Raw genomic sequence first — 70,104 nt, forward strand, 5'->3', positions numbered from 1 at the left:
TGTTAAGTCTTCCACTGTCAAGACATTATGAAGCAATACATTTTCATCAGAAAATTGAAGTGATTCTCTTAATCGATTAAGGTATTTTTGTTCCATAATACCAATATATATTCCTGTCTCTATATACCTGATATAGTAAATACTTCTGTTGCCTATGTCGCATTTAAAAACGGTGTATACAAAAGTTCCTGCTGAACAGTTTTCCAAAGAACCTAATTTATATGCTTCTCTTTCAAGCGCAAAAACATGCTGTGTGTTAGGACTTAAAAAGTTACATTCCTTTAATTTTTGCAAAATCTGAGATTGTAGATTCATTGCAACTTTACACAAGGACAAATTATGCAATAAATTTCCAAACCAAGAATCATTCATAAAATACTCTGTATCTGACAATGGTTCTGAAACTTCACACTTCCGTTTTCTATCAGATTTCAATTTAACAGAATGTGCTAAGTTAGATGCAAATTCTGGACGATCTGTAGTAACAACATGATATTTCTTATCACTATAAACTGTATAAAATGGCCTGGGAACACTTTCAGCCTTGTGTGTCTTGCTTGTAACAGGTGGGACCTGCATTTCTTCTTGGCCCAAATAGTTGTCCCAGTGTTCACCTAATTCTGTTCTTTTACGAATGAATTCATCTCTTTTAATACCAAAGTTTGTTGGGTAGTGCACACGTTCAAAGTCTAAGTAACGCAAATGTTGGTCAACTGTATACGAGTCTGATGTGATTTTAAAGACTTCATCAAACAGGAGCAATTTCAGCTGAGATCTCTGAAAATTAAAGCAAATATAATCAAGGTTACCTTTTGACACAATCCTATAGAGTAGTGCTCTATCAAAATCCAATAAAGTGTAGGACTCTTATTAATTTCATGGTATATGACCTAGTCATACAGTAAGACAAAAATTGAATGTACTGACCAGATGTTTTGAAATCTAAAAAAGAACATTTAGAAAATCTGAAAATAGTAGCATTTCCATTATTCTTTCCTCCTACCACATACTCACAAATGTTGACATCATTAAATACTGATGAGGAGTAAAACGACTGCTATCAAATGCAATACATTAAATTCTTTCTACTGAAGTCATACTAGTTGTCTTTAATGTAAATACAGGTGTTTCTGGTAACAGTCACTGTATGGTCATAATGTAACTTTCTGACATTGCAAGACCAATTTAACTTTCAATTTATCTTCCACGTAGAGAAATAAAAACTGGAAAAGTTATGACTGGAGGTAGATATTACCAGGGAACGAACAAAAGCAATAAAATGAACCTAAAAAGTAGCTAATTGTGGTTGGGTGTAATATTACAAAGCAGTATCTATAAACACAAGATACAAGAAACTAAAACAGGTGCAGGTTATTCCATATAAAAATTCCCGGTGCAGTATATTTTTTATGTTGAATAACATTCATACAAGATTCAACATTCCAGGTCGAATAATTTATGAAATAAGGTGACATACTTTTAGTTGCTTGAAGCAATTTTTCTCAATGCCAGAAGTTAATTTAATTTAGTACGACAAGATCAACAAGAGCTGTTTGTAATACTGTGCGCTCGACTTTTCTCAGTGCTTGACTGAATAAAAGCTTTGCTATATTTAACGCTTTATAAAACTTTAAACAAAACAAGTTAAAAAATGGCATAACTCTGTCAAAATTCTATTCAGAGTCATGGGTATTGTTTCTCCTAGTGTGGACTTTAATAGTAACAGTGATATTTGACTTTATCAAAAACTACAAATGTATAACCAAAAATAATAAGTCAAAAGGGGGCATAACTCCGTCCAAATTTAAATTCAAGTTAATGGGACTGTTTCTCCTGGTGCAGACTTTGATAGTAACTATTTTAAGTTTCATGTCAAAAGCTTTCATAGTAACAGATATATTTGACTTTTACCAGAAACTTAACCAAAAAAAATCCAAGTTAAAAAGGGGCATAACTATATCCAAATTCAAAGCAGAGTTATAGGGATTGTTTCTCCTGGTGCAATCTTTGACAGTAACAGAGATATTTGACAAAAACTTTAACCATCAGTGAAGGCGACGTGAAGGTGAATACAATAGCTCTATTATTTCTCTGAAAAGATGAGTTAAAAAGCACAAATTTTATTTTTTATAAATTGAAACTTACTAACCAAATGTTGTGGACACGAGTTCAAATCTGTTGTTGCATTTAGTGTTCCACCTGGTATTACAGCATACCAATCCTCAATGGAAACAAATATGTTTTTATCCTGTAAAACCATTTTAAAAAACAACCTGTATAAACAATATTCAAAAGCATAAGTAACTAAAAATTATATCACTTTATAGCTGTTATAAGTATCAAAGAATATTTTAACAACTATTCTGCCAGTAGACATTTTTGACAGAATTCACTATTTTTAAGATGTTTACAACACAAAATTTTAAGAACATTATGTGTATTTTTCGCTCAGTTGGCCATAACTTTGGCCTAGCTGAGTAAAATCCTAAAGCAGGGTTTTTTTCCCTAATATGAGCGGTACTGATAAACGGTACCATTCCCAATGCCAGAAAGTGTCCATTTTTCCCAATCGTCGGTAATAAAAAAATAATAAAAAAAATAAAACTGAAAAGTAAATCGGCACGGGAACCGGTACCATTCCATAAATACAGAAAAAAAAACCTGTAAAGAGAACACTTTGTAGGCTATAAAACAATCCTCTAATGTTTTATGATTCTAAGTCAAGTACATTTTAATCCGGATGCAAAACCCCAGGTGCACAACTGCACATGCTGGCCAACATTCCTGTAAACTTTGATGACTCTAGGTCAAATACTTTTGGAGCTACGTGCGACACGACATTAAAATGAACAATTTTTAACTAAATCAGGGGCCATAACTCCTACACAACTGAATGAATCTGGACGAGAAACCCCAGGTGCACAACTGCACATGCTGACCAACATTCCTGTAAACTTTGGAGACTCTAGGTCAAATACTTTTGGAGCTACACGCGACACAACAATAAAATGACCAATTTTCAACTAAGTCAGGGGCTATAACTCCTACACAACTGAATGAATCCAGACGCGAAACCCCAGGTGCACAACTACACATGCTGACCAACATTCCTGTAAAGTTATGTGACTCTAGGTCAAATGCTTTTGTAGCAAGAGAAAATAAAGACTCACATTATATAGATGCTGCAGAACATGCCTTGCGAGGTCTTGTACACTGCCATCTGGTTTATTAAATGCACAGTCACCCCAGCAACACAAGCCATTAGAACGGGCGGCATGAGTTACAATATGTTGGTCCAAAGCTCCAACTGTACTACTGGCAAAGGTACAATCCTCCCACTGACAAATGTAATCCTAAAATTTTGAAAATGCCTTTCAAATATGAAGTCTGGAAATTCTTTTATTGTCACACTAAACTGAAATAAAATGGATATTTAAAAATGTGCAATGTTTTCCTTGGTACAATTGTACTGAAAATACCAAATTGTCAAACAGGTTGAATTGAAAATAGAGAATCTATCATGGAATAAAAGTTTAAAATTCAACAAGAGCTGTCAAGTGAGGCTTGAACCCAAATCGATGAGGGATAATTTGAAGTCAGCGACCTTAACCACACGACCACAGAATCGCCTACATATCAATAGAGTGATGCGCAATAGCTCAAGTTTGTGTCAAAAATATTAAGTAACAAGAGAGGTAAAGATAAAGTGTTTCAAAACACTATATATTAAGTATAATTCTAAGCAAAAAGGGGGCATAATTCATACAATAATGGTGCAAAAGTTATCCATCTTGTCATATGATGTGGGTGATGATGTGAAACAAAATTTGAATCAAATCCATTTCCTAATAACTGAGATATAGTGAAAATGCATCAAAATTAATTTTAAATTCCAAGGAAAAGGGGTCATAATTCATGAAGAATTGGTGCCAGAGTTATGCACCTTGTGTCATATGGGGTGGTTGATGAGGTGGCACAACTATTATAAGTTTGAATCAAATCCATTTAGTAATAACCGAGATAGAGTGAAAGTGTATCAAAACTTTAACCTGAAATTCAAAGTAAAAAGGGAGATAATTCATGTTATACTGGTGCAAGAGTTATGGCCCTTGTGTCATATGATGTGAGTGATGATGTTGAACAAATATTTTAGGTTTGAATTCAGTAATAACTGAGATATAGTGAGAGCATCAAAACTTTACCTTAAATTCTAAGTAAAAGGGGGCATAATTCATTAAATATTGGTACCAGGGTTAAGGGCCTTGTGTCATATGATGTGGACAATTGTGTGGAACAGCTTCTTTCAGTTTGAAGCAAATCATAGTATAAAGTTACAACTTAGTATTGCTATATAGACAATAATAATTCTAAACTGAATGAGCACAATCACTTCTTAAATCATTTTCAATTACTGACTTAAGCATAAACAGTAAATTATAAATATTTACAGGTCCAGGGTTGAGTTCCACATCACCAGACAGTAATAACTTTATCTGTGATAGGTCCACATTCCGAATGATCAGCATATTCAATATGACATGGTTCATCCCCTCACTGGTACATAGGTAAGATAAAGTCATCAGCTGAAGCAAGTCTCTCCATTCAGAGGGTGAAAAAACAGAAAACATACCTGGAACAGCAACAAAATGCAGTTTATATCATTAGTTTCCGTCAGAATAAAATATACAGTTTATTTAAGCTCTTTTAAGTAATTGTATGAAAACATATGAGCAATAAAAATTGTTGAGACTTTTGTAGAAAAAAAGCTCTTGCTGATTTTCATGGTATCATTACATCTGTTTTTAATTGTGCATACAAATTCGCATTTAAAAACATATTAATATTTGAAGACTAGAAATACATTCTGCATGCCCACTGGCAGAATGTCGAGCTGGCCAGCAACTATGGCCTCTAAGTGTGACCTTGACCTTAGACCTAGGGACCTGGTTCTTGCAGACCCTGTTTTAACATTTGACCTCTAACTGTGACATTGACCTTGGAGCTAGGGGTCTAGGTCTGGCGCAAGACACATCACCTAATTATGGGGAACATATATGCTAAGTTATTTTAAAATCCCTTCATTGATGGCAGAGTTATGAACCAGAAACAAAGTGTGACGGAAAGATGGATGCAGCCTATTTCTATATCCCACTCTCTTCCGTCGAAAAATGCAGGGAACAACAATAAATTTTCTGTCTACGAATTGATCAAGTTAGTTATTTCATACAACTATTGTACCTTCACATGACGGAATCTCCTTTTCAATATACCGGTTACTGTAACCCTTCTGTTTTGAAACAGTACTGCTTTCTACATCAGATACCTGAAAAGATATATAAACTAGCTAGAGCTGTTTTTGAAGAAAGTGCATGTCTCCCACAACTGCCTAATCATCTAATTAGCAAGTCAATCTTAAGTCTGTGCCTTTAAATAAAATATTCCTAAAAATGATTACATGTGCATCTTCGACAAGACTTTTATTTCAAAAAGGGGACAAGTTTCACCAAAAAAGTAAGTAATTACCTTGCCCTGTGAGTTCATCAATGACATACATGTGTGAATTTTGAAAGCATTTAGCCTAATACTTTTTCAGAAATTGTTTTACAGATTAAATACAACCCAAGATTTTAAGTTTAAAGGAGTCATCAAAAAAGCTAGATTTATGTATATCTGGCCCTGTCAAGTTATCTGAGGATGCTGATGACAGGTGTGAAGTTTGAAAAAAATTGACCTTGTAGTTCTGGAGAAACCAGCTTACATGCAAAACTTGACACATGAAAGGGTGACATAAGAACCTAAAATATTTTCAAATAGTCCAGCTAAAAATTGCAGGTTTGCGCACAAATAAATTAACAATTCTTTTAAAATGATACATAAGAACATAAATCACAACTTATATATATAAGTCATTTTAAAGTTTTTTTTAGAAGATTATATTATCCTAAATTTTTATAATTCACAATACTGGCTTACTATTAATCAAAAGTATCACTAATCCAATTTTTTAAAAGCACAGCCTAAATCAGTTTTACCTTCTGATTGTTAAATGTCTTTGAGTGTTTGTGGCGTGAATTCTTAGGCTTCTTTGTATATGCTGCTCCTCCTTTTATGGCGGTTCTGCAATGCTGTACAATGATATGATCAAGTAAAAAATCCTCTCTGGAACATTTAACCGCACAATCAGGGCAATACAACCAAGACACAACCTGAAATTAAAAGAAAAATACAAATGTATCAACATAAGGACCCTCAAATGAATTCATGCAACTGTTAACAGATAGACACTATAGTCATATGGTCTTGTGCAGTACAATTCTGTTGTAATGAGAGAAATCTTTCCCAGCTTTCAACTTCTCCAAGACCTTGTCATTCTTGCCTACCTAGTGGGGAAAGTATACATTTATCAAATAACATTCCAGGGATAGAAAACTTGGTCTAAACTAGCTAGCACTTTAGTGATTACCACTAACAAATAGTTGTCTTACTTAGTCGTGTAAGAACATTTCATGACTGGGAGGCATCTTGTGAATCTAATCTAATACATGCAATGTTTACTAACATTTAACTTTGCATGCAAATATTTAACCACAGTAAGACGCTTACACCCAGGTGAGTTGAACAGCTTCACATTTCATCGAACAGTCTGGTCAAATTATAAATTCAAAACAAGAAACGTAATCTTCTTTCAACTTCAGATAACTTTTTCAGTAAAACATTTTTGGTATGGTCATTCTTACCTTTCTTCTTTTTGTTTCAACGTTCTCTGGCAATACACTTTTATGGCCTAGTCTACAAAACTCTGTTTCTACTGCAACAACTGTCCTGTCCTGAATGAAGATAATGATATTCTGTTGTTTAAATTTAATATGGTAAGTCTGGGTTTACTAACACAGACAACATTTGACATTTAAAGTAGAGTAATATTATTGGCAGCAATAAATTACTTGAACAACTTCTTCATTTTCATGTTTGATAACGGACTTTTCTGAGAAAGGATAATGAACTTTCGTTAAATATATTAACTCTGAAGTACAAGAGTAATATACATATGTTACTAATGTGCAGAAATGACCAGAAACACATTCTTCTTTATTTTTCAGGCATTCTTCATACATATCAAGAGCTTTAAATATTTTTGGACTTTCCAAAACTATGAGGAAAAACTGTTAATTTACAATACTATGGAATCAGCAGGATGTGACGTGGGTATTTTTTATGTTCTACACATAGTGTTTTGATATGCATTTAAAGAAAACTCTAATGTGTATTCTGCAAATATAACTGGGTATTTACAGACTCATGCAGCTTATCTGTTGCTCTATCTTATTGCTTACTATTCTAAATGGTATTTCTACAGTCTAATCCTGGGCCATAAAATATGGCAAACTTGGGACTAATGAACAAACCCGAAAGAATCCATTCACTTTGCAGGATGGAACTGCAACTACAACACCACTGCCAACTTCAATATTAACAAAATTCTTATCATCTGCCGGTCTGAAATTTAGAAAAAAAGGAATTAATGTCATAACCATTTGAAAGAGCACTTTAGTTTATTTCAGCTTTAATGCTGCATTGTCCAGATATACTTTCTAAATTCAACAGAGAGAACTGATGCTACATTTATATTTTTGTTTTCTTTTTGTTTAGTTTAACGTAATACTGACACAACTATAGTCATAGTGACTTTAAAACTTTTATGCTGGAGGAAGATCTTAAGTGCCCTCCTAGACATTACTTCAGGCAGCACAGAAATCTGGGCAGAACCACAAACCCTCCATAAGTCCTCACATTAAAGAATTGTACATCCAAAGCAGGTTTTCAAATTTATCAATGTCATAAAGAAGAAGAAAACAATAGCAACGACATAACTTTATATAAAAGTTATCATAGCTTGATATATTTAACCAAAAAACACTGGTCTTACACATCAATAAACAACTACACAATTTTTAATAGACAGACACCAGTGTTATAACTTATAACATAATATTAAGTTATTTTGAGCTTAAAATAATTCAAAGAAAAAATACAAATTTCGATTTTACAGAGAAACTTAAAACACCTAACAGTAATTTTCTGAAATATTTACTATCCGGTATATGTAATATATTTGTTCAATTAAATGGGGTTTATGAACATGTTTAAATAACAATAATAATATAACAAGAACATACAAGAAAACAATACAAATAACATTATTATGGAAATAATGTTATACCTGGAAAAAAAACTATTAAACATCCAAAATTTTATAAGACTAACCTTTACTTCATTCCAAAATACTAACATGCTTAATTTGCTAATGACATGTTCTGACTCTTATCCCAAATTCAGGACTAGGGGATTAACACTGAATGGTGACTGATTTCAAGGCAGACTATTTAGTAAGGCATAAGGTTATTACAAATTTTGGGATTTGATTTAGCCAGATCTTTCATGCAAATATTCATGCAAACTTCACTATTGAAAAGGAATGTCATTTTCAATTAAAAATTCAGTAAAGACTATTTCAGGAAATGTAGAGAACAGAGTTCTTTTAAAACAAGAGCTGTCGGAGGACAGCAACGCTCAACTATTCAACAGCCTTGTCGATTGAATGAATTCTAAGTATGAACATAAACAAATTAAATTTGCGAGGAACTAGCTACCATACCTACATGCATCATGTAAAAAATGGTAATATTTTCAATTGATAGGACACGAGGAATAAAATGTCATGTAAGTTTTTCCTAATAGACCAAGTACACTGTTGAAAATGATGACAGAAAATACTACCAAAGTAGGTAACTCTGTGATAGGCAGTACAGCATGTAAGGTAGTATTTTCTGTCATCATTACCTGCAGTGAATATTAAAAATCAATAAAACAGTATTTGTCAACCCTGAATGTTGACACACTTGTAGTTAAATTTAACAGACATGCTTTCAACTGAAATAAACATGCTTCAACTATTCAGACCTTTTAGGAAACTCTTTCTTAATATACTGCAAGGCAAATTTTTTTTATTAAACTTTCATTTAAGTACATGAAAAATTAGTATATACAAAGTAAAAGATTTGCTAAAACACGCAATCATTTATGCACAAGTATAAAATAGCACAATATTGTTAAATGAGTCCATGTAAATACAGCACTGATATTATTCAATTCCAAGTCAATAAACAAAGCCACTATTCAACAAAAGCTTTAGTGACAACAAACAAGTAATTTATCTATGGAAAGGTTATTCAAAGCAATAAGTTTTTAATAGAGTGTGAAAGCTAAATATATGCATGATGTATTCATCAAACTTAATGATAACAGAAGTAAATAATAAATATAATCTGTACAGATGTAAAATAATTACATTCATCTTGTGCATCCACTTGGGCCTTCTCCTATGGTATTTTCTCCTAGGTCGGGGGTGACTTCTGTTATAAATTCTCTGCTGCTAAATAAAAATGTAAAAGTTAAGATTTGCTACAAGACCATTACTTTTGAAGAATGAATTTTTATCAACAATAAATGTATATGTTTATTAATAAAGACTTGATTATCCTGTCTTACAATGATATAGTTTTAATTCAAATTCTAACTGGAGAAACAACAAGACAATGGAGTAGATGCAAATCAATACTTTATACTATATATAATACATAAAAACTGCTTTCTATGCTTTCAGATTAATAAACGAACCTTTTCTGTTAAATTCTGTGTCGGCTGCGAAGTGCTGGATACAGTCACTGTTTCAATAATCTGATGTGTATTCTGAAAGAATTTAAGAACAAGTACAAAATTCAAATCAGAGTTATGGGGATTGTTTCTCCTGGTGTAGACTTTGATAGTAAATAACTGTTTAAGTTTCAAGTCAATATCTTTGATAGTAACAGAAATTCAAATCAGAGTTATGGGGATTGTTTCTCATGGTGGAGACTTTGATAGTAAATAACTGTTTAAGTTTCAAGTCAATATCTTTGATAGTAAGAGATATTTGACTTTATCAAAAACTTTAACCAACGGCTATAAATCAATTATCAAGAAAACCTACCTCTAGTACTGACTGTACAACATCACTGTATAATGCTGGCAGACCTTCCGATATCTCCTCAATGTTGAATTCCTTCTCTCTGCTATTTAATGGAGGCCATTGTTCATCACCCAGAATGAAACCTGTGGTGCCTTGAGTAGGTGTGTCCATGTCATTCAAAATGTCTAACTTAATGGACCTCCAACACATCTCACCACCCTCACTATTCAAATGTAGACCATCCCTTCTTAAATGTTCCTTACCATGAAAATGTTTGGTGTAGACATGATACTGCAAATACGGGATATAATGACAAACCTCCTCAACCGCTCTGTTGATAGACTCAATCCAAGATCTTACTTGGCTAAGGTCTCTTCCGGTTTTTAGCCCTGTATATTTGTTGTAAGAGCAGTCTAATTCCCTTGGCAGTATTTCACACAGATAAATGTTTGTATCTGGTGACATCTCATGTATGTGGTCACACAAGGACATCAGAGAGCTGAAATGTAACAAAAAGATGTAGATGCAATATTGTCAAGTCCAAAAACTAGGGTTGGGATGATTTCAAAATTTTGAAACCTGTTAATCATTTGTATGAAATCAAATCTAACCGGTTAATTGGTCGCCATATTTAAAATGCTGTTTTCTTTCCCGCCGACCATATAAAGGTACTCCCAGCAGCTGACTTCATTAGGAACTTACGGACTTTACCGTTTAGAAGCAGTGAGTGTAATAATTAAGTCATATTTTGATGTATTTTATTTTAGATATATCACAACAGGCAAATCTGAGACTATTATGTTAAAGTTGATGTGTTTTAGCAAAAATATACTGCAGGTCTATGAGCTGGTCAAAGAAATGTATAAACATCAAAAAAAAGATTTGTGAGATTTATTGTTTGAGAGCGAGTAGCAGTTTGTCAAAATTGAAACCGGTTTCACCTAGTAATCGAATCGAATCAAATTAACCGAGTAATCGTCCCAGTCCTACCAAACACAGCATTTACTCAAGAATCAAGATTGCCCCCACCTCAAAGTTTTAAACATGTTTCATTTAAAAACATCATTTAAATTTTAACTTTCTCGGTAGAGGGTCACCAAAAGAACAGCTGTCCTGTCGTCATGCGGGGTGAGTGGTTCGAAAACTTTTTACACCCATGATCATTATATAGTAACATTGAGAAATTAAAAGCACACAGCATTTACCTCATATATTCTCTTGAGACGAATAGCACATCATTAGAAACCCAGATGAAGATATAGCCGTTCAAAGGTATTACGACTCAGCTTGGCAGTTAGTGCATTGAGAAATCCTTTTCCGTCACGTAGAATCCGGGCCCCTAAATACAAAAAAAATTCAAACATGAAACTTGTTTGTTTTATAATAAAAATGCAGATTAATACAAATTTAGTTTCAATTTCAGGTTGGAAAAGAAATACTTTAGCAGGTGGTTTAAAATCTGTCAAGGAAACCATCAGTGTTTTAGGCACAAAGGAAACCACTATAATATAAAACCATGCATCATAGCCGTTTTCTTTAATTATACATTTTGTTTAATGATGGTTGTAAATGCAAATTCATAGAATAACTCTGCACTCCAGCGCATAATTTTCAATACCAACCGTTTTCTCACTGGCAATTTCTGAATCAAATATGCGTTCTTGCCATATTTACATTAATTCCTGTTTTGGCACAGTCAAACTGATCATACACACAGGGGTGGCAAATTGAATTGTCCGTATTGCCCAGGTTGTCCCAAAGCTTGTACGGACAAGTGAGTGTGTGTGTTTGGGTTTAACGTCTTTTTCAACATTTTTTCAGTCATATAAATGACGGTGAGCACAATGCCAAACTTTATAGTGCTGCCTCACTGGAATATCACGCCGTAGACACGTGACATGATACCCACCCAGTCACATTATACTGACACTGGGCTGACCAGTACTAGCACTACCCTCTTAATGCCGAGCGCCAAGCGAGGAAGCTTTTTTTTACCATTTTTTACGTCTTTGGTATGACGCGGCGGGGGATCGAACCCACGACCTGCACTCAAAGCGGATGCTACCACTAGTCTACCAAGGCGGTGGTACAGACAAGTGAAATTTGCCCAGAATTTACTATATAACTATTATACGGACAAGTGAAATATATCAAATGACAATAACAGACAAGCAAGTCAAAATCAGATTTCGCCGCCCCTGACACAAAATGTCAAATAATCAAACATTATGAAATTTTTTATACATGTCAGCAAAATACTATTTGGAGACCACTTACCTGGTATAGTCAGATGATCCACATTTTTGCTATCAGCGTCAATGGAGTTACAAATGTGCCTCACGTTGGAATCGCCTGCAACAAGAACACTGGTGCCGTCACTGCCGTGCGTCAAACCTGAAAATACAAATCTAAAACGCTCCTTGGCTTGGAAGGCCATGACAAGGGCAGAAAACCTTCGAACTTATTTAAGATAACACTGGATGACTGGAACAACAATTACTATACAGTGTCTTATCTTAAATAATCAGACGAAAGCTCCGAAGTTTATTTGTCAAAGACAAAATGTTATATCCGATATTACTAAATCCGGATATGTGTTTACCAACAGTCAACGCCGCCCCTAGTTGGTATAAACGGTGCAGATTTGATACAAAAAATATCCAGAAAGACAAAATTGAGTATTCTTAACCAACTGCTTGTCTTAGTACTCAAAATTCTTGTAATCTGTGCTGTATTTGCAAATTTGCCAAAGCAAGGTCACAATGTCGCAAGAGCTCAAATTTCAAAATTTGAACAACGTGCAAAGCAACTGTGCGCACTGAAGTCGGCGCAGATATCAGGCGCATGCGTAACGGATACTATAATCGGCGATCCTCTGCGCATGCGTTCGCACCTGACATTCTTTATTTAGACCTAATTTTTTTTTTCAGATGATAGACCAAACGGCACCTCATGACCCGACCTAAAAGCATGTTAATTGGAACTGGCTGATAATGTTGTGTTTATCAAAGAAGGACATAAGATTTGAGACTACGATGTGCTCAATGAATTAGGACGCAATACAGGTCAGAGAAATTGATCGATAGTTGCTGGGTTTTGATTTGATACCTTTTTTTTAAAAACTGGTGCAACAGTTTCTGTTGCCTTTTTCCAGTCTTTAGGGACAATGTCTGTATTTAGGGATAAATTGAAGATGTGACAAAGGACGGGAGCGATGTCCTGGTGAAGTTCCTTAAGAACATGGGAGAATATTTCATTTGGCCCCGACGGTTTATGTGGAGATAGGCCAAGAAGAAGTTTGTCAACACCTTCTGTAGCTACATTTATTTGATCCATTAGGGAAGAATAAGATAAGAATTTTGCTTACATGATATTATAATAGGAAAATGGTCAGTAATTCGTTACCTGATTTGGTGGTATTCAACCTACGTGTCGGTGCATTTAGGCTGATCACTACCAAATAGAATGTAAGCCTCCGCAGGTCTATCACAAGTAGTCCAAATATAAATAGTACTAATCTTTTTTCCTTTCCTAGTGCATTTTCTGGGCAGCAACCTGCTTACTTTTACCCTACCACGTTTCAGTATGTATCACTTTGCATTCTATTGAAATCGGCTTGTTTCTATCGCATGCTAGGTAAAACTGGCGGCGTAAGAATTTAATGTCTCGAAAAGAGAAATTGAAAGAAGCAAAAAGTAGTAAATTCAGCGGGTTGTATTTAACGAACTGTAGTTTTCTTATATAAAAGTTAACACCCCCTTTTCTTTTTGTTTTTTTTTTTGAAGTAGCGATCTGATTCTTTTTGGGAATATAAGTCTCTGAAAATCTGATATGCTAGAAAATGTCATAAAACCGTTATAAAATCAGTGGATTTTATATGAAATAAAGAACAGCTGGATTTAATGGTGTTCAGCCTATAATTTACACCAGTCAGACATCTGCAACTTTCATAGCGTGTAGTTTGTACATGCACAAACGGAAGTGAAAATATAAAAAATGCGATAAAATAAATGTTGTTTACACTTATTTCCTTCTTTTATATGATATTTTAAGCATAATTATGAGTTTTACAGATCATCCACTGGCTAGTATGTTGATTTGATTTTAAATAACTGTCGTAGTTTTCCTGTTTTGCGTTTTTAAACACCGGTATTTGGTGGGTGGGGTAAGGAGCCTAAAACAGAAGGTCAAAATACTCCCTTCCATCATGAGATCACACTGCAAATAGTGTGCTGATGCTGAACATCAGTAATCTGATTTCTGCTAATTTGTAGTCCAAATAATGTGAAGTTTCAGCACAATGTGATAACTTTCGACTGTTGCTGTCCCGTCGCCTCTAACTTTAGCCTTACTCATTTGGCTCACAGGGGTTAGGCTAATGCCTAGGTCCAGGCCCTACCCTATAAGAAAAACACAAGGGAAATCATTTCACCTAGAGCAAAGTTCTATGTCTCCTCGGTTTTTCACTTGCTGTATTTTTTCTAAAACTATATATACAGTACGTCCAAAATGAAAAGTTCCAATGGACACCCATCACCGTGACACCAGACTAGCGTGTTCAAAGAAATTTGACCACCCAGCTGTCCGGACACGGTGCTCGCCGAACACGCTGTTTCGCTGTGAAATCGCGGCAGATTGCGGTGTTCATGATATTGTTTTAAAATATGCTATTTTTCATTTTATTTTAACCAAAAATTAAAAGGTATATTTATGTGTATGTTAACACAAAATATCATCGTAATTTTTCAGTTTCAATGTTCGTCTGCAAGGTAATTTCGAAACTTTTCGTATTTTGCAGGTACAGCACTTGACACGAAGCGTATATGACGAGACAGTGCTTAATAAACAATAAAACTTGTAAATTCAGTTGTTTTATTTAGAGTTCACTTTTGCAGTTTTGTATGTTTGTTGCAAACTTCTGTTATACTAACAATTACTTTAATACGATTACGTTATTTAAAACCCTAACGATTAATCTTCGTTCACAGTTTGGCATGGAGTTAGATAATTATTTAAGAGGTAAGTTACCAGTTAAAATTAATAGTTTTTGAATAACTTGTTAATTTGTAACGAATTTATTTGGTTTTGTAAATATCAAAAAAGAATTTGAAATTTAATTTTAATGCAATATAGAATATCGGCATTAAAGTTTTCGCTCGGGAAAGAAAACAGTGGTATTCACTTAAAGTAAACAAAGTAATTATCCATTTAAACATTTAGATGCTTGTCTACATGTCTGAAACAACAAATTAATCGAATTGTATCACATGACATTTCAAATTTCAGGAAACTATTAATATGTAACATACAGCTGTTAAAAATTATGTTTTATATGCCCTTTTTTTCAGGGCAAGATTACGAAAAAAATAGTGCTGAGTAAGAGCCTTGGAAGCAACAACTTACAATTTAATATTTTTTTTATTTTTTTTTTTGTCAACATAATTTTATTAGCATTAAATGTCATATATGTTTAAGGCCTCTTATAAAACAAAAACCTGTGTATCGGTAATGCTTACAGAAATTATTTTGTGTTTATTATATAATTCATATTATGTATTCACTACTGACAAAAATTGTTTATTCTCCATTCTGTATTATTTCGGCAAGATTAATATATTAATATTCGTAATATTTGCATATTCGTAATAACGTATATGATCTTTTTCATAAAATTTTGTCTGTGTAATAGACTAAAGGGAACAGAAACAAAATATGAAATAGAATTATACTGTTTAGTATTAACAACTGCACGTGTATTTGTCACGTTATGTGTGTGATTATTACATGATGATTTATAGAATATGTCTGTCTGTCTGTATTTTGTGTAAATAATCTTCGATTGTTGGTATCGTTTGTATCTATGTACATGTTATGAATAAGAAATAAAATCAAATGGAAGCATTATATGAGAACGCAAAATAGCAAAATATTTTTTCTTTCTAGTGTAAATCTTTCTTGGCTTTATTTGTTCGAAGTGTTTGTGCTTCCTAATAAATATTATATTCCGTTAAATTTCGTATAGAAAAAAAGTGATTTAATAAAAGATATAGAAGCCCGATTTTCGTTTTCTGCTTCTTCCCTCCTCTGGTGTTGTGCTGTAATTTTCACTTTTGTTGAAAGTTTCTACCAGTATCCGTAAGTATAGATAACAACTAGAGCAAAGGAGGCAATTATCGACCCCTTAAGACCATAATCTATCGTACATATTCTTACTTTCACTTTCGGAGACAAAGTGACACATATATATGAGACAAACTATCATTGGTCGATTTCAACCAATGAAAACACTTGTTACATTACAGAATAAGGTATGGTCTAATATTCTGTCTCGTGACATGTGTCTGCCATTATCGACCCACTTCTGCTATTATCGACCCCCTAGTTGTTTTTGTTTTTTTAAACTTTGAAAACACTGAAAATCAAGCATAATATTATTATTAACTTAATATTAAGTTAATTTTTATTTGTCCTTTATTGTCATAATTGCAATTTGAAATTACGCAACTGAGCATATAAACAAAGCATAACTTTACTACGATTTCATGGAAAATATTATTTCATGTGTGTTTTTTTATTTATAAATTTGGTCTTTCATATTATCACAGTTTCATATTTGGTCTTTTGACTGACAAATTGTAAATGTTAGATAATAGTTATTTGTAATATAACATTAGCCACACACAAGAGATAAATAATTCAAACATTCAAACAAAGTTGATTATCCATTATTATCTACAGCCTTAACAACATATCTTAGCATTCAATTTTTATACATTTAAAATTAACTTTTTTTAAGTCCTCTGGAGTCAACAAGTGAAGTTCTGGTTGCTTAGTACATTTAATGTGCCACCATCCTGGGCATTCATCACAGCCTTTTCACTCATTTGGCTTCCCATTAGACTGACCACACCCCTGACATTGGTCTAAGCTGTCTGCACTGTCCATCATCATTTTGTCCATCAGAGGAATCGTCAAAATCGTCATAACTGTCACTATCATCATAAACGATAGAAACATCAGACTATGACGAACTTTCAGAGACTCTGCGCTGTTTTTCTTTTTATTTTAGGAGATTTTTAATCCTTGTGATCAACTAAAATGTGCATTCATAACTTTATCATGAGTCATCACAGAACATTAGGGTTTCTAACTGACCAATCAGAGAGCTGCATTTTAGAGTACCTACCAGTTTCCACTTTGGTATAACAAAGTATATTTACAATGAACATAATAGTGACTTTAGAAATAAATATCACACTATTTTAAAAATAAAATCAAGATTTTTCACTACACATGCTTCAGATGATGCTACAAACAACAAAACTTTGAAGTTTCATTGAAATGTTATATTGATTTAATACCTTTATTTTAGTTAAAAGTTAGAGATTTTACACTGAGAGTCTATGATAAAGTCCGAGTAAAATGTAATCAATACCCAAGTGAAATAAGTATCATTCCACAATGTTTTGGACATGTTAAAGTTATGAATTAAGTGCTTTTCTCAAAGCAACAAGAAATTATATAAATTTAATTAATTGGGGGTCGATAATAGCAGAAGGTCATATTTTCAATCTGCTATTATCGACCCCCACATAATCTTTCCAGAAGTTGCAAGAGACTACAAAAATGGCTGATAGAAATGAGTTCTATATGTGTATAGTAGGATTAAATACAAAATTAAACTGATTCGATCCATAAAAACGGTAAATTTGATTTAACAGAAAGATACCTACCTTAACGGACGATGTAGTGGTTGGCACTGAAATTTATCTCATGCAGTCACACTGTATGTAAACATTCAAAATGGCGCATGAAGAAAATTTGTGACGTAAAAATGACAGTGAATGACATGATCACATGATTTCTAGTAATAAATGTGATTAAGTATCAATTAAGCGTGGGGGGTCGATAATAGAAGAGGGTCGATATTAGACTCCTTTGCTCTTTACGCTTTCATTATTTATTATAAACCATATGGAAATGATACATATTTATTAGTGGCTTTAAAACATCCTGTAGTGAACAGTCCCGCACGACGGCCAAAAATCTAGTCGTATGTGATTATCACTACCCTTGTAGTCCAAGCAAGACTGTCTAGCTGAACGTGCCTCACGTATGACTAGCTTTAGGACCGTGCGGGACCGTATTACTAGCCACAACCGCGTCTTGCTCCGAAACTTCACTTCTGTTTTTTTCCTCTTCTATTTTTTATATACTAGTAGTTGATGTGTACCTGAAATATAAAACAATTGCTTCATAACTTTTGATTTATCCCTTGTTTCATTGTAAATTTTACGATAATAAATCATTGCAAATTGAAAATAAACTAGACTACATGTACAAGTGAAAATGATATTGATTTAAACATCGAGCAATTTTCATGACTTGAAGTTAATTAACTGTTTGATACTGCATTTTATAGAAAGAAGTTTTACTCGAAAACTGTAAAATTTAAATACTCTTTATTGATGTCGACAGTTACCTAATTAGCACTTGTTATACCAACATGAACTTATTAATCATAAGTAACTTACCAAATAATTTCGCAACATGTGAAAATTGGCAAACATGCTAAACGAAAGAAAGACTTTGGCAGTTTAATTGCAACAGAGGTGAGTAAAACATTTATTCCAACATGTAATGTTAGTAGTAATTGTTAGTGGACGTTTTAACATTTTTTTACATACAACTATGAACATAAACAAAGGAAACAAAACAGTTTATAATTACACATCTTATAAGCTTAGTGTTCACCTGAAAACAGAAAACAATATTGTTAAAACAAAATATAGGAGCAAAAATTATCTTTCTACAATCAAAAACGGGATTAATTGAGACGATCTGAACACGGAGAATCACCGCAGTTGTACACCGCGACGCACCTTGTCCGCCGATCGCTAGGCAGCCGCAAAAGGACACAGTCAATCGTTTTTTGTCACCGAGGTCGCGCGAAAAATTGACTTTTCATCTTGGACGTACTGTATACAGATAACTCGCCAATAGCGGGTCACTATCTAAACTTTTAGCATATAGTGAAGAATGTTTAGACTTTCATAATATCTAAACTTACTAACACTTGAAACTATTGCTCGCATTCATATCAATGTTTGATTTATTTGAATCATTCTTTTATGTCTGAAGTTATGATGAAATATTTATACCTGTCTGATTTAACAATAGGGGGTCACTTTTGCCAATAGGGGGTCACCTAGTTTATCATATTTTCTATCCATTTAAAATAGTCTTTTTCTGACAAAACATGACTGTGGTATTAGAAATAAACGTTTCAAGACAGAATATAATGAGAGACAGTATGTTTACATTTCAAACAGGAGATATTAAGTCAAAGAATATAGCACTTAGTTTTCACAGTTGTATTTCTATGCATAATTAGCACCACCTATATCTAAAACTAAAATCAAAATATTGATTCATAGAACCTTATTCATTTATCTAGATTTGCCAGTTCAAACCGGTACAGCATCAAATCAACCTTTGATTTGTATTTTTAAGCAAAATAAACAACCTTTTGATTGTCCCCGAAATGGGTGATTCTCTATTGGCTGAATGGCCGCCTCTGTTTGATGGAACTTTTTTTCATCGAAGTCAATCTAAAATTCATAATCATATTATTCCTATGAAAGTGTGCGTTTCACTCTGCAAAATGGTACCAAATTTGTGTGGTTTTATCTAAGAAATTGTGAGGTATGCTAAAAAATATTCTACTTTGAAGAATTCAAGTGTGCTAAAATCCAAGTCAGGAAACATGGTTGCAAGAGTTATCTACCCATGGAGCTCAAACTCATTAGATTAGATCCATCTTCTTTTGTCTAATAATTGCTAAATGATAAGTTTATATAACTGGATACTTAAACATTGTATACTCTAATATGTTTAAGAGAGATTCACATTTTATTTTCAAGTGACCCACTATTGGCAGTGATTCTCTATTGGCGAATTGACTGTATGTCATTTGTTGTCTATTAAATTCCACGCACGATGGTACCTTTCTCACATGCGTGCTAGCAAACGCGAGAAATCTGCATCCAAACTTTCAACAATGTTCCTACCTTTGTCCACATATATCGATCTAAAGTTGTTTTAGTGGTGTTCATTCATAGCTTCAGTTTGGACACGGTCTCCTACGACTACAATATTTCGGAACATTGTTGAAAGTTCGGATGCAGTTTTCTCGCGTTTGCTAGCACGCATGTAATAAAATTTGGTACCAGCGTGCGCAGAATTTAATAGACAACAAATGACATATATAGTTTTAGAAATTATTCCTTTAGAGAAAATACAGCAAGCGCAAAACTGAAGGGACATAAAACTTTGCTTTAAATGAAATTATTCCCCTTGTGTTTTTCTTATAGGGTAGGGCCTGGACCTAGGCATGAGCCGAACCCCAGTGATTTGGCTTATCGGGATGACTTATTATACGATCTGATATTTTATATTTGTCATCCCCCTTAGCCTTACCAAAACGAATACATTAAAAAATCAAAAAGAGTCGTAATATACTGGTCAGACTTACTTGCTTTAATAAATCAAACATTAGTTTCAGAATGACAATGGAGAGATTTGCTATTAATTTTAAAAAAAAACAGCGACAGTGGAAAATTTTATTAAGTAAACAACAAAAATAATCATTTACCTTGTTTAGCATTTAGCCTGCTGATTCCGCCTTTGCTACCAGTACAGATATAGATCAGCCTTCATGTGCATGCATGTAGGCAGATCTTGGTCTGCACTGTCCGCTATTCAGTCAGTAATTTTTCAGTGAACACCCCTTTGAATAATAGATGGTACAGGCCAAATTGAATGATAGACCAGTTCATTTTAAAAATTTAGCTGGGTAAAGGTTAGTGTTCATTTAAGTCAGGGTTGGCATGGTATTTACCGGTGCGGTAATTACCGGTGGTAATTCCCGTACCGGGAAATACTCTTAAAAATTGCAAAAGTGTGAAATACTGGGAAATACTCAAATTTTCAGCAAAAAACAGTTTATTTTGACAAAAAAAAACACAAAATATCTGTTAAATAACTAGCATTTGCATGCACACATACACTATGCAAAAATCATATTATATTCCACTGTCAGACCCCTGGTGACCATGAAAGTTCCTTCATCACCAGTCCAATTCCTCTTTGGACCTTAACATGCAGAAGCAAAACACCAGTTTTGCTGCTTTTTTCACTCCAAGTCTATTTCTAAGTTTTGTTTATATCAATATCTGGCTTTGGAAGCACTTTGACACATTTAGTTCTATGAGTCCTTAATCTGTCACTCTTTGCACTGACAATACATCCACAGTCTTTACACTTTGCTTTTTGTTTTGAACCATCATCAGATTCTATGATATCATAAAAATTCCACACAGGATCTTTGGGCTTCATATTAATGCTAACTGTCACAGGATGAAAAGCCGAATGAAGTACTTTTGAAAAATAAAAAGCAATTACATGTATTTTGAGAAAGTGAATAAATGCTCAGAGGTTTGACTGATGAATTTCTTTCACTGTTTTGTGAAATCACAATGGTGGGAATCATTTTACAGCAAAGTATTGTTACTTTATTTGCAACAAACATGTGCAATAGGATAGTTAAATACAGTGCTTGGGGCTATACTGTAAATTCTGTATCATTATAGAGTCTGTCAATAATCCACCAATTAGCAGTAACACCTCCTCTGTATTTTGGAGTGTATAATTGGACTATTTGAAAGGAGTGTAATCTTGTCTGAAGTTAGTATGATAAAATGTTTGGGTCAAATTTACAACGAATGTAAGGCCTGAAGAGTATTCCCCAGTATTTCCCGCCGTCCCAGGAAATACGAGTATTTCCCGTCTTTTTGCCAACCCTGATTTAAGTGCATGTATCAACTGTAGATCTGAAAACTTCTGAAATATTTCGGCTGATAAATGATAAATTATAAATCAATTTCCAGGGAGGCCATATATGAAGCGGCAGCTAAGCAGAGATGACATAGGTAATCAGGGGCGTGTTTTGTTGAATGATTTTATACATGAGAGATTGAACCAGGAACATGTGGAAGGCATACCAGCAGTGGAAGAACTTCAGGAACCAGGAACACCCTCAGGTAAGTATTGGATAAATTTGATAAAAATAACTATAGTCAGAGCTCTCCACAAGCCCAGGCGGCCGGTGATTTCGCCGGCTACTGATGGATGTACCGCCGGCTACTTTTGTCAAACTGAACAAAAAATGAACTTCAGAATATAAAATAATAACCTGAAATTAATTGTCGAATGAAAACATAAGCAAACCGCTACCAATACATGTGTATTCCAACAGTTAAAACTACGTTATTTTTGTATGCTGACATCATGTGGTTGTTGGTTTCCCAAGTCAGTGAATTGCGCAGGAACTTAGTGCATTTATTTTTAATCAGTCTCACCACATGACAAGCATTGATGAATAGTTTAGCAATATGAGCGGGCAACGGTGGGTTTTCCCGCTTTCTTTATTTATCCGATCCAATGCATACTTTTTCCGTACATTTCCGCTATCTTTGCTTTGTATTGAAAGCAAAATTAGATAGCAAACCTGTAAGTAACTAAGTAGAATTGATTTATTAATTTTTAGTCTTGTTAGTTTCCATTCAGCCTGTTCTGACCGCTTGTAGCGTTATTTTAACTGGCACAATGCACTGTGAAAAATGTTTTGTACGCTCTGCGTACTGCTTGAACGGTTTGCATCTGGGCTTTGAAGTAAGATTTTTTTCTGAAAGATTACTCACTTGCCCAAAAGACGGTCAATCATTGATAAAGGAATATTTTTGAAACAAAAAATACGGACCTGGAAGCAGTAAATCTACATGTCAAAATGCTCATGATCGCCTTTCTAATGGCTCATTGTTACAGGGGGAAAAAAGATCAAAATTAAATTTTTATCTCACCTGTCACATAGCGACAAGGTGAGCTTTTGTGATCACCCTTCGTCCGTCGTGCGCCCATCAACAATTTCTTGTCTGCACGATAGTGGTTTCATTTATGATTTTATTTTAACCAAACTTGCACACAACTTGTATCACCATAAGATCTTGGTTCCTTTCTTGAACTGGCCAGATCTCATTATGGGTTCCAGAGTTATGGCCCCTGAAAGAGCCAAAATCAGCTGTTTTGACCTTGTCTGCACAATAGCAGCTTATTTATGGTTTGATTTTTACCAAACTGACACACAACTTGTATCACCATAAGATCTTGGTTCCTTTCTTGAACTGGCAAGATTCCATAATGGGTTCCAGAGTAATGGCCCCTGAAAGGGCCAGAATTAGCTATTTTGACCTTGTCTGCACAAAAGTAGCTTCATTTATGATTTTATTTTAACCAAACTTGCACACATCTTGTATCACTATAAGATCTTGGTTCCTTTCTTGAACTGGCTAGATTCCATTATGGGTTCTAGAGTTATGGCCCCTGAAAGGGCCAGAATTAGCTATTTTGACCTTGTCTGCACAATAGCAGCTTCATTTATGATTTGAATTTAATCAAACTTGCACAAAACTTATGTTGCCATAAGATCTCAGTTCTTTTGTTGAACCGGTCAGATCCCATAATGGGTTCCAGAGTTATGGCCCCTGAAAGGGCCAAAATTAGCTATTTTGACCTTGTCTGCACAATAGCAACTTCATTTATGATTTGATTTTAACCAAACTTGCACACAACTTGTATCATTACAAGATCTTGGTTCCTTTGTTGAACTGGCCAGATTCCATCATGGGTTCCAGAGTTATGGCCCCTTAAAGGTCCAGAATTGGCTATTTTGGCTTTTGCAGCCGTATAGAGACTTCATTTATGGTTTGATTTGATACAAGCTTCCAAAATATCTTCAACAACAATAAATCTTGGATTCCATGACAAATCAGGTCCTGTCATAGGCTCCAGAGTTATTTTATATCTGATTACCTTCCCTGATTGTTGTCAAAATGGATTTATATCAGTAAGTACTTATAGGACTTATTTGAAATTTCATTATTGTCATTAGTTGGACTGAGCTAATCAGGGTAGATAACTATAGACTGATTTTATGTCAAATTACCTCCCTTTATTTCAAATTAAAATGGGTATATCTCTGTAACTAATGAAGATACTGATCAGAAATTTCATCTATGTCAACAGATTTATTTGGCAGATCCTTCTTTTGTTCACTTACAATAATTTTCTTTTTAATTACTTCCCTTTTACATTACTATAAATAGCTTATTTTAGTAACTTTTTTATTATTGGCCATAGGGAAAAACCGAGGCCGCTTTTCCAGGGGTTCCATTTGACCCGGGACCCCGGGTCCGGACCCGGGAGATTTTCAAAAGACGCTCAAAGGACCCGGCATGATACTTGCCTGTGCGTCCTTCGGGACCCGGAGGCATTTTCCTTTGATAATCCTTTCTCTTATCATTCATTTCCTTCAGTAAAACTATTTCCACGATAGACACGTGTATTCCAAAATAAACACTCGCGGTCATGCCCTCCTGCCTTTGATCTTCTGCTAAATCCCGCCCTTTCTCCTGTAGACATGCCTCGCTGATTTTTATCAGCAAGTTACGTCACGGTGAGTGCACATAGGTAAGAAGAATCGATGAAGTGTTGAAATTAATTGATAAAGAGTATTGATCCTGTGTACTGTCAAAAAAGGCGCCAATTATTAAATTATCGTAAGCAGCTGATTACCGAGCATGTGAAAAGTGCCCTGCAACATTTTTTCATGCCAACTTTAAATTAGACCATTGTTTAGTGATCATACCGTAATTTCAACAAGAAACTTCACAAATTTTGATGAATTTTGAAAGCAAAAATAAATTTAGAATGTCCGTTCTTGAGTCTAATTACACCCGATGTCATATGCATATTTCCAAAATTCCTTAAAAAACTGACTTTCAATGCAGTTTTTAATGATAAATAGCATCATTATTTGAGGAACTATCTCTGATTTAGCTTAGTGTGCCAAGTTAACTAAGCAATCCCACCACTATTAAGTGACTACACCCTGTTTTATCCTGATTTTACTCTTGTTAATACAGTTTTATCTTGCACTATCTTCCTTTTGACATCTTACTGTCATTCTTTTAACTTTTATTCTGGCACAGACGCGCACCTGCTAGTTATACCCGAAAGGGGCGTCAAGCAGTATACATACATACATACATACATGATCTTGGGTTTATTGTTTTCTTAGGTAAAGATCTACGTATTACTAAATAAAAAAAAATATAGTCAATTATATGGACGTGTTGGGACAGGACTCCTGTATTTTGGAAAAGGACCCTTCAAAATTTGGGCCCAAGGGTCCTGGGACTCCTGGGTTTTCAGGTCTAGTGGAACCCCTGCGCTTTTCTGTGGTACAACATGGATGGTACCTCCAATGTTTAGGTGTATTTTGACATATCTGTACCTTGTACGAATTTTTTTTTGTTTTGGTTAAATTTCTTTCCTTTGTTGTTCCTGTCCTTTGGACTTAGATATTTTTTCTGAGGACCTTCTTGTCCTCAAGTGCAATGATAACAGGTGAGCGATATAGGGCCATCATGGCCCTCTTGTTGGCATTTTTTTCTCAGAATACATTATCACTGTACAGTAATAAATTTAAGTGTATATGGCTCATGGACCCATACTGTATCCTTGATATATCCACCTATGTGCCAAGGCTGTGAATAAAGACTGTGATGCTGAACCATTTCTGACAGATTTTTTGACAATATATAATGACTCTGGTTTAGAGTGAGGGTATGACTCAGTCTCTGACTTTTTCTGTGAAGTCACAAATACATTTTTAAGAGGAATTATGTTTTTATGTCTTTTTTATATAAAAAAATATAGGTAGACAAAGCAAAGAAAAAACACCCAAAAATACACCAGATTGCACCATTTTAAACCTTCAATTTCAAAATTTTCCGGGGGAGGAACCAACCCCCCCCCCCCCTCACCTCAGGTTCCGCTGTCTACTTTTCTTTCATAACTAGCTACTTCAAACTTTAGGGAGAGCCCTGTATACTCTGTTTTTGATTAAGAAATAATATATCTCATTTAGTGATTTGTCGCTGCATAAATCATCGTTTGGAGTTCAGATGCGAAAGAATTATATATACCTTCGTGATATAATAATACGCATCTGATTGCTGGAAAAGAAACCGATTGAAAATGGGCAAATATTAAATGAATGCCGTCAGTGATGTACTTTAAAGTCCTTGGTAACGTGTTAGTATCGAAATAATATATCTCATTTAGTGATTTGTCGCTGAATAAATCATTGTTTGGAGTTCAGATGCGAAATTTAAAGAATTATATCACAATGGCACAGCCCTCGTGATATATAATAATAATATGCATCTGAATGACAAACAGTGATTTTATTCAAGAGCAAGTCACTAAATGAGATATATTTTTTCCATTCTAACACGTTACCAAGGACTTTAAAGTACATCATTGACGGCATTCATTTAATATTTGCCCGTTTTCAATCGGTTTCTTTTCCAGCGCGCCCCTATGCCGTTTGACGTTATGGTGTAATAATTGTGACGTCAGAACAGTGAATTGTTGTATAATAATTCACTGTTTTCAGCCTTCTTTGTTTAATAGGAAAATGAATCGGATCATGTTAGAATACCATGTAATAAAACACTTACTGAATAGCTTGCTCTCAGTCCTTCTGACATCACAAAGAAGTTTTGACTACTGACTGGCAAGCCTGATTTATATTATTGCAATGCATACACATTTTAAAACAACAAATATCAATATTTTACAATATTGGTACATGTATGTAGATTCCATTACTAGTTGTGTGACATCATTTCATAGGGTGTCTCTTTGTGGTTTACATGGATATTTTCATTTATAAGCAAACAATTGTATATCATTTATTGGTTTAAATGAGCTGTTATAAAAAGATTATTACTATACGCATTGAGAAATATTAACTTGTTCTTTAATGGAATAACATCTTGCTCCATCCTTGTCTTGCATAACTCCTGCTATTTCTCAGTACAAAGCAAGTAAAACATAAATATAAAAATTTGAACAAATGTCTCTTTATGTTATATGCATTGCATTTTATTTAGATTTGTTGTAACTTTGTATTTCAGTAAGTCAATACATAGGAGTTGCTTGACATGATGTCTAAAATATTTAAATTTATTAATGATTGTTTATATTTCAGGACCACCTTTAGAACATTTTAAGGAGATAGGACGTGCCCTAAGATGCATAGCAGATGAATTAGATCAGGACCAGCGAATACAAAGGTGTAAAAACTTTTCAGTTACTGTTAATAAAATGTAGTTAATGTTAGATTAGATTTACATTGATGTATTGTTGATTTTCTCTTTGGCACTTGATGCTCAGTCTGTAATAATTTTCTTTGAAAAATTTAGCTGTCACAACTAAAGCAGCTTTACAGTTTAAAAAAATGCTTTTTTGACTCTATTTAAGATTGGCCCTGTGCCGTTTTTAGAGTCATAGTAACATATTTATGTGAAAATATTTTTAAAAAGTTATTGCATGTGACAAAAAAAGTGACATTAGGGTTATCATTTTAGAGCAGCATTGAATTGCATAAATTACAAGACTTGGACATGGTGTTTAGTATTATCTGTTCCATTCTTAAAATTTAGATGCAACGGAATGCAAGGTTTGAGCCTTTATAGCACCTCTGTATTTCCTTGCACATAGTGGAATGTACATAGTGGAACTTACTAATTACTATCTATGTATTTCTGCGTTTGTACAGAATCATATCCCGAGTGCCTCCAGATGCCCCGCAACAGACATTTTTCAATGTTGCCAACGATTTCTTCCGAGACGGTGTAATAAGCTGGGGACGAGTTGCAACTTTGTTTTATTTTGGCTATAAAATGGCGTTAAAAGTAAGTACATAAAGTATAGTGTAGCAATATCAAATGTAAAGTAGTCCTTGAGGTTAAGACTAATGAAGACTGTTTTTCTAGATATTCAAGCATTGGTAGCAACAAATGGAGAGCAATAAAGGTGTCTGGAGGTTTAGTTTATACATAGTTTACAATAATGCATGTGCTTTGCAATCATTATGTAGAAATTTTTTACTGATAATTTTCATGTGTCTATGGCATGATATCCCAATGACGCATAATAAAAAATATCATTGTGCTTACTGTTAAAGCAGAGACCATCGTTTTATGACAGAAATATTGTTAAAATTGCAGTTAAAACCAAATACATACACACACACACACGCATATACATTTCACATTATATTAGCTATGTTCGAAAGCTATTTTCTAGAAGTCAAAATCCAGCACATTTGTCTTTGCAAGAGATTATGAAGTCTGGTCAGAGCCTCAAACACTACAGTACACCGCTTCCCCTCTGTTATGTTTTGACTAATTTCTGAGGATATTATTTATAGTGAAAAAAACTAATACTTGAAAGCAACAAGCTAGTTCTGGAAAACATCTCTAAATGAACTTTAAAAAGATGTTTTACTGAAGCCACATAAGATATTTATGTCTCCCACTACACTGGTGTGGGAGACAAATTGATTTACTCCTGTCTGTGTGTCTGTCACAAAACTTGTCCGCACTCTTAAGTCGAACATTTCTCATCCAATCTTCACCAGACTTGAACAAAATTTTTTTGCCAATAAGTCCTCGGCCAAGTTCGATAACTAGCCAAATAGGCCCAGGCACTTATTTTTGTTAATCAAAGCACTCAAAGTCTGATAAGGCAGTTGAGGTCTTGGTGCATGATTGACTCATATACTATTATTCAGATGATTAGGCAGTTGTGGGAGACATACGCTTTTCTAAAAAACAGCTCTAGTTTTTGTTTGATGTTGTGTGTGCATAAGCATTAAACTTGTGTCTGAAGTAAAGAAAGGGTTTGATATGTTCAAAACTTTAACATTTACTTTATTGTTACTGGCCATATAATACAGCTTGGTTTGTTGGCTACTTTTTCTGTTCTTTTCAACCATAAAAACAAATTCAAATATTTTTTGTAGACATTGTCCATGGTAAGGCTATGGAATTGCCACAGGTTTTTATTATACTTCAGAAATATTCCCCAACTTTTGGAAAAATTAGGAATATTTAGAAATGAAGGAAAAAACAGTGAAAAAAAAAAGAAAGTAAATCATTTTGATTGATTTGCTTAAGCTATTCATTTTGTAATTTAGATTTTAAAAAAAGGTTGTAGCTAAATACATTTTTTATCAATAATAATAGTGGCCAAGTGGTTAGGGTCGCTGGCTTAGTACTGTATCACTTGCCCCTCTCTGCTATGGAGTTCAAAACCTCCCTTGGAGTATACAATTCTTCCATGCGAGGAAGCCAGCCTGCTGGCTTATGGTAAGTTCATAGCTCAAACCCCTAGACCTTACCAGAGATAACAATGGGAGGGGCACCTTTGGTCTTCCTCATCTAGGAAAAGCTGGAAAGTTACCATGTGATTTATGATCATATCTGTGCATTGTAAAAGCTAACAAAATAAAAAAATCTGTGGTCATTCTATATGTAAGATGAAATGTGTTTAAATTTCTCTTTTGAAAGCATACTTTTGTACTTTCACTGTTTTGTTGAGAAAGTCAATGAAGTTATTTTGAAGTGTTTTTCCTTCATGTTTTATTTCTGAATGTTTGTGTAAAATAACTGTCATCAGTGTGAATTTAATGCTACTGTGCACTGCATTTGTCACCAGTTGTACATAATAACATTATTTAATTTTACATTAAAACGTTAAAATTTTGTTTGAAATTGCACGTACAACTTTTTGAATTGTATTTAGCAAACACAGTTTTTCTGTGTTAGACCACAGAATTTGATATTTATCTGCTTTCTCAGCAGGATTTACTGGAAGTATTTATGTTGTTGGCAGAGATGAATTTGTGTTTGTTTTCCCTGTAGTTTACTGGAGTTACTTCCCTTGGTGTTTTTAGCTCACCTGAGCCAAAGGCTCATGATGAGCTTTTGTGACCGCTCAATGTCTGTCGTGCGGTGTGCGTCGTGCGTCCATCAACAATTCCTAAAAAAATCTTCTTCTTGAAAACCACTGGGCAGAATTACACCAAACTTCATAGGAATGATCCTTGGGTGGCCCCCTTTCAAAGAATTGAATTCCATGCAGAACTCTGGTTGCCATGGCAACCGAAAGGAAAAACTTAAAAAATCTTCTTGTCCAAAACCACAGGGCCTAGGGCTTTGATATCTGGTCACCAGGTGTGTAGCATCATCTAGTGGTCATCTACCAAAATTGTTCAAATTATCCCCATAGGGTTAAATATGGCCCCGCCCCGGGGGTCACATGGTTTATATAGGCTTATATGGGGAAAACTTTGAAAATCTTCTTGTACAAAACCACATGGCCTAGGGCTTTGATATTTGATATGTAGCATCATCTAGTAGTCTTCTGCCAAGACTGTTCAAATTATCCTCCTAGGGTCAAATATGGCCCCGCCCTGGGGGTCACATGGTTTATATAGACTTATATAGGGAAAACTTTGAAAATCTTCTTGTACAAAACCACATGGCCTAGGGCTTTGGTATTTGGTATGTTACATCATCTAGTGGTCCTCTACCAAGATTGTTCAAATTATTCCCCTAGGGTCAAATATGGCCCTGCCCCGGGGGTCCCAATTTTTACATAGACTTATATAGGAAAAGAAGTTTAAAAATCTTCTCGTCTGAAACCAGAACACTTAGACTTTTGATATTTGGTTTGTAGCATTGTCTTATGGTCCTCAACCAAAATTGTTTAAATTGTACCTCATGGGTTAAAAGAGGCCCTGCCCTCGGGGTCCCAAGTTTTATATAGACTTATATAGGAAAAAGCTTTAAAAATCTTCTTGTCTGAAACCATACAACCTAGGCTTTTGATATTTGGTTTGATGCATTGTCTAGTAGTCCTCTACCAAAATTGTTCAAATTATGCCCCTGGGGTGAAAAGAGGCCCCGCCCTGGGGTCACTTAGTTATTATGTGAGTTATATAGAAAAAATACTTAAAAAATCAACTGATCCTATTTCCAAGACTGTTTAATTATAATTGCCTGATGAGCCCAAGTAATATGATGTCACTTGACTCTGACCTTGACCTACTGACCTACTTTCTTGTTTTTTAAGATACAGCCTTGAAATTTACATACACAGTTTTGCACACAAATCGTAAAACTGAATTTCATTGACCATGAATGTGACCTACTTACTTTCTTAATATTTTATCATCATTTTGGGGTTAAAGGTCAGTAATTCAAATCCTTCTTTGTTTCATATAAAAAAACGACAACTTCAGGTCATCTTTACGTATCTTTAGAGAACATCACTTTTTCCTACACCTACTTTTCATGAAAGTTCTATCACAAATTAACGAAAAAATGAAAAGAAAATAGGGGGTTATGTAGTTCCTAGTGAAATGCCAGTCAGTTGTGGTCTGCTACCCTAAAAATGGCGCATATTTGCTCTCGTCCGCGCAGTAAACACCTACTTCCGGTTTCGATCTGCAAAACTTGCCATGTGGGGTGTATGAGCTTGAAAACTGTCTCATTTCATGCAGAATGTATTCTAGTAGTGAAAAATGGTGATTAAAGCACTCGTTCTACACAAATTTGTGCAAAAAAATGGGAAAATTAGGATCTATTTATTATGCACTTCTTTCGACTACACCACGGAAGCACATTTTCGACCGAATTACTGACCTTATTCCTATATAGGTTAAAGGTCAGTAATTCAAATCCTTCTTTGTTTCATATAAAAAACGACAACTTCAGGTTGTCTTTACATATCTTTAGAGAACATCACTTTTTCCTACACATACTTTTCATGAAAGTTCTATCACAAATTAACGAAAAAAATGAAAAGAAAATAGGGGGTTATGTAGTTCCTAGTGAAATGCCAGTCAGTTGTGGTCTGCTACCCTAAAAATGGTGCATATTTGCTCTCGTCTGCGCAGTAAACACCTACTTCTGGTTTCGATCTGCAAAACTTGCCATGTGGGGTGTATGAGCTTGAAAACTGTCTCATTTCATGCAGAATGTATTCTAGTAGTGAAAATTGGTGATTAAAGCACTCGTTCTACACAAATTTGCGCAAAAAATGGGAAAATTAGGATCTATTTATTATGCACTTCTTTCGACTACACCACGGAAGCACATTTTCGACCGAATTACTGACCTTATTCCTTGACATTTGAAACATGTAGCTCATAATACTCAGGTGAGCGATCCAGGGTCATCATGACCCTCTTGTATGCTAGTACCTGTAGTATTGTGTGATTAGTTTTTAACAATACAGATGTTTTAGTTTGCTTCTAGCTGTATAATACAGTTTAATTTTTTTTTTTTGTAATTTATATTTTATGGTTCATTGTGCGACCTCTTTGTCTTAGCTTTTTATGCAGTACATTTGTATGTATTATTTCAATTTTCATGAAAACTCCAACCAGAAACAAAATTATTTAATTTAATGTACATTTTGTAGAAAAAAGCATTGTTAGGAAAGGCTTTATCTTGGGAGTAGGCAGAAGTTACTTTGTTTTTGTGCCAACTAAATTTTCACCATCTTTATCTTTTCAGGCCTTAGACAAAATACCATTAATTAAAGCTATAATAAACTGGGTTATAAACTTCATAGTTGATCAGGTAGCACCTTGGATAATAGAGAGAGGTGGCTGGGTATGTACACACTTAAGTTGATTTAATTTACTTGAAATATCTCTTGTTATATCGTATATATGTAAGAGTGAATTCTGCATTTAATGACTGTATATTTATGTAGTCTGTTGAATTTTCTCCACAAACATGATCTGTTTAGCACTGAAAGACTGTAAATTTCAAATTATTTTAGATTATTAGTAGCTTTTAAAAAGTTAGTTTAATCTCTGATTATATGAAAATTGTTAAGACGTGGTCTATGGACCTGGGTTATAAAACTCAATCTAATAGGGTTTTTTTTTAACACAAGTTTGAAATAAGCCAATCAAAATACTACATTCTGTGATTGGTTTCAATCAAACTTTTATTTGTCTCAAAAGCTATAAAGATGTCACATGACTGTAGCTCTTGATGCAACTTAGATCAATCAAAAAATGTGTATCTGTCTTTTTTTTCAGGAAATGATTGTAGAATATTTTGGAACTCCAGGATGGCAGGCCACAGGGATATTAGTGGGAGGATTTGCGGCAGCAGGCGCTGTAGTTGCATACAATGTCTGGGGTCATTAACATTACATAGACTCTAGGATAACTCATGACCAATTCACTACCCCAAATTTTTACATTGAGTAAAATTGTTTTGTGGTAATATACAGAACATGCAAGCCAGCCATACTTAATAACAAGCCATTTTAATAGTGATATTTATTACATGGTCTCATATAATTTTCCATAATTTTTACCATTTGAAGGGTCTATATTCAACACATTTTCCCTGAGCTAATAAGTCAAATGTTTGAAAAGAAAATGTGAATAATAATTTCTGATGTCATGCATCAAAACACTGAGTGAATGGCTTGATGTTTGACTATTGACCAGCAAGCCATTCAGTATGTGTATATTATTAGATCTCTCAAGATAAACTTTTATATCAGAAACAAATACAAAACCCTGTATCCAACTTGCATTGGATATCGAAAAAATAACAGATTGCTTTAGTCTTGACATCAAAAATTAAGTCAGAAATAATGTTATGATGGCAGCTTGCAAAAATTCATCCTTTTCAACAGGTGTTAAGTCTTATGCCTAAATTTATTGTAAATTTTGACTAAGATAAAACTAGAAATAGGTAGAGGTATATAGTAAAAGGCCAGTGATCTGCAGTGATGTATTCAGATTTCTGAGTGATTCAAGCCTGACAAAATCTGAGTGAGCTGAATACAACATTGCAGATCATGGTACTGTTCTTGATAACTCCCTGGTACCATTTTGTGTTAAACATAGAAATAAAACTATAGATGAATCTGTAAAGTTATTTTGCACATTTTGATTCATATTCAAATTAAGTCCGAAATGTCATTCTGACCTTTTTCCAAGATTTGCAGCATTTACTGTGAAATGATTTAATTTCGTGGGCATAAAATTTCGTGGGGATATGAATTTGTGGATTTGTAGTTTTGAACATTAATGAATGGGAATTTTACTTGTTCGTTGGGATTAAATTTCGTTGATTGACTCAACCACGAAATCCACGAAAATTAGTCCCCCACGAATATAAATGATTTCACAGTAGTTGCAAAAGCTTAATCCTAAACTAGCCATTGATACTGAAAACATCCATACAAGTGGTGATGGAAGATTTAACTAATTTGTTATGGTATTTTTCAAATAGGTGTCACAGTTTATGTTATATTGTGCAATTTTAGGCTTTATTTTGGACTGAATTTTGCAGTCTGTATGTAGAAGAAAGTTTAATAATGTTTTATGGATATGTTGTACTCCAAATGTGATTCCATACAATTCATGTGTTTATATTGTTTAGAATTATGAGTAATTTCGCCTATACACTATGTAAGAAATTTCCATGAAGTGTTTTTATGTACTTGAAGCATGTACATGTATTGGTAGATAATCAATTTAACAAATTGCTGTGTGAGCATGGAAAAAAACAACAACACCATTTTGGTAAAAATGATGTTTTCTTGAAGCTGGTTAAAAATGTATTTTATCAAATTGCTTTTTGGTTTAAAGTTTTTGTCAGACATAAGTATTTTTGCAAAGGATTCCTGTAAATTACAAATTAAGGAATAAAAAATCAGTGACACTCATGAGATAATGAAGTGATTAAATCTAAATTTTATGAATTATTTACATATATTTATCATTGTTTTCACCCTTTGCAATGCCTCAGTGGTGAATATTTGACATATTCTTCTTGTATCAAACTGTGTGGGTATTTTCATCACTTTCATATTGTAGTTTGAAAGACAACAGACATACACTTTGTAGTGAATTACACTTTCATAGAAGCTTACTATTCACAGCTGTTTAAAAATTCCAAGTTGTTCTGTCTATGAACATCAATAGCAAAATTAAGGTAGTTCTGTTTGTTTGATAAACTGGAAGTCATAATGTGATGTCATTTATCCCGATGATATAGAATAAAGCCTTGACCTTGCATATAGAAAGGACATTCATGTTACAAAAAATGGCTAACTGTAAATTTATAATAACAGCAACATTACAATTTAATTATCTTTCTAAATATAAATAGGGAGGAAAAATGTTGGCTCTTGGAAAAAAAATATTGTGATTTTCCCTTAGACTCCCATTATGAATACATTTTGTACTTGCTTGAGGTTCAAGTAGTTTATATCAGTCTAGCATAACCTAAACATACAAGTCTCTTCTTTTATTTGCTGAATTTTTTTTTACCATTTTCCAAAGTTACAAAAACAAGTTCTGCATTGAGGAAAAATATTATCTGAAAATGCAAAAATATCTTTAAACCATTGTGACTATTATGCATTCTGCAGTAGGTAGAGATTTTTTTTTTAATTCCTGCTGCAAATGAGTGTTGTGATGTAATTGTCTCTCACCACAAAGTGATGTGGGAGACATATTGATTTACTCCAGTCTGTGTGTCTGTCTGTCTGTGTGTTTCTCACAAATCTTGTACGCACTCTCAGTCAAACATTTCTCATCCGATCTTCACCAAACTTGAACAAAATGTGTTTAACCATAAGACCTTGTCCAGGTTCGATAACGAGCCAAATCGGTCCAGGCACTTCAGAGTTATGGCCCTTGAATTACCAAAAATCGGCCTTTTTACTCTTGTCCGCACCCTCTAAGTCGAACATTTCTCATCCGATCTTCACCAAATTTAAACCAAATGTTTTTGACCATAACTCCTCGGCCATGTTCAATAACTAGTCAAATCGCCTGAGGCACTTCAGAATTATGGCCCTTGAATTACCCAAAATCAGCCTTTTTACTCTCCAAAGGTATATTTGTATTGAATAAACAGTATATAAAGACTGACTTGCTATTTCAATGATTAGGCAGGTGTGGGAGACATGCGCTTTTCTTAAAAGCAGCTCTAGTTTACATTTAGTTATTGAAAAGAGTAAGCACAATTATTATTCTTATATATAAAGGCAAAATGCAACATTGTTTAGTCTTTAGACTGAGATCAATATTTAGTTTGTCCGGTAGACAGAGAAATAACGTGATCATGATAATTTTGTACATGAAATTTAGGAGCGGATTTTTACATAGTTAAAGATATCCAGTTCACATATTTCACTTAAATAGTGTAGTAAAGTTACATGTAGAAATCCCTATTAGATAGATTTACTGGCTAAATATATAAACTGACTGTGTTCATAGAGCGATATTAACAATTAAATGGCAGGTACAACAGTTATTTGTTTAAAAACTTCCAGCTTTTTAAGCAGTAGTACTCATTTATATTGTGCTTAGCTATATATGTTTTAGGTTTTTACTGATTTAAACCTAGCACACAGTACTGTTTCTACGCACAAACATGTAAATGTTAGTTTTCATACATGTAGATACTTTGAAGTAACAGTTGATATTTTTTTATGACTGTGTCTAATATATCTTTATTATTACTAATAAATGCAAAATTCAGGTTGAATTTCTTGCCAGCGTGTTGATACTTCAAAGTTGCATGCTATCTGCACAGTTTGGGTAGGATCTGTAAAAACTTGAGCAAAAATTTGTATTTTACATGTGTAGTAAGTATAAAATTCTCTGATGCTTTGAGGAATAATAAGAAAAAATTGTTGGTATCATTGTTTAAACTAAGTTAGTGAGAAGAGTGAGTGCAAACATTGTACAAAATGATAAGAAAATAACTTGCTTTGGTTTAAATAATATTTTATTCATATATATATATACAACATGGAACGCTACATTATTAAGGCATGAAGGATTGAGCAGACAGCTAAGCTTACTTGAAATTCTCCCCTAACTGCTTTATTTATAAATATACTGTTTCATTTAAAATGCGTCAGAATAGTCAAACTCAACCTGCTCTGGTCGGATGGTTACACTACACTGCGCTGTTTTGATATACTTAAAATGAGTGAAAAATTAAATGATAGCCATATTGTGTAGTTTAATCACGATAAAACCTCAATGAATTTTCAGTTGGCACTGTATTTGAAAGAACTTTTGTATTAAGTATTTTCTGTTTTGATTCTGTTTTATACATTTTGGCAAAGGAAGTATAGATTTATGGGATTAAAGCTTTCACATAATATGATGTATGTTTGTTAGGAGTTTCTTTACATTATATCATTGAAAAATTCAGTCCAAGATTATGCTTAAGATACTAGAGGTTACTCATCACATGGTCTTATTAAGAGACCTTGAATCCCATCCCATTATATCATTGTAAAGGTAATTTTATATAAAATTGTGAAGTTATAGATATGTTACAATTCTGTGTACAGGTTAATCATGAATATATTCCATTAAATGGGACAATTTTATAAATTGTTTCTTCTCTTTCACGCCTCCTTTGAAGTGGATCATTTTCTAAGTGTTTCTGAGAATGAACACAATATTTTAACAAGTGGTACTTACACGAAATTGAAAGTATCTTGTTTGTAAGATGAAACATGTTTTGATTTCTTCCTGTACAAATTCTCTTTGCTGTGACAAATGTCACCAAAGCTGTTGCAATACCATTTCCATTAGCGACGTGTGTAGACAACTTGTTAACGATTTTAAGCAAATCCATATATCTCTGTTACTGCTTATCACCATTAAATGAAACTACATACATGCGTTCCCCAATGGTAAGAATAACTGAATGACACAAGTTCTATAACTCATGCTTTCATTTTAATGAAATAAAGAGCCTTTTGGACTGCCGTGACGAAAATCGCCAGAGCTATTGCGATACCCCGCCATCAGTGACGTGTATAGACAACTTGTTTTTAAGCAAACATATCTCTATTAATGCCCATTACGATTGAATGAAACTTCATACATGCGTTCCACAATGATAAGATTTACTGAATGACGTAAGTTCTATTACTCTTGCTTTCATTTTGATGGAATTATGCCCTTTTTAGTTCGCTGTGATGAAAGTCACTAGAGCTATTAGGATACCCCTGACGTTGATACCAGATTAACGATTATCAGCAAGCTCATATCACAGTAATTGCTCATGACAACCGAATGAAACCTAATGTATTTACATAAATCAAGACAATTAAGTGCATTTCAAAGTTGTAAACTAAATTACTTTTCGAAAGAGCTTTAGAACTGCGGCAATTAAGAGGGCCTCCTGCTACAGCTGACATGCATTTCACTCCATACTTTTCAACCCATCTTTGTGTTTTAGATTTTGTGGGCAGGAAAGACATCATTAGAATATCCATTTAATGTGTTCGTCATATCCCTCCTTGGACGGCATCATCAAAGTGGTGAAAGCCTGGCACAACAATGGTAGTAAAACAACAGCATCCGAAAATGGCATCAAAATATGTGGCAATTGTACTATACCTCAAACCTAGTGTTTGCTCAAGTTTAAGCCATCACTATTCCGAATTGTGATTGCAATAACCCGTCAAGAATCCATATTTCAGTGTTCAAAATCACATTTTTTGGTGTTGACGAAAATTAGAAGAAAAAATTATGGATCTCCAACTGGAAAGCAATGATTTTCCAATAGAAATTAAGATTTTTAAAAAATTTAGCCTTACATTTTGAGAAAAAAATCAAACAACATCAAATCATAGAAAAGGTTGTTTCACATGAAAATTGAAAAGCATATAAAACGTGTATATTACTCTCAAAACAACTGTCAGTTTACTGATATATACATTGAATTCTGGAAAAGGGCTGCATAAAGGGGCCAGACTTTCGGGCAGTTCAGCGCCCTTAAAAAGTCACCACATTCAAAGAACTGTTATATATCCTCGTTTCGATGCATTTGCAATAATGTCCCAGTACTGAAATTTCACATAACTAGGCTGAACATAGTTTTCAGCAATTGTTTATTTTTATTTCTTTACAAATGGTAATCATTTTTAAAGGGGACAACTTTTTGAGAATTATTATTTTAAGCATCCATCGTACGGGACAGTACGGCAGAACACGTATTGGTCAGGTAGATTATTGGTAAAGATGTTGCTGGGAGCTGAGGGAAGATGCTCCAGGCAATTCTATGTTGCATTTTCGAAGGGTCGTTTGAGTATTTACAGCAAATTCTGATAACACACTTAAGCCAAACCGAGGCTGTAAATGGGAGACTTTGGTCAGTAATTCCCCTTTCATGCTCTATAAAGTAAGTAGGTCCTTTCATTTGGATTACTCTGTTGTTAACGCTATGTTATTTGTAACAATATGGTGTAATTGAAGCTAAGTTATTGATCATCATGACTGTTGATTTAAAGATGCCTTCAACTACATATTCTATAAACACTCAAGTGTCTAATTTTGACATTCCAGACATTAATTTAACAAAAAATGCAAGATATCTCATACCTTAGAACTGAGATATCTCATAGGCAAAACAGCGGTAAAGTCAGAGGATTCCAAATGATGGGACCTACTTACAATTTTATTATCTTGGACATAATCTAATAAGGGAGACAATTTGAAACTCACCAAAGTACCTCATTGTTTGTGCTTTGGTGCATTCTACGCTTTTAAAGGATCTTCTGTTCTATAACTGACACAAACATTTTCTTAGCGCTGGATAATTCCGATTAAGGCGCCTCTTTTAATATAAACTTGAACGAATGAACTATTATTGCATTTCAAACGTTACAAAGTATCTATTACTTTAAGTTCATAACAGTTTTTTAATGTTTTGTTATTGATATAGATATTCAAGAAATAATGTAGAAATTATCAAGAGGTAAGTTTTGATAAGTAATTGTAGGGTGAAAACGGTAAGGAAGTCGACGCTATAATTTTTCGTCAAGTACATAATTACATAAAGCAAACGAGACGATTTAGCAATGACTAATATTTAAGTCATAAGTACCTGTCGTTTACAAGTGTTAAGGGGATAACAAGCAAATATGTTTATATTACATATTACATTGTTGCATCAGGAACGTGGAGAGCGAACAGAACATAAATTTCCCTTTTTTCATAGCTTATCTTTGCTGTTGTTTTTTTTTGTGCTTTTTTTCCAAAAGTAAATATAAAAAAATGCATATAAAACATTTACTTAGTATGTATTTATCTTGAACACAACTCTGATCATTTTGTTATATTACTTATTTTAGGGGAGGGCCGTCATTAATGTTGGTAAAACTTGTGGTCCAACCCATTTGCTTTTTACTTAAATCATCTTCATCATATGTTTGTTTGTTTTAATGTGTTGTATGTATAATGTATTGCATGTTCTAGATTTATATTAGCAACAAATATGATTAAATCAAAATCAAAACGGCACAAAATCCAGAATTCTACGACGTTTTTAACGTTACAACTCTATTTCTGACGCATCAGACTAAAAAATGTCAATAATATTCTATTTATATTGTATATTGTTCTAATTCTATCCGTTGCATTTCATCTTTTTTAACAAGACTTTATATTTCCGCTTGTCTTCTGGAACAGTCTCACCACGAGAAGATGATGTGACATCTTTGTATTAGCATGTTCCTACTTTACGACTGGGAAACTTGTTATTAGTTTCCCGTTTTTGAAGCAAAATCACTTTAATTCACTTGTTTCTTTCAAAAAACCTGATGCATAATAGAATATGCACCTGCATCAGTATATGCGATAAACCATTCTGAACCCGAGATATTTTCCTAGATCGGGTATTTTAAAAGGAGCCAGCAAACGATAGCGTTTTTGTTTCCGATATAAAGCTTCCCGTTCTTGATGTAGGGGAAATCCATAGATTGTTTCTCGAGCGGGAAGTTTCTTCCTCTATCGTCTTTAAAACAGGGCTCTATCCGGAAGTGTGACTTCTTCCTGGAGTCTTTTTTCAGTAACTTTAGGCATAAGATGACAATGTTTTAAAAAATAGTAGTCTAATAAATGTTTTTTTGCTGTATAATACTAATATAAAACACAGCTTTCCCGTATGATTTTATTTTACATTTTCGCATTTGTAAACTGGAACCTTAACCTTATGTGCAATAAGTACTTTGATTTTCCGTTTTTCAGTCAAAGAGATTCACCGTTATAATATTCATGTATAAAATCAACTATTTTAATGTTCTATTATTTTGTTTCTGTTGATACAGTGACAACTTCTTTAGACTACTGGCCTACTATCACAATTTTGATAATTCCGTTAAAACAGGTAATTTGTTTTTGTTTTCTTTATCTTTTCATACACATGACTAAGGGATATATAATATATATATCGAGTGCAAATGTTATAGCAAGGCTATGCGGTACTGGCTGAGTACCAATGTTATAGCAAATCTTTAACAGATTTATTGCGTACGTTATACATATACATTTTTCTTATCTTAAAACTAAATGCATTTATGCGGATTGTTATAATCAGTAGTTTTTGCAGAGTTTTCTCTGGGGCATACAATCTATTTATAAGCGCATTTCTTCCTAAACATTTTACCAAATTATAATGTATATAGCAGTCGAGCTGATAAACGTAGTATTTGTGCGTTCTTCACCAACAATTCTGGATTCTGAAGCATCAAACTCGCATTCTCCGGCAGCAGTTTTTTTCCTCCACTGTTGACGGATCATCAATCACTGAAGCACTACTGAACGAAATTTCTGAGTATCATTGACAAACATTACAGCATTGCTATTCACACGTTTATTATGAAACATGAGAAGTAAGAGAAACCTAAAATGGTTATTATATGATTATAAACTGTATTTAGAAGAAACTATCTCGTAGACGTAGGCGCATTGCTGAATCAATTCATTTTCATTTAATCCTTACCATGCTAAATTTCTATAATGAACTTGTCCATCTTTCAATTTGGACAGTATCATTAACTGTTAAAAAGGTGCTTACTGAAAAGATGCTGACTGAACGGCGAATAGTGCAGATCTTGATCCGATTGCACGGAATGCAGATCCAATCATGTCCAGCACTGAATTCAACCTTTTCATTATATGAAAACAGTGTTAAAATCGGTACAGGCTACGTATTATCCTACAAGAGTTTTCGAAGCGAGCTTCAGCTTTTCGTAGCACAGGGTAGCAGTGTTCAGAATTATGCCAGGTACTGTAATTTTTAATCCTCCTATTATAGTTTTCCACACTTTTACAGCTCAAGTGATACACATTCTAGTATTAAACTGTACCGGGACAGACTTTAAAAGCCTTCCATTTAGGGTTAGGGTCAATAGAGTATATGTATAACCCAATTTTTCACAAAGGTGAAAGTAACCCTGATTAACTCAGATAAATTATCCCTAGTTTTGAACTCTTGAGAAAATGTACGAAATTGCTTTGGACACTAAGTTTTCACCTTAACTTTTCTCACAAAATTCAAAAGCATTGTATCTAATCCAAGTGCTTGGCATAAATAAAGGCAGTAAAGGTTTATCTTCTTTTTTTTTTTACAATACAAAATAAGCTGAGAAATTTGGTTGTAACAAACTGCCACCTTATTCTGGACAGTCATTAAAATGTTGAATGATATTACTTAAATAAATAATTTGAATAGGTTATTTACTTTGTTGTTGCGAAACCGAAGTTATATGTTTTAGTAGATACTGATTTGTGTTACAGATGGAATTTCACGTTGTAATTTCATTACGTTGACAGGTTCTTGGCCTGAACTTCTAGAAAAAGGTAATTCAAATAACTAGCTTTCTTGTACCATTGTTTATGTCTGCTAGACACAAAACTGATTATATCGTTATCTACCCTACTGCAAGGATTAGTGAAGTTGTTCTACATGGAGACAGGCAATGAACATGATTTTGCAAGCAAATGGTTTTTCCTTTTTAAAATTTATAACTTATGTTTTGGAACATCGTTGGATAAAGATTGTTTTGGTATTGTTGTCATTTGACCTTTTATGAATCGCGTAATCTTTAGCGAACTACTATCATTTATTCGTAAATACGTTCGTCATTGAGTTTATGTTCTGTTCTGTCATCTGACTAAAATTTAACACAGCTTAAGATTACAGTATCATCCTTTTCATGTTCGTTTATATTCATTTTTCAAATATCGAAGTAGTATTTCCTAAGTAAATTCGTGTAATTTAACGTTCCTCATTTCTTTTAAACCGCCTCGGTAGCTAAATAGTAGAGAGCCCGCTTCCAGTGCGGGATGCCGTGGGTTTGATCCCTGGCCGCGTTATACCAAAGACCCAAAAATGGCACTGGTAAATCCTCGCTTGGCGCTCAGCATTAAAAGGGTAGTGCTAGGACTGGTCAGCCCGGCTTCAGTATAAAGTGACTGGGTGGAGTATCATGTCACGTGTCTACGGCGTGATATTCCATTGAGGCAGCTCTATAAAGTTGGGCATTGTGCTCACTGCTACAAGTAGACATCGTCGTTTATATGACTGAAGAATTGTTGAAAAAGACGTTAAACCCGAACACACGCTCTTCTTTTCTTTACAGTAATATATGGTATATTTCTTCTTGCGTACAAAGAAAGTTTCCAAAATTGTTCGTATTTTGTTGAATGATGTAGTGGCGTTATATCTACAAAGTCATTAAAAACCATTTTACTTAGTTTATATTAAATATTACAAAACTTGAACGTGGTTAATTGTCCTTGTTTTTATGTGATTGGGATAAAACCATATTTTCTCTCTCCAATTTCGCTCGACTAAGTTAAGGTAGTTCTGCACGTTTGATAAAGCGGAAGTGATGGCGTAACGTCATTTATCTGGAAAACGTAGAATAAAGCCTGGATTCGTCGTACGGAAATAAAAATTATTTTATGAACTAATGACAACCTGTGAGTATATTTATTAAAATGGCACTGTTACTATATTTCTAAAGTGAAAATATGATAATAAAAGTGTGACACGTTAAATAATTCAAAATAATGTCTCAAAGTTAGCGTGAAATATTCGGTTTACTTTAATCATAGGCCATATGTTTATTTACAACTATGAGGAGTTTCATCAAAATCTACATTGTAGAAAATAGAAAATAAAATGTCATGAAAATTATGATTTTCCCATAGACTCCCATTATGAAAAATTGCGTCAGGTCCACATTTTTCAAATCAGTCTAGCAAAAGATCAAGCACACGACCCTATCCCTTTTCTTTGCTGAATTTTCTAGGTACATTTTAAAGTATATAAAAAAAAATTCGGAGTTTAATCAAATTCTACCTTCAAGAAAAAAATTTGATCCAAACGTGCAGAATTACCTTAAAGGAAGTACGAAGGAGGAGTTATTGTAATTACACGCAAAATATTTTAATGACAAAGATAGATGATTAAATTTTGCTCCTTTTGACCAGACACCTATGGTAGATTGCTGCTATCTTATTAACATAGTCCAGTTAATCTTCTTTTTTTTTCTGTGAAAAAAAAACACAATCGATTATTCATTTAAGCAAACATACCGGATGACATGATGGCTCATCGTCGGCCAAACACTTTAAACACTTATTATGCATGCACATAGTAATTCATTATCTAATTGTTTTATCAATGTGCTGTTTGCATACGATTTATTAATAAACTTATGTTATGTTATGTTATGTTTAAACCGAGGTTGTACTAACAAACTTTGATAACGTGGCAGTTGACCTCAATACAATTGACACTGTTTATATTCCAATACAGGTAAATACAATATTTGCTTTACAATAGATCTATGACGGATTATCTTTGAACACCCCTGGACTTACTGGACTCAGCTGCCACATTATCAAAGTTTATTAGTATTTACCAATTGATATTATTTTGAAATTTGACGTAATAGTGAATGTGTGAATAGTTATGATCCAAAGTTTTTCCAAGCAACATTGAATACGATTGATATCTTGTGCAGACAATCTATTTATAAGAATGAACGATCCAGAAAATATGTCAAAATTATAATGTAAATTTCAGATGTGAGTATCATTACAACATTACGTAGATGTAGGCCCCACAATTTCACGATACTGAAGTATTTACTTGGACTAAATGCATTTCCTTCAATGAAACAGTAGAGAACGGCTGTTTGTTTTTGTTTTTTTTTTAATAAAACTGTTATGAAAAGCCTTTGGAAGCATCAAATGTAACCAAGCACACTTGTTTCGAAGCGACGAAAAAGAATTGATATATGTGGTACTGGGGATCAAATTTGGACACTTTAACCTTTTTGTACGTTTATAATTTGAAACCTTACTTACAGAAATAACTAAGAAAAAACAATAGAATATTTGCTTACTTACTATCTGAAAAAGAAATAACATTTAAACAACCCCATGTTTAGCATGGGTTTTATTTGCAAACTGAACCAAACGAGGTCGCTAATATATAAAAACTATATGGTTTTTACAATAGTTATTCAGTTATAGAACTCACAATTTCAAAGTTGTACGTTTTCACGAAAGAAAGTTTATCCATGTAGCTTTGCCAGGGTAGTCAAGTACATTTTACTCTTATTGTTCGGCTTTCGGCTTAACAAACAGTTCAAGTGGCAAATACGTTCAAAGGTATAATGTGGCTATGATCTTTGGTCTTTAAACATGCTGTATACATTTCTCTATATAACTATCAACACAGTATGAAACCATTGAGTAATATTGAGTAAGAAATCAATTTTTTACATCCCTATCTATTTGATTTACAGAATAACCTTGTGACAAGATATGGAAAGTGTTAACACATAATTGAGCCGTGCCATGGGAAAACCAACATAGTGGGTATGCGACCAGCATGGATCCAGACCAGCCTGCGCATCCGCGCAGTCTGGTCAGGATCCATGCTGTTCGCTAATAGTTTCTCCAATCCAATAGGCTTTAAAAGCGAACAGCATGGAGCCTGACCAGACTGCGCGGATGCGCAGGCTGGTCTGGATCCATGCTGGTCGCATACCCACTATGTTGGTTTTCTCATGGCACGGCTCATATATATTTCTTAAGTTTACTTTAAGCAATTCATGAAGTGAGGCTACAATTACAAATTCAAAATATCTTTCTACATTTAATCACCCGTGTGTCAAATTTCATTGTCATTGACCCTGTTCTTGAGACTATTGTCAATATCGATAGATCTATGTATCTATATATCAGGTATCATGGACTAACCATCAGACTTCTTGAGCGGAGAATTGCCAAAGGAATCTAGGTTCTTAAATGTCATATCATAGAAGTATTTAAGTAAGTCTTCTCAAAAGTTTTTCTTAAGAAAAAATGGTAAGGTTGTAATGTGACATTGTTATAACCGTTGATATCACATGGCCGTCTTTATGATAATCAGGATACTGTCAGGCCTAGTGTAAGGTGAATTTCTAGCTTTGTAAACAATAACATACGGCAATGTACTGGTTTGCTTGCCTGCCTGTCGTAACTATTTATATAACTTCTAACCGCATTTTATGTCGTGAATTAATTTCTAGTGTACATAGAGCGGAACTGTTATGGCATTAACACTACGCATCTTGTTGTTGCTCACCTTTGTAAATGGCAATACTATACGCGTCCAAAGTCGGAATATGTTTGCTCTGCCTTACTGCACTGTTTACATTTAATTATGGTTATCTTGGGTTTTACTGTAAGTTACTAGTAACATAATGTAAGTTTCTTTTAACTAAAATATTTATCTTTAAGTATAGAAAATCCTCATCAAATGTGTTTAATTTTACTAAATATACATGTAATTGTGTATATAGAGCTACATTCATAATAAAATGCCATACAATAAAAAAGTGATTGCCAAAAACACTTGAACCGCATAATTTTCCAGCATTTGCTCGATAATTGACGTAATTGAGCCCCAGCACATGATAATCAAAGCCCTGAAAGGACTGATAGCCAGTGCTTGTTGAGTGATATTTCAACTGATACACCTGAAGAATCAACATTTCATTGTGCATAGACCGGTCATGATTTGAACAATGTTGGTAGAGGTCCACTAGACAATGCTACATGCCAAATATCTAAGCTGTATGCACTGTGGTTCAAAACAAGAAGATTTTTTAAAGATTTCCCCTATACAACTCAATGTAAAACTTAAGTTTGCCCCAGGGTGAGGCCAATTTCAACCCTTACCTTAACCCTAACATTAACTCTAGAGCGGAGTGATTTCGAATGTGAATATATAAAGTTCATAACTATTCTAGAATCCGTTGTTGCTTGTTTTTGTTGTCCTCAGTTGCTCACACACTCACACAATTTCAAAATTATAAAAAAAAAATACGGGACTATTTTTTACACGTTCAGAATATTTGTGTGATGCGGTCACATAGAAATAGAAGGAAAACTCAACGACGCGAGGTTGAAACTTGGTAGTTGACTTAGAGCTACAGCCAGCTGCTAAAGCACTTGCTAAAAGCATACTAACAATATCACTGTAAAGGTATCAGTGCCAATATTTCAATAAAACACATTTCTTTTAGATATTTGCTTCAAACGTAGAAAAACCTTATCGAATGTAACTAATTTTACTAAAATATATAATTTAATTGTGTATACAGACTTAAATTGATAATGAAGTGTCACGCAGTACATTGGTATTAGTCCATCGTTGAGAAGTTCAGTTTACATTTAAATATTGTGTTTCAATACATATTTGTGGGTACTATTTTTAACCTAATGCATAAGTAATGTTAATGTTAATCTTACTATATGTAGTAATTGTTTATATCTTCAAACATGAAATTTGGATCTTTTACACCCTTAACATAAATACGACTAAACAGCTGAATGGAGCAATTTCATTTTTTACATGAATCAACAAATGGCTCAACAATATCACTCAGGCAGCTGTTCACCATCGGTGCAGCTGTCTGTTTTGATTTTAATAATGAGCTTGTCGATGCTGAAATCCTATCTACATAAATTATTGCATGTTTCGCAAATGGAAAATTATAGCTTTACTAATCTTGACTAACTTGCATATTAAACTGTTTTGTTAGTCTTAAATTCGACTTTATGTCTTTCTCGACCACCTTGAAACATATTTGCTCTAAGCAAAAATGGTTCACAATACAAATAAAATGTGTCCTAATCCAGGAGCTCGTATATAAGTATTGCAGTTTACTCTCTTTACTTTGATATGCATACAATAAAACCAATTTAGGACGTAGTTAACTGTATCCAATTCTAGCATACATTGCATTATGTTGTAGAATATAGTATTTTAAACCTGTTCTCTAACAACATTCCAGATTTGATTGAAGGGAAACATTTCTGAGAAACATGCTTTCAAGTTGGTTCTTCCCTTCGTTGCAGATTCAGTTTTATGCTGGCATCATACTGAATAGTAACTCAAAAAGTTCCTGTTTATTATCATAAATTCTGTCAGACAAACTAATATCTGATGCAGTAAGAGTTTTTTTAGTAAAGTAAATGTTTAAATGTAGTATTTTATGTTCATTTGTTTCTACAATTTTTATTTTGTTAGGAACTCATTTTATTATAATTGGTTTGCCTTCCGCGATGCATTAAGCGTAAATGAGTTATTTCTATTTTACAGAAAATTTGGTGAAATGCACATTTCTGGAAAGGGATTTTAAACTCTTAATGACTGCAAAAGAAATAAGTCGCTAAAGATAATACTTTTTACCATTTAACCACCCATCCCCAACCCCCACCCCCACACACCCCCTTACGCAAAAGTTAAACTCATTTGCATACACTATTGTCGGGTCTTTTATTCATGTAAATTGTACATGTATTCAACATTAGTTTTCATTTTACGTCAGATAAATACAAATATTTATATATGTGCCTTATGTAAATGAAGACAAACGAAAACGGTACATTTTTTATCATTTTCTATTTTGACGCACAATGAAATATGTGAATGATTTTCCAGACATCATAATATGATTCATATCTCAGACAGACGCTCTATTTATAAGCACAAATGATCCAAGAAACCTTTCTCAATTATAATGTATATTCCAGATGAGATTATACGCCCATCAATCAAGTGAAACTGAAACAATTCTGTTCACTTCACATCATCAGTCGTTAAAATCATAGAACACAGTTCAGTGGCACCATAGGCAACAATTACGAAATAAGAGATGTAATCAGACTTGAAAATTTCTATGTCATATTTCATTTTTTGTTCAGTTATGTGTTTGTTCCTCTTCTAATATATACGTAAGGATGCATGATCAATTTTTTTCTACCTTCAGTATTTTTCATACTCTGTGATCTTGAAGAACATTAGTTTCTAAGACAAATAAGAGCAGAAAAAGGCACATGCCACCATACTCGTTTTTATTTTTAGGGCATTTTCTTTACCCACTGTTTAAGCATGTCTGAAATTAATTAAATTGAAACAATGGGTGTACTTTTTAAAACTTAATGTTAACATAATTACCAAACCACTTTTTTCAGTGGAAAAATGTATTTAAATCTACCGAAACAATTCTTTTGTTAAAATTTTAAAAATAGTTTGCTGAATTATGACACGCATGCATGCTTCAAAATGAAAAGAAAAAAGCGGGGGTCATCGTGCATCTATGAGAAATATTTAGAAAAAAAAAAACACTTTGAAAACTGGCAAATTTTGACATTTTTAGTTGTTTTTATTGTCCAGCCCGCTTGCGGAAGCGAAGACATAGTTGTCCAAATGGCTGTTCGGTGTATGTCCGTCCGTGCGTGCGTGCGTCAGGATTTGTTTGTCCGGACCATAACGTTGACATGCAACAAGCAATCTTGTTTATATTTGGCATGAATGTTTACCTCAGTGAGACGGAGTGTCATGCGTAAACCCCAGGTTCCTATCTCAAAGGTCAAGGTCACAGTTGGAGGTCAAAGGTTATGCCAGATCTTGGCCGGCCCACAACTTTGACATGCATTGAGAAATTTTGTTAATATTTGGCATGAATTTTAACTCAATGAGACGGAGTGTCATGTGCAAACTGTAACTCAGCCATGGACTGAGGGCTTCTTGAATAACTTGGCACAATTGTTTGCCTCAATGAGACAGTCTTTCCGGTGTAAGTACTTGAAAGGTCAAGGTCACACTTAGGGGTCAAAGGTCAAAGGTTGATGCAGTTTCTCTTGTCTGGGCTGTAGCTTAGCCATGGATGGAGATGTGATTAAATAACTTGGCAGAATGTTTGCCGCAATCAGTCCTTTTGACAGCTTGCGGGCTCGACATGTTGCCCATGAACATCTAGTTTTGATTTATACATCCTAGATAATATAAAGTTCTATGTTGAAAACTTTTATTCTAATTGTAACTTACCAATATATATATATATATCAATCAGAAAAATATCCGAACCAAACCTTCACTACTACAGATATTTGAAATTGCTAACCCCAACCGCATCAGATTAAGTCAAATGCCAACGAAAAAGGAGGGTAAAACTCTTTTTCGCAACAAGTAGAATCTGTTTGGTCATGTGGTACATTGCTGATCTAGCAAGGACAAAAGTTGTACACTCGACTGAAATGAAAGACCAGAAACGACAATCAGTATAACCTGTAAAGAAATTCATTTGTCAAATCAATTCATTACCACCTTATTTTCCAAAATTTAAAAGATTTTTAACAAAATTTTTTACACTCATTTTGTAATAATGCAATCAAAATCAGTTCCCACTCCTAACGGGCAGTTGCAGCTGATGCCGTGTGAGACCACCGTGTGCATTGAAAAGAGCAACCTGTAGTGGAAGTACAGCATCATAAACTAGGCAGTGGAATTACATCATAAACTAGGCAGTGGAATTACATCATAACCTAGGCTGTGGATTTAAGGGATTTAATCAGTGGGACATTGGTTGCATTCGCACAGCCGTTCCGGCATGATTGAAACGGTAATGTGAAGCTGTTACTTAAGATGCATACTTTATTCCTGTAACGAAAATGTGTATAAAATCCTGAACAAACACAAAAACATTTTGAAATTGTGTGTGTTTGTGTTTTGATCTTACTGTTACGCTTCAATACAGACAGTCGACAGTCTTGTCTCTAGCCATGTTCATTTTTTGGTAACATTGCAAAAGCTGTATTCTTAAGAATACATTGACGCACGTACAATTGTAACAAGAAAGCTATAAATTGTCCTGTTTTTAAGTATGAAACATCTTGCCACGAGAGGTAGAGGTGGTTCAGAAACAAATCAATCCAGGTCGATTTTCGTTGTATATCAACGTTAATTAGCGACCATGATCATTTCGGTGCTATGGTGAGTTCGTTTCATATTGTTTACACAGCATGAAAAGATGCTTAAACGATAAAACAGTGCAAGACAACTATCTCATGGTTTGTTTCCTGATCTGGTAAAGTTAACCGCTATCATAAACAATAAGCAATATGGCTGAAGGAAAGTTCAAATATGAATGCAACTGGGGTTATATCTTTTTCACGCAATAATTAACTGTATTGCATAGAGGCTTGTATAGGCTTTCAATTGATACCACATATCAAATCCGTTCAGTCTAGCTGTGACAATAGCTCGATTGACACTGTCTACTCGTGTACACTAATGCTAAAATGGTTGGGAAAAGGTCACTTTTCACTAACCAGATACGGTCCTATATAAAGAACCGTTGCATTTTTGGTATAGGGACAAAGGACATATTTCATGAAATATGTACTGTTTATGGAGATAATGAAATGTCTTATTCATCAAATACTTATAATATGTAAGAAATTTAAAAGTAGTGTAATTTCATTCGAAGATGCTCCGTTCAAAAACTGCAACATCCGCAAAAACGATGGCAAAATTCAAAGAAATTTTAGCTACCGTTTCAAAATTTACAATCAGGCAAATAGCTGGCATCTCAGTAGGAGTTGCTCATACAATTTTCAAAAGAGATTTAAAAATGAGGAAGTTAAGTGCAAGATGGATACCCCCATCTGCTTACAGAAGACCAGAAACTTGCCTGTGAAAATAAAGGCCAAAAATTGTTGAAAAACAGTTCCATATATTTTTTAAAATATAGCCACCGGCGATGAGACGTGGGTTCATTTTTATGTTAGAGCATTGAAAGAAAATGAATGGAAATTTTTGGCAGAAGATTTTGGTATCCTACGCATCTGTAATTGCTACAAAGTACATATTTACAAAACAAAGAAATACGAGAATAGTAAGTACGAGGTTTTTCCCCCAAGATAATGTCGTTAAGCATTCAAATGCAAAAACACATGTTATAATTGCGTGTTATCCGAACGACAAGAGAAACACTCGTGCGGCTATATGAGCCGTGCCATGAGAAAACCAACATAGTGGGTGTGCGACCAGCATGGATCCAGACCAGCCTGCGCATCCGCGCAGTCTGGTCAGGCTCCATGCTGTTCGCTTTTAAAGCCAATTGGAATTGGAGAAACTGTTAGCGAACAGCATGGAGCCTGACCAGACTGCGCGGATGCGCAGGCTGGTCTGGATCCATGCTGGTCGCAAAGCCACTATGTTGGTTTTCTCATGGCGCGGCTCATATAATAAATCAATAATTCACTATAATTAAATTAAAATTCAGTCTAGTTGTATTAGATCTTAAATAATTCCAGCGAATTATGTTCAAGTACGTTGTAGAAGCTGAAGTATTTAACTTGACTAATAATTTAAGCAGACTTCTTTAAGAAAAGAGATATGCTTTCAAGTTGGCACATGTCTGCTTTGTATACTGAACTCCATGCTGAAACAGCATAATTCCATCACAATGACAGGTTTTTGGCCGTAACATCTGGAAAATAAGTAAGTTAAGTATTTCCTATGCTATTCTTCACTACTGTTTCTATCAGTCAAACTCGAGACTTGTGCAGAAAGGTGTATGCTGAAATGACTGTGTAAATGTATATTCATGGTTTTGCCTTTCATTTCTGTTTCTTTGAAGTCCACGTTTTAATCATGGTTAATATAGAGGTTCAAAACTGATTGCAAAGAGCAGGAAATATTTATACAAAAATCATTTTGCCACACAGAACAAACTTGCATTTGTAAAGAATGTAGTGTCTTATATTTCTTCGTGCTGATTTAGATGAAAGTTTTCAACAGATGTACTATATTTTGCACTATTTTTCGTAACAATTTGTATTACGAATACCTGTCTTTTAGTTGGAATCGAACTTGGCTATTTTTATAGGATCTTTGTCCCTTGTTTTGGTTGTGGGGAGGGGGTTGTAAAATTCTTTCATACGAGGACGCTATTCGGCGGGTTCGATTGAAGAGGCATTTAGTGGCTCGCTCCAACAGTGGAGGTGAAAGGCGCCGACAAAAAGACCTGATCCGCGTTCATAAACATGAAGAAATGATGAAATATCTATAACACTCGACGGAAGTAAAGCCATATGCCGCTGGGTATGTATAATATACGTATAGAATTCTTACACGTAGTAAAGTAATAGTTTCTTTTTAATTTCCCGACAATTACGTTTTGTACAGAAAATGACCTATACTTTTTGCAGGCCTTAAGCAAATATGTATGAAATAATCGGGCAAATATGTTCATTGTATCAGTGCAACGTTAACCAGTTGATCATTTCGTACGGCTTTCCTAAGTGCGATTACACATGAAACTAAACAACTCTCGTCTTATATCTTGTGAATGGTCTTGTTTAGAAACTTTGGGGGAAACACTAAAGTGATATACATGCGGAACAGTGGACCTACTATTGTGATAATAATACTTCTCAATTTCTATTTATATACTTAAATCATTTCCTACATTCAGCGGCTGTTATGCGTGCGCAACTTTCATATTTTTTTTAGCCTGACCTATGTATTCAAGGTCAGGGCAACACACGGAATTGTTAAATAATTTATACCATATTCCCCTCTGTTTACTTCCGTGGTTATAAAACTGTGAGCAAGTCTATTTTTATGCTATCAATATTTCCAATATGTGTAGAAATATTTACACTTTTCACTTAAATTATACAGAGGGAGTTCAGTGTACATTTCCAAACAATTTGACTGTAATCTCATTGTTCACATATTTTCGAACGGGGTAATATTTTTGTCATTAACAGTGCATGGTGAATGATGATTAAAGTCTGGTGGACAGATTCTTGGCTAGGCGATTTTGTCACATTTTTTCGCGACGTCACATGGTAATATCACAATATATATCAATGATTATAGCACGATTTAGGTCAATAAAACAACAATTCTGTTTCCGTTTTTTGACTGAGTATAATAGAATAGAATTAGTTAATCCATTTCCTTTAATGGAAAATTTAAAACCATGCAGAAAAACGAATGTCTTCCTTCGGAATTTAAGCCTGGACCTCCAACGTTTGACTCCGGGTATTAATCCATAAGCTGCTACGAAGGACTCCATTTTTGCAACCATACGTATTTTCGTAAAAAGCAGTCTTTAGCAATATGTTACCAGTAACTAGTAACTTAATTGTTATGGATAATTTCAATCAACGGCGTGCAGTAACTGTTGTATTTTTATGCAATCAAACTTGCACTTTTTGCAGCAAAATTGCAAACTTAAATAGGAAAACAATTGAATTGACAAAAAGGTACATCTTTGGTATTAACAAGTAATTTCTATTTCGCATTTATTCTGAGATTTATCATTCTTTAAAGTGTTGGGAAAAGCTCAGTCAAGGTATTTTAATGGGGAAATATCTATCTTATAAACTAACAAAGTGATTTTAAACAGAATGCGTATTTTTGTATTTTATTACGCGCATAAATCACCTTTACGTTACAAAAGACAAAAATACCATATCTTAGACATTGTTTTAAAGATGTATTTTATAGTGACGGTAATTATCCTAACTTACCTGTGTGTCGACTCGTGACGTACACTGGTGTTTCATGTGTTTCTGTAGCAATTTCCACGTGGTTCTTGTCAGTTTCTCACACATTCTCATTATCTTGTTTTCTCGAGAGTACAACATCAGTAGTTAAGTGATTTAAAGTTCTATAATGCGGTGTTTTTGTCACTTACCGTTCTAAAGAGGTTCCTGATTCTGTAATTTTATGTGTATCTCTTAGTCCTCATGTATATTTATTTATCTTTGTCTATATACTTGGTCTAGATATCGTTACGTTCACGTTAATATATCATAGTTACATTTTAGAGGGACTGTATTCTTGGACCATGCCTTTTTCGTTTGGATATTTGTCTTAGATTTTAGATTTGGTAAGTTGGAAAGAATTAATATTGACTGTTGAACATTGTGAAAATGTAAGTGTAGTTGTCTTGACTTCATTTGCAAAAAGGATTTGGAATGAGTCTATGTATTTTACGGGTGTGTTTTGAGCCCTTGTCAGGAGAAGTACTAACAAAACTAAACTTTTCGATAGATGTATTAAATACTCACATTTCCTTTGAATGATGTGTCTCTTTAAATAAAAACAAATCGTTTTGAGTAATTTGTATTATTTATTATGGATATTTTACACCTTTCTATTTTCTGACTACCGCTTGTAACAAATGGTTTATTGGCTTACATAAATTACAAATTAAATTAACAACATTTTGGGCACACAATTGAAATATGTAGATGTATTGATAAGTGAATGTCTTCATTATTCATTGTATAAAGGCACAACTACTTTTGTCCGAAACAGAAATTCCGTAAGCAAATCCATGTCTCTAACATACTAGATGTAATTTGCCTCTCTATATCTGCATAACTTATGACGGATTAATTGTTACCTAAATGACGTAAACCGTACTAGTTTTCTTTCTGATATTACTATACGATACTTCTTGTGGCTAATAATAGAACATTGTATCCATTTATCTGTCAAACTATAAGCCTTTTCCATCTGTATAACGGATTAATGATTCTCTAAATGACGTAAGCAGAGTCTTCTATTATTTCTGTTGAATACATAAAATGGTTTGTATCAGTTATTTATAAAGCAGCCCGAAAGTCAAAGTATCTTATTCACTCATAAATTTAAAGAAATATTAGCAACATCAATTTACAATACAGAGCATTCCGAAAATAAAAATTTATCGGGTTTATCTGCAGCTTTAATGGCATTTTCTTTATTAACTAAATGATTATAAACAGAATGTAAAAAAATGATATTTTACCCTATCTAACTCAAAGTTTTAAGTAACCACGGCAACGGGGATAAATATAATATCTTACTTTGAAATCATTATTCTCTTGAACCATTTATAAATACGAGTAGAAAAAAGTAAAACGATGAAAAAGTGTTTCTTACATAGGCCAGTGTCAAAGCCTTTGAATTTGAAAGTTAGATTATAGTTGGCATGATTCGTTTCCATGGTAACATTAACTTAGTTCATAATATCAGTGTTATTTTACTGGAATATGAACAAATTTAAGATAGTAATTAGGAAGTAAATACAATTAATCAATGATAAGTAAAATTATGTATTACAAGTCAAACTGATCACTTTATTTGAAAATGCCGTTGTCTTACCTTACACCCGCTTGTGTTCGTAATAACATCAGTCATCAACAATAACCATTTCCTTACATTCAGCATATGGCATTGTTTTGTATATCACGAGGTGCAGAAGAGATGCTAGTGAACCGATATCCTTTAATATAAAATAAATGATCTACTATAGATTATAATGTTGACTTTAAATGGCGGCCAATCAGGTTTGTCATATAAATTATAAAGGTGTCGAAAATATGCACAAGTATTCAAACGACAAACCCATTCACGTTTCAAAAAATAACATTGTCAGATTTCTATGCTAATACGTACAAGGATCAGCGCATACTTTCGGTTGTTCATCGCGGTTTACATCCTTACACCTTGCAATGGAAGGATAATAACTTGAGTCGGATCACGTTGTTGAACCGAAACAAACACATTTGGAAGCTTTAAACACGTAAGTAGCGTCAGTTAACACCTCAAACGAAACCCCTTGACTTGACTTATACTCCTGTGTATGTAAGGTTGAACACTTCTTAGGAACTTCTATCGGTTAGATTAATAGTGGAAACACTTTCGTTTGTCAGCAACGAAAGTTTACAGAGATGAAGCTTGAATGATAAATTCTATTTAATTACAAGGAACTGCGGTATCGAATTCATCATGGCGGGATACATATTACATGTTTTTAACATTGCTGACAGAAGTTGTTGTAAACCGTATCTTTAAAACATATTATTGCATGTAAAACAGAGACATGCGAGTCAACACATCAGGAAAAAAGCCATCGAAATGATGGCACCATATGCTTATTCAGCTGTCGTTAATAAAGAGATAATGCTGTATAACAGTTATATTGTTTCATGGAAACCATTTATCTGGATATCTTGAGTATAACGATATGAATATATAACAAAAATATAATTTTTCATTATATGATGCATATGTAAGTTCAAAATTTGATAATAGGTGTCTACATTTTACATGAAACAAAGCCTTAGTCTAAGTTATGAATTTGTCTTTATCTTATTACAATGCAATGTCAATTCAGACGTTTACAATACAGATCTATTTGTATTCGAAGTTGTAGGTACATAATGACAATAAGCTTAACGATATTGTACAAACTTGCTTTCATGAACAGCTTCCTGTCTCAAAGTTTCCCACAATTAACTGTTTATTAAATGTTTCCTGTACGCATTTCATGTAACATTTCTGGCTTTTAGTCGGATAGTTCTTCAAACACTACTATCAAAATTTGTAAACACTCCGATTCGGCGGAAACGCAAAGAAATGAAAGGTGGATGCAACATGCATCATAAAAAAGCCCGAAAGTATGCACTGACCTTTGTCACCGTGATGTTAAAGAGGAGCGCAGATAAGTACTGAAACTAAAAATCACATACAGAATCCCGCAAAACCAAGTCTGAGCGTACATCGGCTACACTCTCACGTAGATAAAGTACTAAGTATACAAAAAATAATTGCATATACCCGATTCTTGAAAAAACTCACCAAAAATTGATATATATCAAACTGTATCTTATCTATTTGCATTATCTGTCATTACTATGGGCTCATTGTTGTTATATTTTCTGCTTCTTTGGGATCATGGAGTCAATTCAGCTCCGCTTAAGGAGGTAGGTTACCTTGTTACAAGGGTAAATTCAAACTAGTTGAACCGCAACGTCTTTTTGTAGTTCGTGTTATATGAAGTTTTAATTGCTAAAATCTCAGTTTCGTTTGTCTCTGTTCCTTCAAGTTCAGTTTTTATCCAGGTCTGAAGAACATGACCCTCCAAAGGTATTTCATATGGAAAGAAGAAGGAAAATACGGATATTTAACACTTTTCAGTGTATTTTAGTTTCATTGATATCCGTAGAAGTCAGCATAATCTATAATTTTACTGGTATGCACGTTAGCTTTCTAATATAAGCTTAAAATGTATATGTCGCGGGGCTCGTGTTTCCATGGTAACGCATTTTCTTTCATTTTTAGACAGCTATGTATAAAAATAGGGGTTTTCGACGGCTTCAGTGCCATTCTGTTAATGAACAACATGGAATATTTGGGTAATATTATTAGCAAAATACCAAGCACTATACATGGTACCCTATTTTTCTTAAAGTTTAAAGTAACCATGACAACAGAGATGTTTAAAATGGCTTATATCTTGCTTTTTGTCGTAATTTCTTATAAAATAATATTGAATAAGATTATCTTTCTAGTTGATGTAGCTTTAAAACATATTATTTCTAACGTAAGTTATATTTTCGTGTTATCTGCATTTATTCAAACACATTTCTAAGCTTAGAATACTTACAGCAGTACCCCTCGTCTGGCATTGTTCATGGAAAAATCGTTCAGCATGCTACTATTATTCTCATGGATATTGATGAAATGAAAATAAAAAGCCGAAGCTGTGTTTCTTAAATAGACTAGTGTCAACGCTTTTGAATTTTACCTTTAGATACATAGGTCACGGGCTTCGTTTCCATGGTAACATCATTTCAATTCAAGAAACCACAATTTTCTACTGAAATTTGAACAATTTTAGATCTTAGTTTTAGTATATAAGTAACAAATTATCAACGGAACCTGAAAAATAGGTATTACAAATCAAACTGCTAGAATTTTTATGCGAAAATGGCCGTAACAAGTAACCTCTCACCTAACTATATTCCAAATAACATTGGTTACCATCATCCATTTTCGTACATTCCGCATAACATTTCAATGTAACTACATAAAAGAACAAAATATTGATTATTATTCAGAGCAAAAGACTCATAAAAAATATTTCAGGAAATAATGGTTATTTGAAAATAGTTTGAATAAAGAAAATGCACAGAATTACGTACTTTCAAGATAAAAGCTATTAATTTTGCGCGGTAACTGACACGTAACGTCATGACGTCAATAACGTCATTTTAAGGCAACATTGTTTTGAAGCGTTTCTGCGGCAATTTATTCATTTTTTCTGCATTATTAAACCATAAAGCGTCAGATCGAAGACAGGTCTATGATTTGTTTTCAGAAGAATGAATATACAAACACATTTAGTTTGTCGTAAACGTCGTCGTAAATCGTCACGTTAGCTTTGTTTCATTGCAACCGAAGTTATCATGTACTATACTTGTGTAATAACATAGCATGCTAGTAATGTCTTGCTAAAATCCATTTTTATGAAAATGACAACCAAAAGAAACAAATGGTAAAGAAAAGAAAATTTATAAGAGGAGCTTTGTGAAATAAAAGAACGCAACAAAGCAAAATAATTTTCGATGTTTTTGAATGGCTTTTCATTTCGTAACGTAAGATACTTATTTTAAATATAAAAAGAGTAATCCACAGGTCGGCAAAAGCGACAAATAATGAAAATGTTGCAGGCTTGGTTTAACTGATTACTCTTGTGTAATGAAAATGAATGTTTCTAGTATCATACGTGAAAGTTATGATAACTCGCCAACATTCTTATGTTCTATTCCAACATCCCATTCAGCGAAGTGTTGTACATTGATACTCGTAAAAATGTAACAAAAAAGTAAAGTGTTCTGTTTTGTAAATGCCAAAATATATTACGAGAGGCAGTAGTGCGGCAAATAATTCTATTTCTTTTATTGTGATCCATCCCTCCATTCCAATATTGCCTCCACTGTAACTTTTATATATCTGCGTTCACTTAAATTAGTGTCCGATCAGGTTTGAGTCATAATTATTCTAAATTAGTCTGAAATTATTTAGAAAACTCAAAGAAAAACTAGAGGCGAGTAACAAAACCGAATGAATGCAAATATATTTAAAATCAGAGAAATGTATATTGTAAGTAGAACGCCAGGAAGTACTGAAGAGAACAGACGAAAACTCAGAGAACCGCCTCGGTAGCCTAGTGGTAGAGCGTCCGCTTCGAGTGCGGGAGGTCGTGGGTTCGATTCCCGGCCGCGTCATACCAAAGACGTAAAAAAATGGTACTAGTAGCTTCCTCGCTTGGCGCTCAGCATTAAGAGGATAGCGCTAGGACTGGTCAGCCCGGTGTCAGTATAATGTGACTGGGTGGGGTATCATGCCACGTGTCTACGGCGTGATATTCCAGTGAGGCAGCACTGTAAAGCTGGGCATTGTGCTCACTGCTACAAGTAGACACCGTCGTTTATATGACTGAAAAATTGTTGAAAAAGACGTTAAACCCGAAAACACACACACGCACACACACACACACGCACACACACACATGTCTAATGGCTATACATATAGACATTCGCCTCTATTCTTTTAATGTCTAAACGAATGTCTAATGTCTATAGACATTAGCCTCGATTTTTTTGAATATCTATGCGAATATCTAATGTCTATACATTAGCCTCGATTTTTTTGAATATCTATACGAATATCTAATGTTTATACAAGTATGCATTCGCCGCAATTTTTGAATGTCTATACGAATGTCTATACAGATAGGCATTCGCCTCGATTTTTGAATGTATATACGAATGTCTAATGTCTATACAGATAGACATTCGCCGCGATTTTTTGAATTACGAATGTCTAGTTCTAACCCACTGACAACTTCTTGCACCTCACAAATTCAAACTATTTGAACTTTGACCTTTAAATGTGACCTTAACCTTGACATTGTAGTTCGGTACGTATATCGCCTGGGTGATCGCCTGGGTGAAGTTATTAGTTGACGTTTTGCGCTTTACACAGCTAGTTGTAAACACAAACTGCCAAGCGATTTAGAAGATATCAATCGCCCAAGAATGTAAGCTGTTTGACAACAGACCGCCAGTTGTCACGCTGACCTTGAATCTAGTGACCCAGCTTCGCGTTCTGCATATAGTCTTTGCACTGTAAATAATTGGTCTTAGTTTTATGAAAACCTTCTAAACGGTTTAGACAATAATAAGCGGGCATGAAGTAAGCTATTTGACATTTGGTCTCAAAGCGTGACCTTTAACTTGAGCTTGTGACCTGGGTTGTGTGCTCTGAATGTAATTTGATGAGGTCAACGATTGACGCTAGTTTATAGTATAATCTTCCTAGCTAACAAGACATGGAATGGACAGGCTGAACGGGCGGACAGATCACCATACGGGTGAACCAATGGACGGACATTCGTGACTCCAATATTACCCCCATATATTTTGTACCTGGCGATATAATTATATTCAATACAATGAACATAGCAAAATATCATAGTATCTTTTATTCCCTGAATTTTAATGTCGTCTTTGATATTTCATTTTCCGTCTATCATATTCTCTCTTAATAAACTACTCCGCATGAAACAGAGACAGAAGACGGGACACTTAAGATATATATTGCCTTGGTTGTATTCAGTCGCCATTGAGAACATTTGCAGCAATCAAGAATTGGAATTCGTAGTTATGTGCTCTCCGTCTAGGCTGAAATTGTTGATGAGTTCATATTCCTATAACCACTGATAGGAAGCGGAAGCCGTTATACCGAATACTAAACCTACATATATGCAATAAAAATGATGTAAAGCAAAAGAGGAAATATGGTAATATTAATGCTCATATCGTAATTCACTTGTCTCCGGACATCACGATAAATGTTACCTTGTTGAGCGATATGGCAATATTTTTATAGTACTAAGAACTCTACCAAGTCGTAACACAACAACGCTTATCTTACACAACCTTTCCACAACTTTGTTAGATGAATACTTCTGAATATTAAGAAAAATTGAGAAATGTCGGTTGTTCTTTTTATGCCCCCGGCATCTACTGATGCGGGAGGCATATAGTGATTGTCCTGTCCGTTCGTTCGTCCGTTCGTTCGTTTGTTCGTTCGTTCGTCCGTCCGTACGAGGTTAACCAAATGGGACCGTTTCGTCTAACATCAATACCCCTTACTAGAATGATTTGATACTAATGCAGATGTAACCTGTGACCATTCCTCATCTTCACACATCACCTGACCTCAGTTTGAACTTGACCTTGACCTCATTTTGGACTTAGGTTGCTTTATATGGGCCATCTCTTGGTTAACCAAATGGGACCGTTTCGTCTAGCATCAATACCGCTTACAAGAATGAAATGATACTAATGCAGATGTAACCTTTGACCATTCCTCATCTTCACACATCACCTGACCTCAGTTTGACCTTGACCTCATTTTGGACTTAGGTTGCTTTATATGCGCCATCTCTTGGTTAACCAAATGGGACCGTTTCGTTTAGGATCAATACCGCTTACAAGAATGACTTGATACTAATGTAGATGTAACTTGTGACCATTCCTCATCTTCAGACATCACCTGACCTCAGTTTGACATTGTCCGTGACCTCATTTTGGACTTAGGTTGCTTTATATGGGCCATCTCTTGGTTAACAAAATGGGACCGTTTCGTCTAGCATCAATACCGCTTACAAAAATGAATTGATACTAATACAGATGTAACCTGTGACCATTCCTCATCTTCAAACATCACCTGACCTCAGTTTGACCTTGACCTTGACCTCATTTTGGACTTAGGTTGCTTTACATGCGCCATCTCTTGGTTAAACAGTTTCGTCTAGCATCGATACCGCTTACAAGAATTAATTGATACTAATACAGATGTAACCTGTGACCATTCCTCATCTTCAAACATTACCTGACCTCAGTTTGACCTTGACTTCGTTTTGGTGTTAGGTTGCTTTGTATCGACAAGGATGCCACCGGGGGCATCAAGCGTTTATTTAACGCAGCTCCTTGTTTGTTTGTTTTTTGTTGTTTTATTTTTGCTTTAAGGCGTTTTTTTTTTTTTTGCTATTCTATTGCAGAATATCCATGTGGAAACGGAAGATTTAAAATAAATCACTGCGACTCTTATTATTCACTGCGAGATTATTATTATTCTTTGCAACTTTGTTATTATCCGGACAATATTCAACGGTAAAATTCTAATGGAGAGAGCGTATCTATAAAATTCTTTCCAAATTATAATTTATATTCCAGGTGAGATGCTAATTGTAGTATAATAACGTCATAACGTTTATATAACCACATAATCTAGGAATGCCGAAACAATCAAATTGTCTTCCACCGTTGACGGACTATCAATCATTTACGCGCTAATGAAAATTATTTCGTAATATTTAGGCAAAACTTAAGATTTTACGTAAAAGCCTTTATGTTTCAAAGATCTGCTTTGTTTAAAAAATCCTAAGTTATTGACTGTAACGCCAACATCAATACTAAAGTGATGTTAAATGTATATTGTCTTTGTTTTTAATATTTTAGGTTGGTACCCAGTTGTGTTCCATTTGTGTTTGTTCTTTCATATAATCTTCAGAATAACATTTTTTCTTGTGTATGTATTTTTGTACAACATCCAGTCACACAATAGAGTAGGGTTTAGTTAAATGGAGTTATTTTGTTCCTTTTGTGTCTGTTTTGTCAAAAAGTCTAGATTTTTTGTTTGTGTATGTATTATTTGTTCAAGATCCAGCCTCACAAAGGCGTATGTTCAGCAAATGAAACCATATCTTTTTACATTATGTATTCATTCACCTGCTGTTCATACTTCTATCAACGTAAATCTTACAACGTTAACCAATCAGATTTGAGTTAGCTTGTTATTTCGTTTTATATTTGAGTCGATTCCTATTTTGATTCATTTGATAGAGAAAAAGAAAACTGTACCTTTTGTCTTTATCTTTGCTTTGTAGATATGCGCTATTTCATCTGATTGCATTGCCAGTATTATAGTAGAGTTTGAATATTTTATACGACTGTTTGTATGTAAAATATAAACTGTGTTACCCAAGTAGGACCTCAATAAAAATAAGTAATATTATGAATGTGTCTGTAATGAACCAGGCAATATATACATTATACAAGTAATTAAACGATTTAAACATAAATTGTTTTCCATCGAAAAAGAATATACATTTTTGTACGCAACTGATGAAATTTATACCGTAAAATTGTAAAGTATGGTTAGAACTCCAGGTAGAACTGAAGAAAACAAAAGACATGTCTGGATTAAGTTTACATTATCAGATACTTAACTTAATGGTTATGATAAGCTTAATGTATATATTCAAATGTAAGGATCTTCAACAATGACATATAACGACTTAAACTGGAAACATGCCCTCGACATGACATAGAATCGAAAGTATTATTGTAATTCGTTGATTCATTTCGAAGCTTTAAAACGAGAAAAAGTTAAAGTATAAATTCGATTTACAAAATTGATATATACTGAAAACTGTTTCATCTATTTGCAGACATAACTGAGAAGCATGTTCGAAGATGTGTGGGAAGATCATCTTGAAGAGAATTGAAACAATAATCATATCGAAAAACAATAATTGATATATTCTGACTTGCATATCTACTTGCAACAGACTTGCATTTTAACATTTCCTTGGAGATCAAGACAGGTTGTCCTACAAACATTTTAGTATGGACATATCATGCAGGAATAAAAACATGATAAAGGAAAGTCTTTGCTCTGTGTGCTGAACCTTTCTTTAAATATCACATTTAAACGGTCAGTTTTAATTTGGTTTTGTTGTTTGTTTTTTTATCACAAACCTTACCACACGGGTGCGCTTGATAATGTTATTGTATGATAAACTCTTACAATGAAACTTGTGGCGCCTTGATGGCTGAGTGGTTGTGGTCTCCGACTTCTAAGAAGCTGACACACACAGCTGTGGTTCGAACTTCGCTTGTGGTGTTAAGGAAGCCATCTAGCTGACTAACAGATGGTCGGTAGTTCTACTAAGGTATCTGAAATAATGCACGTAGGTGCAGCTGGGGCTTTCCTCCACCATCAAATGCTGAAAAGGCACCATATGACCAATAATTGTGTCGGGGTGGCTAAAACCAAAAAGAAAAGCATGTACAATGAAACTCAAAAGAGAATCATAAATTTTCCAAACATATAATTTCATGAAGTGATATCTTAGTAGAAGAGTAAATAACTACGGAAAGTAATTGGTTTGTGTTTATTGAACAGAAATCTGTCGAGAAAAGTAAAGTGATCATTCTGTTTTCTACATTCCTTACCGCTTCTTTAAAATGTCGATATAGATCTAGTGCCACTGCATTCTGTAGTATATTAAGTTTTCCTTGCATAAATACAACTTTGCGGGCCTATAATCAGCAGCAACACTGGCATTGAAAAATAGTATCAATTCTAACATGGCTCGAATAGATCTCCAGTTAAACAAAGAAGGAGATCAAGCTCTGTATATTCTACGATAAACAACGGTTGACGCGCGGACCGGTAAAAGAGCATTATGACGTCAATTATGACATCAAATTGCCGCATGACGTCCGGTTTATTACTTCTCGGGTAAATGAAGTCTAGCATAATATTTATTAAAATATTTCAATGAGCATGTCAGAATGAAAACAATCAAGACCTTCTTGTGATTTATCGTCTAATTTACCACGGTTCATCGTTCAGATGCTTCGGTATTTAACCGATTCGGGCTAACGCCCTCGTGGTTCAGTTCCTATGCATCTGAACTCTGGGCCATGGTAAATTAGACGATAAACCACTCGAAGACCTTGATTATTTGTTAAATATTATATTTTGTCATTAGTTTTCGACGGATTTTCTCATAGAATTAATTCGAGTGCTTAAGTTAATTTATTACTATTATTACGATATGTCAGAGGTTTTAAACTAAAAATTGGGTAGCATCATGGTATGTATCATTTTATACTTTATTGACAATAACGTGCACGAAAATGTTTAATTACATGTAATAAAAGGAGACAAACAAGCACGCGTGTATTTAATACAATAATTATTAGCAATGCATTTAATTCCCATAACAGCATTTATTTATTCATATCAACTTTATAACAATTTCAGTGAATTTTTGCAGAATAAACAGAATACAAAAATAAAAAAGTGGAAAACCACATGTCGCCCAACACGACATAAACGAAAATGTTGCAGGCTCGGTTTGATTGAGCCTGTTCTTGGACGGTAGTGAAAGTGCAAAGTATCGTCCACGCCCTCTAACCCCAGGTTGAACAGAACTCAACATTTACACATTTTATAAGTACCAGAATATAATTTAGTGACATCCGCAGATGTATCCATATGGCGGTGGACATGGAACCTTCAATGATGCACAGAGCGCAATTCCATGAAAAGCGGCGTATGACCCCCTGATTAAATAATGGTTGTGCCCTAAACGAAAAAAACAATGAGCATAACTAAACAAACTGGAATTTAGAGAGGGGAACTGTGGTTATGGAGCCTGCATATCACAGAAACTGCCAAAAGACAAAATTAAAAAGAAGGCACTATATCCAAGGGGTGATCAAAATACCCAGAGATTTTAAAGCGGAGTATTGGAACCACCCAGGCTGATATCTTCAAGCTGAAACTAACACAACATAAATGTCGTGCTGAACGATCTGAAGAGATTGAAATATAACAGCTCTGACTGAAGGTACGGGGAGACATTTTACGGTCGCCACACGGCACAAACAACGCTGCTTTGATAATAAAATATAAAAAAATGGAAAACAACAGGTCGCCTAACACGACATAAACCAAACTGTTGCAGGGCCTGTTCCTGGGCGGTAGTGGAAGTGCAACTCTAGCGCCGGATTAAGCAGAACTCAACATTTACACATGTTATAGGTACCAGAATGTATTCATAACCAAAGCTTTTAAAGCGGGAAAATTAGAACCACCCAGGCTGAAATGTTCAAGCTGAAAATGTAAACGGTACACTAACATAACATAATTGTCGTGCTGAACGGTCTGAAAAGATCGAAATATAACAGCTCTGATTGAAGGTACGGGGATACTTTTTACGGCCGCCACACGGCACAAACAACGCTGATGTGATAATAAAATTTAAAAAAAGTGGAAAACCACAGGTCGAACCCTCTTCCTTCAGTTATACATTTAACAGAATATTTCTTCGAGATATTGTTTGAAGTTGACTTTTGTTTGCGTTGTATATTGAACTTCGTGTTGGAACAGACTAATTTTATCACAATAACAGGTTCTTTGCCCGAACATCTGGAAAAACAAACTAAAGTACGTCCTGTGTGTATTTATACTACTGTTTCTGTCAGTCAGACTCATGACTGATGTGTATATGTGAATACATAAATGACTGATTAAATGTATCTTTCTGTTTTTCATTTGCTTCTTGTTCGTTTGTTATTTTTAATCGTCATTAAGATAAATTTAAACTTTGTTGCAAACAAAAATATAAATAATATAAAATAAATTATATTTCAGTGAAGATTTACTGATAAACTTAACGACAATGAGCTCATTGAAACATTTGAGTGGGCCTAATAAAAAACTCCAAATTTTCTTTTAATAGTGATAACGCCGTATATTGTCCAAAACATTGTTTACAATCTTCAAATTGTTGATCCTAGTCTTATAAATGAGGAATTTTTTATCTTTTAAAAGTTTCATTTCGTTTTAATTCCAAATTTTGCAACTTATTTACTTTAGACACAAAAAATCAGTTAGAATACTTTAGTGTACAATATGTATGTAGTTAATATGTCACACTCGACTCATGCAAGTGAAAAAAAGGATATAGCAAAATTGCTCAAAAGACACTTTTTCTGTGGATGAAAGACGTTACTGTTCCCTTTATCGTTCAGCCTACGGATGATAACGTCGAATCAATATATTGTATATAGTACGTGATTTTGAATCTAATCTACGTGCATAAGTAACCTGGCAAGTGCACATTCATGTATATATTATTTCACAAACATATCTTATGGTGTAGGTTATTACACTAACCCACTTGTGTGGCCGATCATGACGTATGAGGTTCACAGTAGAACGTTTCAGGTGGTTCTTGTCAGTTTCTTATACAATGCCATTCTCTTGCTTCCTTCCCTGACCGTAACTTAAATATCTCTAGTAAGGTGAAATAGTGTTATAGACTAACCCAAATATTTATGGTTTATCAGAAAGATGTAATGTGGCTGTTATGCACTGAAAACATGTGGGATTTTGGTGACATTACTTTCAAAAATAATTCAGGAGTTATTTTAGTTTCTAAGAACTGTATTTAAAACTCTATCTGGTGATTATTTGAATGAGATAGTGAATGCCACAAGCAAGAAAAGATGAATGAGTTCTTATTTCTGTAACCACTGACATAAAGCGGAAGCCGTAAGAGACCGCATGCTATACCAAGTTAAATGCTACTATATACAATAATTGATGTAAAGCAAAAGAAGACATATGGTCTTTATTAATATTCATATTGTTTTCGTTATGTTCACTGTCAATTGTCTCCGGACATAAACGCGTTCCCCTATGATAAAAGTTACCTTGTTGAGCGATATGGCAATGTTTGCAATGTTTGTGTAGTACGTACTCCACTAGGTCTTAAGACAACAATGCCTATCTTATACAACTTATCCACAATTTTATTGAATGATTACTTCTCAATGTTTGATAAGAATTATTGACAAATGTCGTTTGTTTGATTGTGTCTTTGTTTTGCTTGCTTTTTTTTCATAACAAAATATATAGGTTACAAAGGACCATTTCAAATCAATCACTGCGACTCTTATCATTCACTGCTACTTTAGTAATATACATTGAAACTTTATTGTCCAGACATCATTCAACGGCTAGAATAGATCTATAGGCATAAATGTTCAGAGAATTCTTTTCAAATCAAAACTTATAATCAGGATGACATGATAATTGTAGTATGAATATGTCATAACGTTTTTTTACCTAATAATCTAGGAATGCCGAAACAAACACACTCATATCACATTCTCTCATAACAAATTGTTTTCCTCTGTTGAAGGACTATCAATCATTTCCGCGCTAATGTACATAATTTCGTAATATTTTTGGGCAAAACGTGTAATTTTACGCAAATATATCCTTATACTCTTAACAAAGTCATTTTACAGATTCCATTATTTTGTATTCATTAACGCACTAAAGTCACCCTTATATTTCAAGGAAATGCTTGATGTTGGAGTTGATTTTCCTAATCCACTCGAGTGACTGATCGTATCGTAAACTATTTATGGACTACATAACCAATAGTAAAGTGATGCTGAATTGTGTTATGTGCATTATATTTGCTATTGTCTAGATGCTCCAGTTCTATCTATTTTGTCATATAATTCTTAGAATAGCTTTTTTCTTTGTGTATGTTTTATTTGTACAACATCAGACATACAATGGAGCAGACTTTGGTTAAATGGCGTTATTGTGTTCTTTTAATGTCTGTTTTTTTATATTGTCTCGTTATTTGTTCAACATCCAGATACACAATGGTGTTGTAGAGACTTATCCTTAGCCCTCTTTTTACAAGGGAAACAATCTGTGTATAGAGTGAAATTGTTGAGTGAACACCGTTTGTCAATTCATAACCTGTCTATGTTATATCAATGCAATGGAAAAGTAAGCTATCTATGTTAAAAGTTATGCAGGATAACACAGTCATGCGTCTAACTGTCCTGGAATTGTTTTCTTTGATTTTTTCATATTTCTAGATATTTTTCCCATACTTTGATGCATATATATAGGTAGCAGAAATTGTTTCTTTCCAGCAGTAGCTTTTTCAACATATTTTACCTTGTGAATTTCTGTGGGTTTTGACTTTTTCAAACAATCGTCTGTTTGTTGACAAATTCCACCATAAGAATGTCTCAATTTCCCCACGGCAGTAATTGACTTGATCTTTACATAGTTTTCTTTTCAGACTGTAATTATGCATGCTTTTTCCATGCCTGGAGGTAAAAAGTGCATGGTTTGCATGAGGTATTA

General features: G+C 34.1%; 2 protein-coding genes across 3 annotated transcripts in view; one reads left to right on the forward strand and one right to left on the reverse strand.

Moving 5' to 3' along the window:
• The window catches only part of LOC128550109 (uncharacterized), a 15,693-nt gene extending 5,142 nt beyond the window's left edge, over window positions 1–10,551 (reverse strand). Inside the window, exons 1-12 of one of the 2 annotated variants that reach the window (XM_053528271.1) lie at window positions 10,031–10,551; window positions 9,679–9,750; window positions 9,350–9,433; window positions 8,962–8,987; window positions 7,407–7,497; window positions 6,738–6,827; window positions 6,033–6,206; window positions 5,239–5,323; window positions 4,449–4,630; window positions 3,171–3,353; window positions 2,150–2,248; window positions 1–777 (exon numbers count right to left, since the gene is read on the reverse strand). The exon at window positions 1–777 is cut by the window's left edge and continues 5,142 nt beyond it. In XM_053528271.1, the coding sequence (XP_053384246.1) occupies window positions 1–777; window positions 2,150–2,248; window positions 3,171–3,353; window positions 4,449–4,630; window positions 5,239–5,323; window positions 6,033–6,206; window positions 6,738–6,827; window positions 7,407–7,497; window positions 8,962–8,987; window positions 9,350–9,433; window positions 9,679–9,750; window positions 10,031–10,501 (2,334 nt within the window). In that variant the 5' untranslated portion in view covers window positions 10,502–10,551. The remainder of the gene's footprint in view (window positions 778–2,149; window positions 2,249–3,170; window positions 3,354–4,448; window positions 4,631–5,238; window positions 5,324–6,032; window positions 6,207–6,737; window positions 6,828–7,406; window positions 7,498–8,961; window positions 8,988–9,349; window positions 9,434–9,678; window positions 9,751–10,030) is intronic. The other variant, XM_053528272.1, reaches the window with a different exon arrangement.
• A 3,406-nt stretch (window positions 10,552–13,957) lies between these two features.
• Window positions 13,958–37,445, forward strand: LOC123536131 (apoptosis regulator BAX-like). Its single transcript, XM_045318968.2, has 6 exons — window positions 13,958–14,097; window positions 21,958–22,110; window positions 27,186–27,270; window positions 27,756–27,891; window positions 32,566–32,664; window positions 33,102–37,445. Exons 1-6 carry the CDS (start codon window positions 14,070–14,072, stop codon window positions 33,210–33,212), a joined length of 612 nt encoding a protein of 203 aa, XP_045174903.1. The 5' UTR covers window positions 13,958–14,069; the 3' UTR covers window positions 33,213–37,445.
• Window positions 37,446–70,104: the final 32,659 nt, after the last annotated feature.

The sequence above is a fragment of the Mercenaria mercenaria genome, chromosome 17 (assembly GCF_021730395.1).
Source record: "Mercenaria mercenaria strain notata chromosome 17, MADL_Memer_1, whole genome shotgun sequence".
Classification (NCBI taxonomy): domain Eukaryota; kingdom Metazoa; phylum Mollusca; class Bivalvia; order Venerida; family Veneridae; genus Mercenaria; species Mercenaria mercenaria.

Bases quoted from the DNA above. Each gene is read 5' to 3' on its own strand.
- LOC123536131 (XM_045318968.2), top strand. From the start codon at position 14,070: ATGAGTTTTACAGATCATCCACTGGCTA. The intron at 22,111-27,185 runs GTAAGTATTGGA...TTTATATTTCAG, and splicing joins GGAACCAGGAACACCCTCAG to GACCACCTTTAGAACATTTT. The intron at 27,271-27,755 runs GTGTAAAAACTT...GCGTTTGTACAG, and splicing joins CAGGACCAGCGAATACAAAG to AATCATATCCCGAGTGCCTC.